This window comes from Colletotrichum acutatum, assembly GCF_030867785.1.
Source record: "Colletotrichum acutatum strain CBS 112980 chromosome Unknown BDZ83scaffold_204, whole genome shotgun sequence".
In the NCBI taxonomy this organism is placed as follows: Eukaryota; Fungi; Ascomycota; class Sordariomycetes; order Glomerellales; family Glomerellaceae; genus Colletotrichum; species Colletotrichum acutatum.
The window spans coordinates 1-54,347 of NW_026849198.1; the positions used below are offsets into that span (position 1 = coordinate 1).

General features: G+C 49.8%; 14 protein-coding genes across 14 annotated transcripts; 4 read left to right on the forward strand and 10 right to left on the reverse strand.

Annotated features, from left to right (window-relative positions):
- Positions 1-1,840: 1,840 nt before the first annotated feature.
- BDZ83DRAFT_735831 (uncharacterized protein) lies at positions 1,841-2,396 on the reverse strand (the record flags this gene model as incomplete). The annotated part of the gene is made up of 1 exon (XM_060512976.1): positions 1,841-2,396. The coding sequence occupies one exon, from the start codon at positions 2,394-2,396 to the stop codon at positions 1,848-1,850; it is 549 nt and encodes a 182-aa protein (XP_060358131.1). The 3' UTR covers positions 1,841-1,847.
- A 1,303-nt stretch (positions 2,397-3,699) lies between these two features.
- Positions 3,700-4,118, forward strand: BDZ83DRAFT_797602 (uncharacterized protein; the record flags this gene model as incomplete). Its single annotated transcript, XM_060515901.1, has 2 exons — positions 3,700-3,962; positions 4,031-4,118. The coding sequence occupies 2 exons, from the start codon at positions 3,700-3,702 to the stop codon at positions 4,113-4,115; spliced, it is 348 nt and encodes a 115-aa protein (XP_060358132.1).
- A 260-nt stretch (positions 4,119-4,378) lies between these two features.
- On the reverse strand, positions 4,379-5,702 carry BDZ83DRAFT_724510 (beta-lactamase/transpeptidase-like protein; the record flags this gene model as incomplete). Its single annotated transcript, XM_060512663.1, has 3 exons — positions 4,379-4,525; positions 4,579-5,534; positions 5,618-5,702. The coding sequence occupies 3 exons, from the start codon at positions 5,700-5,702 to the stop codon at positions 4,379-4,381; spliced, it is 1,188 nt and encodes a 395-aa protein (XP_060358133.1).
- Positions 5,703-9,881: 4,179 nt separating this feature from the next.
- Positions 9,882-12,302, forward strand: BDZ83DRAFT_724511 (C2H2 finger domain protein; the record flags this gene model as incomplete). Its single annotated transcript, XM_060512664.1, has 5 exons — positions 9,882-10,210; positions 10,266-10,500; positions 10,548-10,870; positions 10,920-11,296; positions 11,347-12,302. The coding sequence occupies 5 exons, from the start codon at positions 9,882-9,884 to the stop codon at positions 12,300-12,302; spliced, it is 2,220 nt and encodes a 739-aa protein (XP_060358134.1).
- A 2,959-nt stretch (positions 12,303-15,261) lies between these two features.
- BDZ83DRAFT_173884 (uncharacterized protein) lies at positions 15,262-15,971 on the forward strand. Its single transcript, XM_060501480.1, has 2 exons — positions 15,262-15,543; positions 15,614-15,971. The coding sequence occupies exons 1-2, from the start codon at positions 15,342-15,344 to the stop codon at positions 15,901-15,903; spliced, it is 492 nt and encodes a 163-aa protein (XP_060358135.1). The 5' UTR covers positions 15,262-15,341; the 3' UTR covers positions 15,904-15,971.
- A 776-nt stretch (positions 15,972-16,747) lies between these two features.
- On the reverse strand, positions 16,748-16,984 carry BDZ83DRAFT_642593 (uncharacterized protein; the record flags this gene model as incomplete). Its single annotated transcript, XM_060509625.1, has 1 exon — positions 16,748-16,984. A coding segment is annotated over exon 1 (155 nt), but the record flags the coding sequence as incomplete, so codon positions are not given.
- Positions 16,985-18,721: 1,737 nt separating this feature from the next.
- BDZ83DRAFT_642602 (uncharacterized protein) lies at positions 18,722-18,907 on the reverse strand (the record flags this gene model as incomplete). The annotated part of the gene is made up of 1 exon (XM_060509626.1): positions 18,722-18,907. One exon carries the CDS (start codon positions 18,905-18,907, stop codon positions 18,722-18,724), a length of 186 nt encoding a protein of 61 aa, XP_060358137.1.
- Positions 18,908-21,076: 2,169 nt separating this feature from the next.
- BDZ83DRAFT_724513 (uncharacterized protein) lies at positions 21,077-22,387 on the reverse strand (the record flags this gene model as incomplete). The annotated part of the gene is made up of 6 exons (XM_060512665.1): positions 21,077-21,170; positions 21,298-21,660; positions 21,721-21,902; positions 21,962-22,024; positions 22,090-22,137; positions 22,187-22,387. 6 exons carry the CDS (start codon positions 22,385-22,387, stop codon positions 21,077-21,079), a joined length of 951 nt encoding a protein of 316 aa, XP_060358138.1.
- Positions 22,388-26,901: 4,514 nt separating this feature from the next.
- Positions 26,902-27,465, reverse strand: BDZ83DRAFT_642621 (uncharacterized protein). The gene has a single exon (XM_060509627.1). It carries the CDS (start codon positions 27,328-27,330, stop codon positions 27,028-27,030), a length of 303 nt encoding a protein of 100 aa, XP_060358139.1. The 5' UTR covers positions 27,331-27,465; the 3' UTR covers positions 26,902-27,027.
- Positions 27,466-28,494: 1,029 nt separating this feature from the next.
- Positions 28,495-30,845, reverse strand: BDZ83DRAFT_724514 (uncharacterized protein; the record flags this gene model as incomplete). Its single annotated transcript, XM_060512666.1, is given in 7 exon segments — positions 28,495-28,634; positions 28,691-28,895; positions 28,905-28,934; positions 28,962-29,713; positions 29,723-29,831; positions 29,853-30,784; positions 30,809-30,845. Coding segments are annotated over 7 exon segments (2,205 nt in total).
- Positions 30,846-33,449: 2,604 nt separating this feature from the next.
- BDZ83DRAFT_642630 (uncharacterized protein) lies at positions 33,450-34,306 on the forward strand. The gene has a single exon (XM_060509628.1). It carries the CDS (start codon positions 33,806-33,808, stop codon positions 34,100-34,102), a length of 297 nt encoding a protein of 98 aa, XP_060358141.1. The 5' UTR covers positions 33,450-33,805; the 3' UTR covers positions 34,103-34,306.
- Positions 34,307-34,482: 176 nt separating this feature from the next.
- Positions 34,483-35,616, reverse strand: BDZ83DRAFT_642632 (uncharacterized protein). Its single transcript, XM_060509629.1, has one exon. The coding sequence runs from the start codon at positions 35,262-35,264 to the stop codon at positions 34,968-34,970; it is 297 nt and encodes a 98-aa protein (XP_060358142.1). The 5' UTR covers positions 35,265-35,616; the 3' UTR covers positions 34,483-34,967.
- Positions 35,617-36,911: 1,295 nt separating this feature from the next.
- BDZ83DRAFT_657660 (uncharacterized protein) lies at positions 36,912-38,885 on the reverse strand (the record flags this gene model as incomplete). The annotated part of the gene is made up of 4 exons (XM_060510977.1): positions 36,912-37,060; positions 37,972-38,040; positions 38,067-38,157; positions 38,823-38,885. 4 exons carry the CDS (start codon positions 38,883-38,885, stop codon positions 36,912-36,914), a joined length of 372 nt encoding a protein of 123 aa, XP_060358143.1.
- Positions 38,886-42,408: 3,523 nt separating this feature from the next.
- Positions 42,409-44,449, reverse strand: BDZ83DRAFT_174459 (uncharacterized protein). Its single transcript, XM_060501481.1, has 2 exons — positions 43,978-44,449; positions 42,409-43,927 (listed from the first exon to the last, which is right to left on the reverse strand). Exons 1-2 carry the CDS (start codon positions 44,242-44,244, stop codon positions 42,563-42,565), a joined length of 1,632 nt encoding a protein of 543 aa, XP_060358144.1. The 5' UTR covers positions 44,245-44,449; the 3' UTR covers positions 42,409-42,562.
- Positions 44,450-54,347: the final 9,898 nt, after the last annotated feature.

The window sequence follows — 54,347 nt, forward strand, 5'->3', positions numbered from 1 at the left end:
TGCAGCGCGAGATGTCAGTTTCCTGAGAGCTGAAAGATCGAAGATCAAAACTGAGTAGCTCTCAGCGGTTGATAACCTCCCATTCTCATCGCGTTGACAAGGTCTTCAACGACTTCGTCACGCGGCGTCCATCCCGCTAAATTCAATTCCGCCTGACAGATACGTATGTAATCTCCATTCATGGGATACAGACCCATTTCAACCATGACCAGCTTCAGTTGATATGTAGAGAGACTTCGTAGGTAGTGCCGTCTGAATGTCTTCAGGTGAGCGCATGCTCTTCAGATATTTGCTCTCCGGGGGTGGTGGTCAAGTGCAAAGGCATCTTGCCTTGAAAGTCAAGACGACCTGACTAACCCCAGAAGCCCCCCCATTAAAACTATATTCTAGTACTTGTGACTCACGAATAATTTATCTTCTTCGATAACAAGGTACTTAGAAACCCCAGAAGCCGGCGGGAGACTTTTCCAGATTCCTGAGCCCGCTGCACATGCAGTACTGTAAGATTGGACACACGTCGATCTCTATTCCTGAGTCGCAAATTGAGCCGGAAGTCAGAGCGAATGGTACTTTCGTAATGGATCGTTGACTCCTTTGGGAAACGATTGGACTTTAAGATTCTTGCAGCCGAGCCTGTATGTCACAAAAGCTGGAGTTGGATGATCGTTCTCCTCCCGCAAACCCACGTGAGACGCTGCAAGCGATCCTAAGGTAATCTACTGCCGACGACGGACTTGGACCTTCAGTCCAGATCAACAGCCAACAGCGGTATCATGTGGCTTAACATCCAAGCCGCCCCGCGCATTCAAAACTCTCTTTAAGTAACGGACCTGATCTACCGGCAACTATGAGTGGTACAAAGCTTGGATGAAGCTTATGTCGTGGAGAAGACTGGTTAACAAAGACATTCGGGAGATTCGTGAAATCGAGAGATTCGTGAAATCGAGCAGAGGATATGCTGAGCGACTATTCACTAACAGGGCATCACTACGACCAATGAGCGCGACCGTGCTGAAGTAGTATTTTGAAGGCGAATAAGGTCTGTCTCCGTTTAGCGTCGGAAGATGTTAATACTATAAGAAATCGTCCAGCCGACGGCGCCGTAGAAGAAATCACAGAGAACCCATATTTGAAATTCTTTGTTGGTCATCTACCTAGAATTCAAGGCAACCGACGGGATAGGCAGGAATGCCTTTGGTATATGGAGAACTTGAAAACAATGAGTTGAATTTGAAGCGTACGCGACTCGTAACATATCATTCATTCATCTAGATGCAGACATAAGACGGACGTCCATCCTTCTACTCGTTCAAGACAGGCGGCTAGAATATGGCTTTTGGCACGGGAGAGAGAGATAGAATTAGTAGCATGGACCTATACTCGTAACTATCAATGGTCCGCCTCCTCACGATTACCACGCCCAAGAGTGAGCTAGGCAAGCCTACCATCTCACGTTTTGGGTTTTGATTTACTTCATGGTGTAAACGAGCTGAGTGTTAATCCAAAAAGTTTCCATTGGTGCAACAAGAAATTGGCGAGACATGCACACATGAGGAGTAAGATTATGAGTGCTCGCCGGACTTAGCACCGATAATTAACTCACACATGTACCTTCATTTCATTTTTGTATGTGATGTAACATGTACGCCCGTCTTGCCTATATCAGAAAGTCGGACTTGGGTCATTTAAGCGGAATATTTTGTATCGATTGTGTATGAAGCTGTCTTGAGTGCATTCTTATCGTCAAATACAAGTCTCGAGCTCAACGTTTCTTTCAAGCAAGGAGAACTACAAATGACCTAGTACCTTCTCTTGAATGAATTTAAGACCAAACATAATAGCTCCATCTATTTCGGGGCGAGAAGTCTAGTATTGGAGGATCGGACACGGATGCTGGTGCCCTTTCCACCGGGGTTGAGCGCCCGTACATTGGAAATGGTGGGGTTGGTGAACTGGATGCTGTTGGTGTTTCCGCTGCGGACACCGTTGGTCCGGGCACCCCATGACAGGCTGATCTCCGGGTTGGCAGTCGACCGGCGACCCGGTCCGACGCCGAGAGGGTACTGCTGGCGGTAGGTGAAGGTTCCCTGGGTGAAGCCGGGACCCTCCCGGGAGACGCGGCCGAAGCCGGTCATGGCGGCATCGCCCTCGAGCTCGATGCCAGCCTCACCGGCGCGGGTCACGGTGGTGCCTACGTTGGTGACGGTGGCCTCGACAGCGGCAGTCTCAGCCGCTTCGGCGCCAGTGACCGCAAGGTCGACGGAGACATCTATGGTGGCGACGACTTCCGCTGCCTCGAGGACTTCGATGGTCAGCTCGATCAGGGCGAGGGCACCCAAAATGAGTTGGGCCTGAGCGTAGGCCGCGAAGAGGAAAAGAGGGAGGAGGACTCTCATGGTTCCGACTTTGGTCGAATATGGTGTAAAGAATGAATGTGGTAAAATGAGTGTGTAATTGAAGCGATTGTGTGTAAGTGAGCAACTGAATCGTGATAAGGAGACACCAACAACTTGGGCGATATCGACCAAGTCTTAAGTATGTGATCTAAGGAAGCCCGAGCCCGGACTGACTCCGGACATCTTCAACTATCTGTCCGATAATTGTGAACCATTAAGTTTTCCCGCGATAGTATCAATCAAATTGAATTATCAGTTACGAAGTTTCTACTTTTCCCAAATGGTCGAGAGATCTGCAACTGATGCCATTGTCACTTGCTTGCGAGTTATGAGCGCCGGATATGGTTTCTGCCAAGACTCAGCACAGACACATCTTCTATGGTTAGTCGCCGAGAATTTCCTAAGGCTTGCTTTAAAGGTGAGTGTCATCACGAGATTTAGAATTCGACGATTAGTTGGTACAAGTCCCGGTTGAGTCTATAGTGTAATCATCTAAGAGGAGTTACTTTCCCAAGAGAGGTCGTGTGAGGCTGATTGGTGAATTGAGTTAGACGACCTTGATGAGCTGGACGTTGGGTAATCCACCCTAGGCGCTTAGGAAGCGGAGTTGACAGCGTCTGTCCATCTCCTAGTCCTGTCCAGGTTTTGGTGAGGCTCTGATAGAAATCTCTTTGTCGTCTATAAGACTCATTTGTCTGACAAAATATATGGTGTCTTGGTGTTTGCGAGGCTTCTGATGCCGTAGAACGCCCACCATTCCACTACCGTGCATTTGTTTCTTTCGTAACATCCCCTTCTTTGCTAAACGTTCGTGCATGACATATATGCCTTCTTGATCACTCTATTACTCATATCGATGATGTTACTTTCGCGATTGCCCTAACACTCCCAATCCTCCGATCAGTTGTTGTTGTTATTCCGTTTCTAGCGTGATTCTTTCTTCGGCAATCCCGATTTACGAGGACTTAGGCCCCATAAATCTTGAACCATGAGACGATCCCGACTTTACCATGGGACATTTTCTCTTCCAAGAAAGTAAAAAAACAGTGATTCTGCGAGTCGACTGAGCCAAGACTCGGAGCCTGGAGATACCCTGTTGAGATTACGAGCGCATTCCGTGGCAGGGGTTCATCCGGTGTTACGCAGTCACGAACGACTGTATATATGATCATGAGCCACGCCGCGTCTAAGGTTGGTTGGACCATCTGAACAACAGCTCTCACATTCATTTTATCAACATCATTTGACGCTCCCTACACTCTTTTCAGGAAGCTTCAACTTGTACATTCTGTATTTTTCCACAATGCAGGCTTCTCTCTTCTTGGCTGCTCTCCTGGCCGCGGTTGTGCCTGCACTCGCCTATGAGGTGGGCACTGGCTCATGCTGCACAGCTCAGCTCAAGGCTTGCCACGAGCAGGGCGCCGATGCCTGCATCTGGACCAATGCGGCTATTTGCGTCAACAACCCCAAGAACTCTATCCCCATTGACGAGACTTGCAACGAGAAGTGCCCTACTGCCTCAGTGAAAACCCCAGATGGCTTCATCTACAAGTTCCAAAAGCATAAGTTAGTTTTCTATGACACTTGTGTCTGTCTAGTCACAAGCTTGGAACATTGGCTAATCAACTTTATAGCGCTCCCGCCGGTACCTGTGTCTGCAGCAACACCAACCCGAATGTTGGAAAGTACTGCTACGGGCGTAAGAGGGACCAATTCTGAGATAAAGAGAGGGGCTGAATTAAAGCATTGAACTTTTCAGACAGCGGCGATTGTAATGTTGTTTTGAAAGAATGATATATAAGCTAAGACCTTACGGTTGTTGTTGAAAAGCCATGAACTGTTCAAATTCGCCGATTTGTGGCCCTTGCCTATCCTTGTATCACGCACATGAAGAACTTTGAATGTCGGCAACCGTTTCCCGTCTCACAGCTCCCTGCTAGAAGCATGGACCGAGGCTGGGGTATTGTGATTGCATAGCCATACTACAGAAAGCTTCGGAAACCATGATCATGGTTTGACTTGTACACATGTCTCTGAAATGCGCCAATGATCTCCTCGATTTGTGGATCTTGAGGTGGGAGGACGTGAGACATGATGAGACCACAGAAGCCGTTGGTTCGATCAATAAACTGTAACTTATGTTTAGCACACGAAGTTGGAAGGGAGAGGACGCAAAGCTGACCCAAAATTGATTCGTTCCACCACCCCATACCAAAGTCTTTGATCCTCGTGGGCACTGCGCTTCTGAACGCCGACCGTCGATCAACATTCCTCCCAATCCCCAATTGTAGACCTCGCCGCGGTAGAAATCGCCAATGGTTAGTTTTTGCCTGTCGAAACCTGCCTGTAGAGCTGCTCTGCTTTGGTCCGACAAGTTGGCCTGGAACATCATCTCCACAGAATCGGGCTGGAGCACACGTGTATCGTTGCTGAAGATGGAATAGAGGAGCTCCATGTAGTCTCCTGCGCTGCAATAAGCCCCATGACCTCCAAAACACTCGGTGTCGACTCCTTGATTTAAGGTCAGGACGTTAGGATGCACCTCGAGCCTCCCGGTAGTTGCGTTTCTTTCCGTGAGCGTGGCGACCTTCTGGTTTTCCCCCTCTGCATTTGGCCAGAAAGTAAAGCTCGATGCTCCCAGTGGCGCCCACACGTGTAATTTTAGGTATCTTTCTAGAGACATGCCGGTAAGCTGCTCTAACAACTTGCCCGCCCAATCAAGTCCGCAACCATAGTCCCAGCCCTCTCCCGGTTCGAAGAGCAGCGGATCGTCGAAACGTTCTTCGATGGTAGGTTCCAAGGTAGCCGGGAGTTTTCCTCTGAGACTTCGAAGTCGTCTTAGGTCTTTATTCTGAAAGTAGTAGCTCGTGCCGGCGGAGTGTGTCAAGAGATGGCGAAGAGTTATTGGGTTGCGACGCTCGTTGAGAATGGGTGAGCCGTCTAGATGCCAGCCAGCCAGGACTTTCTGGCGTCCCAGAACTGGGAGCATAATGCTCACATCTGAGTCTAGTGTCAGCAGCTGTTTCTCTACGAGCTGTAACACAGCTACCGTGAGCGGGAGTTTTGAGCAGGAAGCTAGCGTGAAGACAGTGTCTTTGTCGACGGGGAGCTGATTGGGCCATGATGGCGATGGGCCACCTAGGCATTCGGATACGATCTCGGATCCTACCATTGCATTAGTTGTATGAGAGAGAAATCGGGTCTAAGCGGGATTATCTAACCATCACGACGTTTGGCGAAGAGTACTAACGACGAGAACACGTCGTCCTGCAAAGAGTTGTGAAGGAGTTTCTTGAACGGTGTCATCGTAGACAAGACCTTATGCTAGTTTCAAAAAGGTTGTCACAGGAGCGGCTGGTAATCAATAAGTATCGTTTGTGAAAGAAAGCTAGAAAGTGAAAACCTCGGCAGAAGGCTCCGCTCCGATGGGGTCCGCAAGAGTAAACCCCTGGCGCGAAAGATACAGCAAGTAGGTCTAGATTCATCGGGACTGCCTTATGGAGAAGATTTCATCACGTACTAGCATGGTGTCCAATATTCACTGTCACATATCCGTACCTAACTGATCACATAAGTGGGGGGCAAGTAGTTTGTCCGGACTATCCGTAGTGCAGATTATCGAATATGATATCTGAGGACGAGAAAGTCAAATCGCAATACGAGCATAGCTCTGCTGTGTGGGTAATGTCCGTGGAGTCGGGACTGTATGAGCTCGGTCTCGCATGGGTAGGGGTCATATTATCGGGATTGTGAATATCGTTGATTTGTCAATGGCGATGACGCGAATGAGAATCTTACCTTGAAGCCGAGAGGGGTAACAGCAACTGAGGGTTGTCAGGTTCAGTCTGATCTCATTTAGAGTAGTCTCTTTCAATCGTAAAGAATAAGATTGCCAGGAATGATCTATTAAATGGCTTGTCGCCAACTGCAGACTTGTGTTGGTATTATTACAAAAGACCAGTCTCTTATGCATTCACAATTAAGCGGCTTTCTCATACCTTTATACCAATATGTCGCCCAAGTGTCCCTGGATCCCCCGCCGCTTTTAACGTAGTAAGCAACGGTAAGCGGGGGTAAGCGGGGTAAACGAGCGTATAAAAGATCTATGAATAATGGAGTAAATACTCTTAATAAGAAACCTAAGTATAGAGTCGAGTTTCTTAGGAAAAAATATAAGTCGATTTTTAGAAAAGAATATAAATAAAAACTTTACACTAGTTTATTAATTATTAATCGTTAATAAGAAGAGTAATATTACTTTAATTAAACTATATTCACTAATATTTTTTATAAAAATATATTATATTAAATATAACTAGCTATTTTCAAACGTAAAACATAAATTATTTAATAAGTTTAATAATAATTAAAATAACTAGTAAATAATATATGATTTATAAATAAAATTAAAAGAGTAAAAGTATTATGGCTAGCTAGTTATAATAAATATATTAATAAGAGTTAAAGCTATAAAAGCTAAATAAATAGTATTATAATTATAAATAGCTTCTTAAAAACTATATTTATAAATTATAAAGTAAATAAAGCTTTAATAATTAATTATAGTTTTATTAAAAAAGGGTTTTTAATAAAACTAACTAAAAGTAATTATAAAATTTAATATTAAATTAATTATTAAAAAACTATAAAAAGTCTATTTTTTAATTTAATTTAAGTTTATATTATATACAAATCTCGTTTTTAAATATATCCTTTATAATATCTTTATTTATTATTATTTAACTATTTATTAAACCGTTATCTATTCTATTTATTTATATTTATCTATTTTATTTATTTATAGATATATATTTTTCATTTTAATATATAATTATAGTTATATATTTTAAAGGTAAATTTATTTACCTTATTATTTGCTTTATTCTTTATATTACGTAAGCATATTATATATTATATTAATCTATAATTTCTGTAGATTATTATAAGTATTAATTATAATTCTCTTAAAGTAGTATTACACACTACGATTACGCATTCACTTACGTATACGCTTATTAATTATATTATAATTAATAAGTAATAGAATATTCTAGTAGGAAGTTTTTATAACTATATAATAGCATCTTTTAACCTACCTAGACCTTTCGTTAAGCAAGCAACTTCTTATATAGTAATCTAACTATATTACTCTTTTTAAATATATAAACTTTATTTATTACGTTTATTACCCCTTTATTATAACTAGCTAGTTATAATAAATATATTAATAGAAGTTAAGGCTATAAAGGCTAAATAAATAGTATCGTAGTTATAAATAGCTTCCCTAAAGCTATATCTATAAGTTATAAAGTAAATAAAGCTTTAATAATTAATTATAGTTTTATTAAAAAGGGTTTTTAATAAAGATAGTTAAAAGCAATTATAAAATTTAATACTAAGTTAATTATTAAAGAAGCTATAAAAAGTCTATTTTTAAGCCTAGCTCAAGTCTATACTATATATAAATCTCGTTTTTAAATATATCCTTTATAATATCTCTATTATTATTATCTAACTATTTATTAAACGGTCGTCCGTCCTATTTATTTATAATTATATATTTTATTTATTTATAAGTATCCGTTCTTTATTTTATTATATAATCGTAGTTATATAATTTATTTATAATTTTTTTATTTTAAAAGGGGTCGTCCTAAGTCCGTCGTCTTTATATATATAGTATAATAGCCGCTATAGGTTTTATAAAGTAAGCCCTAGCTTTATTATATATATTAAGTCGTAATATTAGCTTCTCTTTTTAAAAGTCTAATCCCCTAGGCTTATAAATAGGTCGTCTATTTTTAAGTTAAGGAGTCGTTAAATATTTTTATTCGAAAATATATTAATATAATATTAAGTTAAATTAAAAAATTAAAGTTTTAAATAGCTACGTCTCGTCGTAAACTATTATATACTATTTACTTTTTTAATAAAAGTATAGAAATTATACTTTATTTATATTATCGTTTATAAAGCGTTCGGTATTTAGTTCTTTTTAATTCCGATATTTATAAAATATATTATTACCTAGGTATTTTTTATAATATTTTTATTAATACTATTTATATTCGTAAATATTATAATATTTATTTATTAAGTCTAGCTAATTAATATAGTTAATTATTTAATATTAAAATCCGATCGTTTTAATTATAAAAAGGAAATAAAAGAGTTATGATTTTAAAAAAGAGCTACGGAGTTATAAAAGAAAGCTAAGGTTTATTAAAAAGCTTAGGCCGAGTTAAATAAGTCGTTATTTAAATTAAAACGTTTTCGTTTATAAAAAAGAATAGTTTTTAAAAAGAGTTATATCGTATTAAAAGAATTCTTTAAAAATATTAAAAGTACTTTTTTAATAGTTTATAAAATATAAATTAATAATACTTTTAGTATAATTAATTAAAACGCTATAATAACTAGGAGTTTAGGGTTTAATTTTAATTTTAATATTCTTTAAAAAGCTATTAAAAGTTTTAAAAGTTCGTAATAGGTTCTCATATATTTTCTTTATATCCATAATTCTTTTATTTAATTAAGAATTTTCGTATTTTATTTTTAATTCTATAGTTAATAATTTTTTTAACTTCGTATTTTAGTTCGTTTAGTTCTATAATAATATAATCTTTTATATATAAACCCTTAAGTATTAATTTAAAAAATAAAATATAAAAAACTAAATAATATTTTATTATATCTAGGAGTTTTAATTTATAATTAATAAATAAGACTTTTTTAGTAATTTCAAAGGGTCTAAGTTTTTTATAATTTAATTTATTATTTAGTTATTTTATTTTAATATTATAATAAAGAAGATAGGCGCTATTCCCTTTTTTTAAAATTAGTCCTCTAATCCTAGATCTATCTACGTTTTTCTTTATATATTAATATATAAATTCGAAGTCTAGAAATACTTTTTTTTTAAAATTCTTTAAGTTTCATAATATTCGCTATTACTTTTATAATTTATAATCTTTATTATATTTCTTTATATATTATTAACTAAAATCCGTAGTTAAAATAAAACGGGGATTTTTTTATACTTTTACTTCCTTAAACTAAGAGACGGCTAATTTGCCGCCTTTTTTGGCAGCTTCTGCCGCCTGATCCAGCGGGCCATCTGCCATGAATCAGTCGCCGCTTTACAATCAGGCACCATCCCCACCAAGCGACCCTCGCCCTTTCCCGTTCCAAGCACGTACCCCGGAGTACCTGCCATTGTATCTCAGCCACACTACCGTCCTGAACAGTCCACGCGGCTACGGCCAGTTTGTCTAGTCTTGACTTCCCAGTCCTTCTTTGTGTATTGGTTTCCAACAGCCAAATGTGGCCGCCAGAATGGGCCCTGCCATGACTCACCCTTTGCACTATTTAATCCACGAGTGCTGCACTGCCCGTTGAGCCGATTCCTCGATTCATCCGCTCTCAAAGTCAGACCATCACGACTTGTTCGATCATCACCTCCCGACTGCCGAACCACTTCCCACTATGGCGAAGCGCCGACGTACGAACGTGGACGATTCCGATTCCGATGCCTCATTCGCTGCCGAAAGTGAAAGCGACGACTACGACGAGGACGACGTCTTTGATACGAAGGATGAAAAAGGCGATTCGAGCTCCGACGCAACCGATATCGACGATCTCTGCGATGACGATGTGGATGTCGAAGACCAAATTAGACTCTTTGATGGCAATCTTCAGTCATCCGAGTATTGGCGACACAAGGTCGAGGCGTTCACTGAGGACCCCTTCGCCTGCCAGGATTATAGCCCTGGGACGACGGTGCTTCTCGATGCCGTGGAGGAACAGTGGCGACAGTACGTGCTCGCAGACTTCGTACGTTGTCAACCTGCTGACGGTATTCATTTACAGGTTTTGTTGTGTTCTCAAACGCGATCCAAAGGAATGCTATGCAAAGATCTCGCTCGGCCTCATGTACAATTTTTTCGACTGGGTCATGAGTCAGAAGATTGGTAAGAATGGCAGAAAAAAACGCGGAATCAAGAAGAAGAGCTCTTTGGGCACATACTGGAAGGTCTTTCGACTCGTCTTCGAGAGAGCCGTGGGTGAAAAGATTAACCAGAAGCTGAACCGCAGCATGCACAGAGCAGGTTCCTTCCACACCGACATCAGTGCTCATACTGACTGCTCTAGGTTCTACGAGATTTAGGAAAGAAACACCGGCTGAGCGAGCAGCGGCGAGTTAATCGTTGTATGACGATCGACGATCTCAAGCTGCAGATCGAGACGACGCTAAGCACGACGAAGAAGTCGTTCAAGCTTGGGGAGCTGCGCATCCTCGCCGTGCTCTTTCTCCTCCTGCTTGCGCCGGCCGGTTCTCGCCCAGAAGCGACCCTGAACCTGCGGTTCAAGGACATCAGGGTCGTTCTGGCCAGAGACCCAGAAGGCGGACCACACAAACTTCTCCTTCGCTTTACTCCGGAGTTCACCAAAAGCTATCTTGGCGAGAAGGAACAGTGAGTCGTCCCAGTCTGCTGCAACCCATAAATCATACTTACATCATAGGAAAACATACTCCATCCCCGAGACGATGTTCGATCCGTCCTTGCTCCTAAGCCCCCATGTATTCCTCCTCGGCGTCCTCTTCCGACACCGAGCTTTCAACGCATCCAGCCTCACCTCGCCACACCATCTTGATAACCTCGACATACATCCTGGCGAGCGGGAGCTGCCCCTGCCGTTGAGAGAGGACCTGAATGATACCTTCATATTTCGTCGGGTCATCGAGACATTTACAGGCTATCAAATTTCCACCAACGATCGTATCACCTCTGGCATGATGGCGGCGTGGATTCAGAGAATCGGCGAAATACTCGGCTTCGAGTACCCTACGATAGCGTACAACCTACGCTATAATGCTGCCAACGCGTTCGACCAAAGCGGTTTGTCTTCTTGATAGCTTAGTAGCCGGTCATGCTAACTCGCAACGCAGTCGACGTCAGCGAAGCCCTCCGGAATCTGGCTCTAGGACATGGCAACTCCGATCCTTTCCAGAGACACTACCTCGGACGGAACATTTCGGCCGACCTTTGGGGCGTCCTCCGAGGGCAGAAGCCACAGCAGGCGCTCATGAAGCAGTCTTGCAGCATAGGTCACTCTATCTCCGAGCGTCGCCCCACCGGCCTCACAACAGAGCAGTCTGCATCGGTCGCCACGCATCCGACTATCAGGGAGCTGACAAAAGCTCTTCGAGAACTGCCGCAAGGCTCCAAACAGTACAACCAAGTCAAGCGAGCGAGACGGAACGAAAAGCAGAGGCTTCGGAGAGAACTCAAACAGAGAATCAGAGACGAGTGGACTGACAAGCAAGCCACAGACGACATCGAGCGTCAGATACATGGCATCGGATTTGACAATCCTGCGACGGACAACACCTGTCGACCTCAGGGCACAGCACAAAGGCACCTGATGAAGAAACTCACTGCCCCGACCGTGACCACGCTCGAAGGTCAATATCGAAGGAGGGATGAAGCCATCGAGGCTGTTTCCACATATTGCCTTGTCCAGGAAGGATGCACTGTGCCCCGGTCTCGCCCTCTGTCGACACCAGAGGCCGCCGTTTATTGCTCTACTTCTAATCCGCCTGAGGGTGGCCAGTTGGACCTCGCCATACGATCTGTTTTTATCACTAACGATAAGGAGCGGCCCAAGAGATGCTTTATCTGTATTGGACAGGCCTTGGATTTAACTCCAGATGGCAAGGCTCGATTGGACGAACTCACCCATGAGTTCTACACATCTAATGATTTGACCAAGCACTTCCGAAACAAGCATTTGTCCAAGGTTGCGGACGGTGAGAGACCCGAGTGCAAGGTTTGCAAAATGACGCTCGAACACAAAATGCACCTCCAAAATCACGCCATGAGGATACACGGCACGGTGTCTTGATCACTCATGATGCGAGGCACAAGGTTCTGGAGGGCAAACCGAAGATGTCGAGATCCTCAATCAGGCGTACTTCCGGTCTTGAAATTCAATGCTGCGGCACGCTTACACACAGGTTATGAATGGTTCTCTGATTACTTGCCTTGTCCTGACTTTTATTACGAGGAATGCTGATTGACGGGGCTTATCTGGGGGTTAGAGTACGCGCGTGACAAAGGGAGAGGGGCACATGCACATTTGCCCAACTACTAAGCAATTTAAGGAGAGGTTTGCTGATAGATCCATTCAGCTTCACGGTCTGTAGATTGATACATAGACAACAAATGACTTTAACTTGATTTGGACTACAGGACAGCCATGTGTCTCACAACCGTAGCCGTGAACGACATACTCCCCGTGAGCATTCGGACGTTCGTGACATAACGGGTTCAATCATGACTTGACCTGACCACGACCATGACGAAACCCCGAATGCAGCCCTTGAGCGCCCTTATGAGCTACCGCCTCTTCCTCAGGCGGACCTCATGGGAGACCGCCCGCCAAACTCAAGAAGACCAACATGACAAAATCTTTGAGGGATGGAAGTTGAGAGGGGAACCAGGGCCACCACACAAAATAGCTCATTGTGCATTGCAGTTTTTTCTGGTGAAGCCAATGCCAATCCACCTGCTCGTGCAGAAACTTGAAGTAACCCAGTCTCCTCGACGTACTACTACCGTTGTATGTGAGGACGATCCCATGAAGACTAGCTCTGCAGGAGTAACAGAGCCTAGATCGAGCTCGTCGCATGAGGCCGACACGGACCAGAAGCCCGGCGGCTGCGGGGCCATCCCCAGGGGACTCCGGGGAGGAAATACGAATAGCTTTCCGCTGTTAGGGATTCGCGTACGGAGTCGCCTGTTTCGCCAACAAAAGATGCCAAAAAAAGCTAGGCGAGAGGCATGTGAGATATGTCAGGTGGGAAATTGCGGCCTAGGGATAACGGAACTCGTATTTACTACAAACTCTCGATTTTCATAAGGCTGAAAGTTTTGCTGCTCATATTTTCCCTTTTCCCTTTTTCCTAGTTTAAGACTTCTTTGCAAGACTGGACACTGAAAACATCTCTGCTCGTTATCGGACGATGCGGGCATTCATTGATCCTGCGAAGCGAGTCCTAGCAACATGCTATGCATCTCTGGGTTCTGCGTCGGCACGTACGCCGACGCCACCAACAATCTTCAATGCGGAAGCCGGACAACGGCCGCAGTGTTACCCGAGGACGCTATCGGCACCTGTTCTCTGCTTCTCTGTTCACCCACAACAAACTCCTAACCCCCCATCTCCCTTCTTCCCTCCACTCCGTCGGCACCATCCTCGTCCACCTGCTATGTCCCATCGGGACCGTAACGACCTTACCTTCTATTCCCACCCATGGCTCCTGCACTGCTATGATCGTGAAGTCCCGCAACGCCTCGTCATTCATCAAGCTCTCGGTGGGCCGCATCCTGCTTCCTCTCATTGAGCTGAAGAATCTGGACCTTCTTACCCATGATAGGCGGGTACAGCTTCGGGCAGTTCTTGCTGAACGACTCGTGCGGTCCGCCGCAGGGCAGGCATTTCACCATCGTCTCGTGACACTCAGAGTGGTGGTGGCCTACCTTGGCACAGCGTCGACATACCTGGGGATTTGCGCACTGGTAAGACTTATGCTTCGCGATCTGCTAGCACTTCTAGCACTGCTGGGGGCGTGGCCGCCGCTCGAACGCCATCGTCGTGCCGGACTCCCCTCCGGCGTGGAAGAAGCCCTCGGAGATCAGTTTACGCGCATCACACCGCCAGCTACCATGTCCGTCCGTCGCGCGCATCTCTTTTTCCACCGCAGCCCGGACCCGACCGGCGTTGAGCTTGTCGCTGCCGTCTTCTACCCCCGACGTGTCGATCGTACAGAATACCAGTTCGTCACGGCCCGGCGGCGTTGTGTAGTCCAACGTAGCCATCCTCGAGTCGCGAGCTGCCACGCCTAGACCGCTTCGCGCGACGTCCGCGTGTAACACACTGGGGCTGTCCCGCGTTGCCGCCACTGTCGCGAGTGCTTCGAGATTTTTGTTCGTTTTGGCGCTTTCATCTTCTACGCGTTCTTTTATCGCTTGTAGCTCCCCTCTAACTGTCTGTAGCTCGCTTTTAACTGTTCAATGGGCTCCACTGATGGCCAAGCGCCCACTCTACCTCTCGCTCGTCCAATGAAGAAAGGTGAATGTATCCCACATGCGGTGCAAGACACCACCCAATCAAGATACAGTATCATCCTTCCACTTCTTTGGTGGGGCTTTCCCGGAGCTCTCCCTACCCCCCTCCGCGACTGTTCCAGCTTAGCCTGCAATGATTTCCGGGGCAGGCCTTGGCTGGTCATGCATGTTGGGTCCGTGACACAAACCTTTTTAGGGTAGGGCAACCGAATCATGCTCCGTGCACTCTTGGTGCAACAGGACGACCGCCTTGTTTTAGTGATGCCGAAATGCCGCCTAATTGTAAGCAAAGTCAGTATCAATTTGTCACATGCTGCAAAGTCAACTACAGTGCAATTTCTCTACTAGCGTCCTCAGTCCGAACGACTATGACATGAGACAGTGGGGACTCAGGTTTGCAAACAACGGTAGTTCCACTACTACGTCGTACAGCTCAGCTCAGCTAGGAACCCGCCAACACGATATGTGCCATGGAGCCAGGAGTAGATGGGTCTATGGCACAGACCGACGAATTCAGAGACGCCGATTCCTGGATTAAAGTCAACTAGATGCTTCCTTTCTCAAGATGGAAAGCTCCTGAGCCGTGTTCGGCTCTTTTCTCGCGGATTTAGGTTGTCTTGCTCGGCCAAACAGTGTCCAAGCAAAGTGCCTTGAATTCTTTTGTCTATAAGTCGAATCCCCCAGCCAGTCAGTCATTGATGACCAGTCGTCACACGTCCACATACCTACTCATTCTTTTAGCCTCGACTTCTACAGTCATATCAGCTCCTTTTTTCCACATTCATTCGTTCGATAAAGCTCTAGTTAGGATACGATGCCCTCATTTCTCTCCTTGGTCCTCACTAGTGTGATGACCTACTCTGTCTTAGCTAGCATCTCGTCTCCCAATTACCTCCCCTTTGAGCTTGAGAAACGCGACTGCGGCTTCAGCTACTGCGATTGCCAGAAAGTCCAGTGTTTTCTCGACTTTTGCTTCGACGATCACGTAGATCCCTGGGTTCTGGTCGACAGTGCCAGTGCGTCCCCCTACGTTTACACGCCTTTTCTCCGAGACAACTAAGACTTGCTGACACCTTTTTAATACAGTGAACCAGTATTACGGGGTAGACTGTGGTCAGTTCGATTATTGGAAACGCAACGAGCCCGCTGAGTATTGTAACAACGGGCTGCGTAAGGGAAATGCTCTCTTCTACATTAACCGCAAGTTCGGCTCGCTTGGTAAATCATTTACGGTTGATTACAAGAATACGGACGCCAAGGCCCCAAACCGCGGCTCCGTGTACGGATCCTGCCGCCCAGTCCAGGACGTGCAGTGTACTTGCCACTCGCGTTACAATTCTGCGAAGCATGACTGCTCAAGAAGCTGCGATGATTGAGAAGGCTGATGGCGCCAACAATAAGATGAACTGTACTCCGTCAGGGCGGACAATGTGAAGCGGTCAGAAGTGGTGGATGAGGAGCACGGCACCATGGCTGCAGTGTCAGAAGCTTTCAACAAGAAAATAAGTTGAGTCACAGAAATACCCTGCACAAGTAAGAAAAACACAGCGGAGGCGTAAATGTCAATGGATGTATTTTTGATCGTAAGGAAAGGCTTGTGACCAGCTGTAGTCTTATCAGGAGTGAGGATAACTCAAAGCGAATGAACAAGTGCGCCCGACGGAACTGAGGGGTGTCCTTTATCGGTACATACGTAACGAACTGATAACATCCTGAAGCATTGAAGGATGAAAATCCTAGTTGCTGTATAGTGGAACATTGTGGATGAGCGAGAGGAGGTGAAAGCACAACAAACTTTCGCTCCTCAATCCGAAGGAAGGTATCCAATCTTGAAATACTTGTTCGCAGCATACATGTACTGGCCGAGTGGCCATGATGTATTCTGCTCGGTTCATTAGCTCGCTTTACATAGCTGACACAATAGCTTAACCTACAATAAAGGCTACATATAGAACTATAATACACAGCCTATTATGAAATCGCTCCTTTTGCCAGCAGCTATGTCCGGACAGTGGGGTTTGGCTAATAGCCAAAGCGTCAGAAGAAACAAACTTGAATACATTAAAAATCAAAAAATAAGAAGAAAGATTTTTTTCTTTCAAGTATAGAAATCTCGCCTTATTCAACCCGCTCCTATGGCCGCTTCGTCCGTATAGTTTAACTAAACCCTATTTCCCGCCTCGCCCATTTATTTATATAATACTTTTAATTAATGACTCCGCAAATTCATTTATCCCCGACGAGGTGCACTCTGGTACCGGCAATATGACTCTCCGTAGAGACATCCTTCGTTCGAACCAAGCCAGTAGCTTCAGAATACTTTACCGTGACTTCGTGCCCCGCCTCAATGCCCTTGCTCACTAGGATAATACGCTGCGTGCTCATCCACACAAACTGCTGGAATTGCGCGTTGGGCTGGCAACTGTGATTGATGAACCTCGTGAAGTTTCCCTGCCGACCCTGCCAGATCTGATAGGCCCGGATGCCCGTGGAGCTGTCCATGACATCCATGTTTTGCAGACTCTCGTGATGAGACCCACAAACTCTCCTATCGCCGCGCCGCGCTCAAACGGACAGAGAGCTATTAGGCCATTGTTGCGTCTGTCAAAGGTTCGGAACACCTGCACCGGGCAGGGGCTCCGGCGCCCGGACCCAAATAGCGTCGGGAAGCAGTGGCAGGAGTTGGTCTCGGGGTCTTCGGACTGTTCCCGCCCGCACAATTGACATGTGTGTATGTCTTGGACGCCAGCCACGACGTTCACTGGCGGTACCCACCGTGGGTCATCGGCACCCCACGCGCTCATATCTATGACTGAATGTTCAAGCTGCTCAAAGCTGAAGTAGGGGTCATACTCGAGATATGTGGACCGGAGCGGAACCGGAACCGATCCGTCTTTGTGGACCACCCAGTCGTGTGGGTGGCCGGAAAATTGGCGCTGTGTACGTTCGCCAACAATCATGAGTAGATGGCGCCATGTGGGTGCAGCGTATCGGCAGCGACCTCTATCTGCGGCCGGACGCACCGGAGTCGCTGCATACTGTTCGGGTCAAATGCAACTCTGTATTTGCAGAAGCGGTAGAGTCCATGCCGGAAAAGACAAGCGCTGCCCAGCCTCCCGCATCCTTGATATCCTTGTAGCCGCGCCAAATGGCCATCTTGTTTCGTAGCTCCTTCTCGGACCACCCAAGTCGTTGCATGTCTGAATGAGCCTCGCTTTGCGGCGTTTGGCGCGGGACATGTCGGGTTTAGTGATGGCAAGTAGCTCGACGTACAGTCAAAGTGCTCGATCCACCGTGCTTGGACAATAACCTCGATCAGGCGGTACGCGCGGCGATTTCCGTGATTTTCCGGCAAAAGATGTTGCCGCGGTTGAAAATCCCTCGATCTCAACTCATCCAGCGTACCTTCTGCTGAAGACGCCTGGAGCTGGCTAAATTCGAGCTGCTCAGGAAAGTAAGTCTTACCAGCATCATTGATGTCTGTCGTTGCTGCCATTACAATGAGCTGCCACTGTTCAAGCAGATTTGGGAATCCAAGCTGATGCTGCCGTGAATCTGCTCCCAGACGTTGACGACGAATTTGTCAATGGGGACTGCTGTGGATGGAGACGACGTCTGTCTGAAAGTTTACGCGTTAGGGAAACTGTTGATAAACTGCAAATGCCGCTGACTTCCGGGGGATCTTCTTTCACCTCCGCGCTTTTCCTGACTGATCGCAGCGTTGAGCCCCCCATCTCTGATATGAAGCATTAGCTTTAATCTCGGGTGATAATTGCGGCAGTCCTTGGATGGCGTCCTTTGCGCTCGGAAAAAATGCGGGCCAAAGGTGACAGTGTTGGCTGATCGATGGTGTTTCCCTTCCCGAATTGCTCGCATTCAGTCTATTATTTCGCTCTGTGGAAGGATGATGATAAGTCTAAGATTTCTGCATATCGATGATGATAGTTAGCAGAAGAACCTCTTGTGCTGGTCAATTACAGCCCCACCCATGTGGCTGAATTACGGAGGAGCCGTGAAATAGACCCAACAGTTGATTATTCGATGCTGACTTATCCACCACTCTATCTCGCAGTAATTATTTGCGTTATAGAACCGGAGTTGCACAGGCAAATGAAGGCTAGACCTTGCCAAACAACCCGTGCTAAGGGGAGGTCCAGCCCTCGATGATTAAAATAGATGTGCAACATACCGAGATCATGGGAGAGCAGGGGTTTGCCACTGCATCCCCTGCTCGCCGTCATGGATGAGAGCTTCAAATCGAAGCACCGGGTTTGCTAGGTTCCTGGACGAATAATCCCGCAGGATTTCCGCGAGCTGCTCTAGAATCACGCGGCAAAGACTCTGTCGTAAATTGTCCATACGCTGCTCCGGAGACGTCATGATCCAACGTTGGCGGTAGGAATCAGCCGGTGGGAGAAACGTCTTGACGGCAAATGGATTCTGGTTGCGCTGGGAATCAAGCAGCCGACGTTTCAAAGCTATGTCTAGGTAGGTTACGGCGGTATATCAAAAGAGTCAACAAAGAGTTGTCGAAGGGGAGGGGGATAAAAAGCGTTTTCAGAAAGACGATCTGCAGAAGGATAGGTTGAAGCTTGTCTATATCGTTATCAGATGGCTGATTACTGGGCGTTGTAGCGGGCCCACGGGCGGGTAACGGCACCAGTACCACGTCCATGCTCTTCTATACTTTGAAGGTCGGGCCAATTATGTCGACACAAGGTGAGCCGAGCATATCTTATTTTCTTTCCCTCCTTCTTCTCCTTCTTCTCCTCCTTTTGGGTGTGTGCATACATGCAACAACCGAGGAGATGTTAGGTGGTCTACCATGGCCGAGTGGAGCCCACCTGGGAGTAAGGAGCACATAATCTAACATATGGCTGTGCGAGGTGGGAATTTGATTTTTCCCTCCATTAGAGGATAGTCGCAGACGTAGTCAGAGTCTAGTTCTTCAAACGCCAGCCTGGAATAGTCCGACGAGGATTGTTGGCGCGGAGACGGAGCCAAATTGCTGGGTCGACCGAAATTCTGAAGTAGAAAGGGGGCGGGTGTGGAATTGGGCAAAAAGACCCTCCTAGCATCGTACACTTTTCGTCGCTTGATTAAGTTTGAAGGGGTGGCGTCACGGCCATAAGTACACAAGCCCCCCCCCCCCCCAAATGGGGTTAAATTGACCTGTTTCTGGCGGGTCCGCCGTCGATGTTGCGAAAGCATGACCAAGGAATAGGCTGGCCCACTGGAGAACAAGCGTCGTACAAATAAAGCTCACGTGGCCTCGGCTAGCCGACATCATCCTTGTCCCGATTAGATTGCTTGGAAACAGCCAGTCTGGGCCTAGCTGAGTCAGAACGTCAAAAGTGGTATGTCGTTCAACTGACCTTGTTCATTTATTTTAGCTTTTCCTACCCTGACCATGAGGCTTTTGCAGAGCTTGAGAAACGCGTCGGAAGCCAGCACTCGCCAGGGTGAACGGTGAAAGGTGAATATGCGCCACGAATGGTCGCTGGAAATTGGGTCACTTACATTCTCATAGTTTGGCCGACACACTTAGTGGCCGACTCCCACAATATTTCGGCTCATCTTATTGTAATGTATCCCGAATAAACACTCATCGACGCCTCCGATGCCTCCGATGAGGCCGAGATCCCCACGGCCATGACGATCATTAGTACCTGAGCGCTACGGGCCACGGAAGCTACCTATAAAATAGAGCAAAGATACCTACAACGAACCGACAACATACCCTGTCGCTTCAATAAGCAAGTTTCGGCCAATAGAGATGCCTGTCACACGTTGTGTGGCAGTGCAGTCCCAGCACACCGAGGCTTGACCGAGCTACTCTTACCTATGCAGTTCTCGATCCCAAGATTACCCAACAAGTCGCCCATCTCAAGTGGCTCTCTTAGATTTCTTCCGCCATGCGAGTGTTGAGCGGTACCATACATCCTATGCAGAGCCATCAACATCATCCGTTGACAGTGCTGCCCTTCCAGCCCGATATCGACACCCAAGACAGCCATCAAGAGTTTCAACAACGCCTCCTCCCAGCGGCATCATGCATGCTCTCGTCGTCTTGGGGTTTACCCGCATATGATTAAGAAGTCTCCGCCGTCGCAGGAGCTCAATCAGCGGGCCGAGGCTGCATGCAATGCCATGCAAGCTACCTGTGTTGAATAATCGATGTCTGTTAGATGCAATACACCTCGGGTTCATTGATCAAAGAGTGATTGCTGTTCTTCATTGAAGGATTCTTCCCATCCCGGTCGAAGCAAGGTTCTGTCTTGTATTTACCCGTCATCACCCGTTCTTGCATATTATTCAATGCATTTCTAGCATCCCTTTATCCAGACACAGTCGTCAATCCAGCAGTTCTTGCAAATTACAGTTATGCGGATTACCAGGTTTCAGCTGCTTTTTATCCGGACACAGGCGTCAATCTAACACAGTCTGACAGTATGTATGTACGTATTGTCATTCTAATGGTACATGATTAACATTGTTTAATTCGCCATCATAGGAAACATAGCCTTCTTGTGTGAGGTTCTTGTTGCTTTATCCACGAATCCGTTGTTGAAGACCAGCGAGGACCATGGACCGTTGGCCGCGTTGTGGGCAAATCCACCACCGCACAATATTGTGCATTGGTCTGATGCAATTCGTGCCTATTCGTATCACTCTCCGTGTCGCGGTGTTTTCTCCGCCAATTCTCGGCGGAACCAATAGTCGGCGGCGGACTGTTGTCGACAGCATGCAATTCCACGTTCTCCGTCAACGCTGGCAGTAGACGGCGCAGAACCGGAACGCAGCCGCAAATAATGGCGAAATTGGCTTCTAGTGCTGTCCACATCCAGAGGTCGAAACCGTCCCATGTAATATCGTATGTCATCTCCACGACGTAGTAGGTCCACCACGCTCTCATGATGCCCGCCGCAACGACCACGATACCAAGACTGAAGAGGATCATTAAGACGATTCTTTGGAGGATTTGAAGCCTGAGTCGAAAGAGTGTGGGCATTGGAAGGAGATATACGAGGATGTCGGTGATCACGCTTGTCACGGTCTGTCCAGCCAACGGTGGCCATTCTGCCATGCAGTTCATGTCCTGACCTATCGGATCCCAATTATGCCATATGGGACTTTGGTTTCGTCACATTAGCTCGGATCACGAGATTTACATCCCAGGGTGTCTCACTTACATGCATTGCGTCCAAGTCACTATGAGAAATATAATCATCATGGCAATCACAGCACCGGTGATAACCTGGGTGCCTCGCTGGAAGGTGGACCCGAGAGGAGCTATTCTTAAATAGCTCGTAAGAACGGAGAGCTTTGATAGGCCAGACGCAAACACAAAGAGTGTCTGTCCCAAGAGAGAGATCTGGATAAGGGTTGTCAGAATGATGTCTCAGGGCGCCGTCTTTGGGTCTCCATTCTTACTTGACGGCCTTGCATGCGCTGCACGAATGTTGTGTCCCATACATGGATGTTCCATCCGTATCTCTGAGTGGCTGTTTTGAAGAGTCTCAGCCATTAGTGCTAAGAACATTATAGGAGATTGCATGTACAAGGTCCGTATCTACAATGACGCACACGGTCACGAGAATTGAGAAAATCTGAATTTGTTTGTTAGCCTTGAAGTGTGGGATCGAAGGAATCACGTACAGCAGCGCCAACCTTAAGCCAATCATCCCACCAACTCTTCCGCATCATGAAGGTCCTCACATACAGCCTGAGCAGTATGCAGATGAGAGCAATGCTGAGCGAGATACTCTCGATGATGAGCAAGGACGGCCCTTTCGATTCGGGATCAACTTGATTTGGTGGCGGCCATGACTTGACAACTTCGGGTAGTGGGTATCTCATGATGTTCGATGTCCAAAGATGCTGTCCACTTGATTCGAGCCCCGTAGTAATCCGGATAGTTGTGGAGGCCAAGTTTGTATCCGGATACCTTGGAGAGGTGAAGATGGGGGCGTGATGCGAGAGACACCAGTAATAGGCCTCCCCCATGCTTTATCTTAATCTCCATGGATGGCTTAGATACGTATTGACCCCGAAGAAACCCCTGGTCCCCAAGCGTTAGCGAAAGACATTACCAGGTGTGTTTCTGCAAGGCTACCGGCCCCTAGCGCTTCTGTTCATCAGGGCAAATCCACAACGCTTGCCTGCATCGGTATGGTGCGCGATTGCATTGTGTTTGACACTTCGCATCTGGAGGTCTAACTGCCGCGCGACAAGTTGTTCTCTTATTTTTCCCACCTGTCTTAATGAGAGTCTGAACAAAGAAGCGAAGACGTCAGGGGCAAAGAGAGTTTTCGCAGACTTCTGCGTAGTATGACAATTTCATGATAGTGGGGTGGGGTTTCCATTTACATATCTGACTCGAGTCGAAGTCACGGAGCTTTTTTCAACGGGAAGAGGCGCTAATGGGCGCCGTTCATCTATTAGGTAACAGCTAGTAAAGGCAACAACTTGGAAGGTTTTGCCAGAACGTTGACAAGCTGAAAATGTTTTACTCCCTCACCTTATCGTGGACTACCCCCATGTATACAGACGCAAAAGGTGGTGATAAAGAAGTGCAATGCTTTAACAACAATACGAGACAGTTTTATTACCACATTATGCTCCTCGCCCTTATCGGACACCGATGATCGCCCAGGGCCTCCTCCGCTATGTTGCACTCCAGTTCGACATGTCAGAACCTTCCTCCTGATCGACACCAGGAAATATTCGTAGGGCGAAAACCACCAACACTAGGTTACTCTCGATTTGGGCCGTGAAGTTGCAAAAATGCAGGGAGCTCAGGTCATCCGCAATATGTGTCTCGAAGCTTTGTGAATAGAAGTTCGGATCCAGAGATGTCGCGTGGAAGGCTGAGATGTGACAAAGAGGTGGTTGCAGTTATTTGAATTTCACCTTTCGCTACAATGACCCGCAAACATCGAGTGGTAAGGCGGCGTCAGTAAAAACGCCCTAACTTTGCATCACGCTGTCCGCAAATGCCGCTACCGTGGACCACCACCAAAGTGCTCATGTGGGACTTTTGGTTTCCACCATCTTACTCATGGGCGGCTCTGACTAGACCGTGTTCCTGCCACTAAGGCTTTGGCTGTATGATGACCAACTTAAACTCCGCTGTGGACTCGAATGGTTTCTTTCACAGAATAGCGTTTGCGTTTTTGAGATTGCTCTTGATCAAGGGCTTTTCCTTGCTAATATGCTTGGTACACTGACTCAGCCCCTTTCTGGTCACGGCGCAGACCTGAGTACGAGTCATAGAGGCGCTCGAGGCCAAGTTACCTCTTTGCAGGCAATAAATCAGGTTTCACGATCCCAGAGTAGCGTTGAGCATGCGTCGTCTCCTTAGCACTAACGGTAAATTTGTGCCATTTCTATTGGCGCCTCACAACAAGCCTGACCTTCATCGAGCCCGGGCCAAGGACAGACTTCCATAGCTTCTTCGGCAATCAACTTGGTATCAGATCTCCCGATTATTTTCAGCTATCTTCACTGAGAACCTCCTGACAAGATTATGCTTGATCACCGAAGCCTTACGTACCTTGAGACTTACAGACATAGCTTCAGGGAAGCCATCTATGACTACGACACTGTTTATTTAGCATCGCAGTCTTAACTTCTGTTAACATACTCACTACGACTAGCTGGCCGTAACACTTGGCGGCTGCTTTGCGCTTGTTTAGTATAACCCGGAGATTGTGTCGTCCTGGGAGGGTTCCGAATTCCCGGCGCCGGAGTTATCGAAACCTGCGGCATTATAGTAGAATATGCGATACCGTTTATCGTCCTTCCTAGCAGGGGTAATTAGCGTTGGTACTACCCGGTACTCTTCGGTTGAATAGGAATTCCTGGAGCCCGATCTTTTCCGTGCGCATCTGGACCAAGAGTGCGCTTTGGCGTTTACTAAGGCCTTCGTAGAGTCCGAGGACCTTCTTCGTCGGCTTGGGCGTGAGACGGAACGATGTTCTCCCTCGCGTCTCGGTTTCCCAATTGGTTTGCCACGCGTGTGGGACTGTTTATGCGACCATGTCTTGACTGTCGACCTGAGTTGAACAGGGCTCTCGGCTTGTCTGCCCTGGAACCTGTCTGTCTGTCTGGCTCCATCCCGTCGCCTTCTTGGACGCGATGTCTGCTGCTTCGTTGCCCTGGATGCCGACGTGGCTGGCACCCACCGGAGCTCGACTTTGAGTCCCTGCTCTCGGAGGCTTGTGTCTTTTCTGCGATGGTCTTGAGAAGGTATGCGCCGGACTCCCTTTGGTTCGGCTGACGATCTAATGGCGGCCTGGTTGTCGGTGTGTATGAAGACTTTGCTTCGGTGGTTTCCCTTTTCCTTGTCTCCTGCGCCATCTCGAGGCAGAACGATGCCCTGCAGCTCTCCCGCGTAGACTGTCGATGTCGTGTCGTCCCCATGTGAGATTTCCTAGTTTTCTGTGTGGTTGTGCAGACTGCTGCCGCCCCGATCTGACCGTCGATGCCCTGCCGTCAGTATAAATGTGTACTGCGTTGGTGTTCTATTCCAGACATTGTTTATGTTCTTTTTCAGCCTGCTTCGTGCTTTTGGCGATGTGGATGCGCGGTCCTTGTTACCACGGGCGTGACGAAGGGCGGTATGTGCTTATGTTGTTCGCTAATTGCGTTTTGTCTATCGTTTAGTCGATTTCTTACTGTTTATCTCGGGCTTATTTTCTTTCCTTTGCGTGCGGTGACTTTGGCTATGCCTACTCAGCTGATGGTGTCGATTTTGTGTTTCTATATCTGTTGTTCGATTGGCACGAGATGTATCTCTATATTTAGTGCTGGAAATGACGTTGCTCTGTATGCTCCGCATATTGCCCTAGCTGTTCTGGCTTGGAGCCTCTGCAGTCTATGTAATGTTCTCTTCGTCTAGCCCATCTCTTCCCATCCGTTGTTGGACCACAGCCAGCATGCGTACATCTGTGGTATTGCGACTCCCTTGTAAATCGTCCTCATCTCTCTCGTCATCACGCCCCACGTGGAGCTGAGCAGCACTACTTGACTTCACGCCCTCCGCAGTCAGAGAACGCATCGCATGAGAATATTCTCGCAACCTTCGAAGAATTTTCCGTACCCGACGCACCGTTGACCGGCCTTGTCCTTAAGCGCGTTTTCGAGGTTGGCAAAGAGACTATTTCGATTCAATTTGAGAAGGCGAGTATTTGCCATCGATGCCGAAACCCACTAGAGGTTCTCCAGCCTTCGAGTCCTTCGTTGCCTGAAGCGGGCCTTTCACGGTCACCGGGGAGGCGTAAACCGCGCTTCTCAGAAGCCGAAGATCGACTTTTGCGCCACTTGAAAGAGGAAAAAAACCTTTCGTGGAAGGCTATATACCGCGAGTTTTCTCGCCGATTCCAGGGTCGAAGTATGCAAACATTCCGAGTTCATTACAGTAAGAAGCTAAAGCATTGAATTGAATCTGGGTTTTGCCTCTTCATCATTCTTCAAGGTGTTCTAAAACTCTTGTGATGTCTGCCCGCTGTGATTCGTGAACGTCATTATAGGCAGTAGATGGCGTGCACCTTATCCAAAGTAGTTCACGATTGAGCTGAACCTCTCCAAGAAGAATAGTCGTCTACATTTTCCAGCCAGTGTTGAGACCAAATGAGTGTGCCATCAAATAAGCTTGCGATAGCGTTAAGATACGAAAGAATCGACAAGGATACTAAGACGCACCGCCTGCCGTAACTGGAATGCCCATGTTTGTTTTCGACAGCAACGCCGTCTGACCGCCTACGGGATCTTGCGCTTGCGAAAAGACAATTCACAGCTTGTCTCACCGCCTGCTCAAATAGTATCCGCTTCATCACCCAGTACTTCTCTTTGGGCTTGCTCACCGCCTGCTGATTAGAGCGGTGAACGCCAGGGATCTTTTACACCGCTTGCCAACTTTGCAGCGTCGCCATGAGCTTCACTCCACCATAGTACCTAACGGCTTTGCTATCATGCCAAGAGGCTCGACCGCCAATACCAAACCTTGTTTCATCCATGTACATGTGCTGCTCAGTCCACCATCGTCTACCAAGGTCGACGAAAAGCTAGAGTGAACAGTTTCTGGGTTACTACTATGGACAGGCAGAACAAAGTACTTTACGGGGTTCGAAGACTACAGGGTTGCCCAAACACCTTTTAAGGGCGGGGCACTACTTACATTTGCTGCGCAGTACACCGTCTACTGGAAATATAGTAGCGGCTGCTCTTCATCATCCTATCGAGTGCTGCAAGGCGACAGTACATTGGTCTCCAGCTTTTTTTCCAAGTCTGCCAAATTCGCGGATATGTTGGAAATAATCCGGAATAATGCCTGATTAGCTAGTGCCCCACACTCGTATGTACCGTCGCCTTACAGCACTCAATGGAAAACTTGACAGCCACGCGGCTAACTCTATGAGTCTATGCGTCTGCTGCTATACTATTCCGTCCGACGACGCGAGCTCTAGCCTTGCTTGGATTCACTCACTCATCCTCTTTCACGGAGCATCCTTAGACGGCAGCCAAGGCTTACACTCCGCTTTTGGAACTATAATATGGGAGATCTTTCGCTCGTTCGGTGGTCCAATGCCTAGTGCGAGGAAATGCGCGAGATGTGCTAGCAGATCTGCCGCCGTCAGGTTATCCAGTCGAGACACTGCGAGCAAGTCGAGGGATGGGGCGCCGGCGCCGTAAATGTACTCCCTCGTATAGCGTAGAAGCCTGGCGAGACAAGTGACCGAGAAGAGGCAACAGGGAAGCACGCGCTCAACCCGTTTGGTCACCGTTATAGGAGAACCCATTGCTGAGCACTATACAGTATGTCCCAGCTTATACAAAGAGAAAGAAGGTAGCATCGCAGAGACCTAGGCGTCCGGGGTATCCTCTTACGTACATACCGTAGTAAGCAACCTCTTATAGAATTATGTTTAACACTATCATCCTTAGGTCATCTATAAATGATATTCATTCCCATATATACTTCGTAACTATCTGCAGCCTGCAGGTCCGATTTAGTACTACCAGATGGGTAAGAAGAGGACATAACGCCGAACTTTCAAACCCTCACCCCCTTGCGTGCCCACTGGTGGATGTGGGAGCCACGAAAGCCTAGGATGGGTAGCTGTGTGATTTGTTGTGGTAACGATCCTGCATAGGCATCGAACTCCATGCATCTAGCGCATCAGGTAAGGAGCTAATTTATATCTACAACAGGATAGCTAGCCAGGAAACGAAACTTTCCGGACCTCTGAGACCTTAAGTCGCTAAGGATAATAAGTTGCGGTACGTAAAAACCAAGTCATACTGTTGGTGTTCCTATCACAGGGTAGCTGGTTCGAATCGTGGTTCGAGGAGAGGTCATTTGAACTATATAAACTTTTGCGCAAGGTGTAAAAAGCAGGTTCCAACCGTAGGGTGGGCAGGCCGCGATTCATATAAGTATGGTTTGTAAGTGGCTCTGCCCGGGCCCCTGCCTTGAGGTCGAATTGCATCCCAATCCTACACATACGTAAGATGAACTACATCTCGTTAACAAGCTCATTGGCAATTCGCAAGATTGTAGATAGAGGGAGGGGAGAGGGTTCACCTTAAGCGCACCTTCACCTGTAAGACTGTGATAAACTGCCCATAGTATAGGGAATGGAGGTGTCGCATTTACGCTTTCTATTCTTTTAGCCAACGAATCTCAGTAGCCTTGAGGGATTGTTCCCTCGACAGGCACCAACGACTAGCCGAAAACGAACATGGCAATACCGTACAGATGCTCCATAAAGGCACAGCTCGGGCTGGTCAACACTGCACCAAACCAACTCACTGCGTGCTATGGACGGTTCATGCGAGATTGCAAATATTGCTAACTTTCAATCCCTCAGATTGGACGAATAAGTGAATTGTACATTATCCAACATGCCCAGAATCCTCCACTATCTTACCGTCCCCCGAGAAGTACCCCATCGTCTTAATATCTATTCGTTGACTTCACTACTGAGTCGCTGCCCTTTAGAGCCTTCCTCGTCCGTCTGCGCTTGTTCGGCACAAGTTGCGCGAGTGGGGGGCGACCTGGCTTCACAGACTGCGCCCTTTCGAAGTCGATCAGCATGATGCCCTTGACCTCCTTACTGAATAGCATATTTTCCCTCTTCGCGTCATGGTGCTCAACACCCAGAGCACGGATTTCGTTCAATGACCGCGTTTTCATGGCTTCTAGGTCTTCAACTCCACAGTCCGTGCGCTTCATCTCGTAGAGATCCTGTCCTCCCCACGACAGAAATGACATGTGCACTATATAAACTCGGTGGTCATAGAAATAAGTTCTGTTGATCGTTCGAAGGTCGATAGATCCGAGGAATACCGGTACGTATACGCCCTGAATAACTCGTAGACGCTTGTAAAACGCTGCCTCGCGCTAAAGGTCCTCAATAAATGCCTCTACTGTACCCTTGCTGACAAAGGTGTAGCCATACGCAAGCAAGCTCACTTTGAACAAGACTCCACGAGCACCGCTCTGTCGTAAGGACACGATACCATAATCCAAGGACCGCTCGAGCTGTTCTTGGAGAAGCCTTAGAAATTCAGTCCGGTCGATTGGATGCTGAGCATTTGCACGTTGTCGACCAAGGCAGTGGCCGCGGTCATTGGCAGGCTTCCTGCAGTGGAGCAACTTGTTCGGGCACGCGGAGTCGGTCACACCGCCTCCGACAAGGCCTAACAAGCACTTTTGGGTGCAGTATGGCGTGTGTTTGAAGTGGCTCTCTCCTCCGTCTTCATCGCCTCGCGGCCGACGCGCCAGGACTCGCTTACTGCGTCGCTTCGCCTGACTGCCTTGACCCGCCTGGCTTTGAGAGTCCTTTCCGCGTGCTCGCCGTTCCGTAGGAGTGGGTGTGTCTGGCACGTCGCGCCTCGGCTCCTCATCGGAAGATTCGTTCGGGTCCCTTCTCATTTGCTCCGTCGTACGCCCGTCCCTCATAAGTCCTCGCCTCTTCCCTCGGAGCAAATAGGGAGATCTGTCGACGTTCTTGTACGCCTTTGGTTCGTAGCCTGGCGAGCTGTCTGGTGGATGCCTTTCTTCGTCAGGGATTGATCGCAGCGTCGTCTCGAAGTCCTCCCCCCACATCTTTAACTTGTTGATGGCTCGATGCCGCTCCTCCTGGCTATGCAGCCGTCTCTCGCTTGGCATGCTAAGGGCTATTAGACTGAAGGCTAAGTATTGAGTAACTGCCGTATAGAGGTGGGCGTGCTTGGGGTGGGCTTCTACCTCTGCAGAGGGCTCTGCTAGATAGTATAATAACGTCCCGGGCTCGCGCTAGTCGATTTTTAGGAACACGATTGCCTCACCCGTTGTTAATAGGCCGTGCTTGAGTCCGCTTTTGATTATGTAGTAATAGGTCTGTGTGATTGCGGTTATAGTGAGTCTCTCTGCGTAATACTGGAATCGCGCGTTTAGGTCGACCGATGTTGGGATCGTTTTACGATTAATTATTTCCTGATGTATATTTATCGAGCGCAGACCGAGGCGGAGATGTGGTGTAGTAAGTTTATGCGGTGGTTTATATTCGGAAACGTAAAGCATCGATCGGGTGCTTGAGTCGCCGTCGACGTCTTCGGTTCGATAGACGCAGATTTGATCGGCCCGTAGCTGTTGGAGGTCGACTTTATGATCGTGCGGTGTGGAGGGGGGCGTCGATGGGAGGTTGCGTTCCACGACCTCCGGAGCTACGTCGCTGAGCGCATGCGGGTGGTTCTCGAAGACGATTCCATTGCCTAGATCGAACACAGTCTTGACTGCTTCTACCTTTCTGAGCTCGTCCAAAATTGCTCTAACGGGGTCCTCGACGCTATTGTGCAGAAAGTACTCGAGGGCCTTCTCGTCAGTGATCTTGCGCTTCGCGATCCTACTTCCTAGCCCGGAAAGAAACGACGGGGTCTCGAAACAGCGTCTATCGGCAGGGAAAGTATCGTAAAGGGTGCCGAAGACGATGCTCTGTTGGTGCAGGAAGTCGGACCATGGCCGTAGAATGGTGGGACACAACTTGTTACGCGGATTTGTGATGGAGCCCCTGGAAGTCAGTCTGCGGTCCGTCTCGACTGTAAAGTTGGCGAAAACGAGGGAATGGCAGGCAGCGATGTATTCATCGAGTGACGTATGCTGGGTTTGCTGTTCTGCAGTGTCGGCGCGTTCTCGTTCTCTGTCAGCGCGTTCTCTTTCTTGTTGTCGCTCTCTTTCTGCCGCCACGGCGCGTTCTCGTTCTTTCTCAGCTCGTTATTCTGCTAGTTGCAGACGCTTGGCCAGCTCCTCAGCGTCTGTTGTCCTACTCATGATATCTGTGGTGGATGTGGTTGATAAGGCGAAGGTTCGAGGATTGTGTTCAGTGAACTACGGTACTAAAGAAATCCGATCAGCCAATAGGATGCATCTTACTGTGTCGCTGGGCAACTGATTTGATAGAAAGCGTCGACTTGCGTGCGCCCCGCAGGAAAGACCGTGTGGAGTTCTGTTGACGCACAAGCCACATTCCCCGTCGATCCTACTTGACTACAGCATGGTCTTTTAGCCTTCTTAGATCCGTCAGCTCCTCGCTGGTATGGAATGAATCAAGGTGTTTCTTCGGATTGGGCTACATGGTCTCTGAGGACCCTGAAATCACTATCATTCACTTCATAGAGACTCCGCTGGGGCAATTATGCTAGTCAATGGCCAGTATGTCTCGACTAATGACAGAGGGGAGGGTGGCCCGTCTTGCCAGCGGTTTTGGTGAGGATTCCCCCTGCATAGAGCTTGCCAGTGAGCGGACCGGGTCAACATCGATGCCTCGGAATCAACCTTGAAGCGGTAGGAGACCAACAAAACATGTCATTCGATGTACAACTAAAGACAACTTTGATGATCGAAGGCGCGAACGGTTTCCGACTATGTAAGTGGTTGAAGAGAACGGCAAACGGTCTGGTCGGCGTCAGGTGACATAAGGAGAGCGGAACACCAAAAGTACGCATCGGGTAGGGCGATGGATTACTCCATAGCTGTATGTAGCAATATGGGCTTTATTGTAAGTACATTCCTCCGCCGGACAGCTACATTGTCGCACTCAACCGCTGCTTACGCTAGATTGACCTTCAACGACGCTTCGAGATCTTCTTTCCGTGTAGTCTAGCGGCGATCTTGCTACCGGGACAGGGTAAGTCGCTTTCTTCCAAATCTTAGCCCAGGGGGTAGCCTTGGAGGATCATAGGTTGATTGAACATACCAACTCAGCTCTGGACCTGGGGAACTCGGGCTTTTCGGAAGACGTGTACTCATAGAGCCTGCTTTTGAAGCGGACTTGGACGTACACGTCGGCTCCATATCGTCGTCGTATCTGCTCACAACGCCACATGATATTTTTGACCGCTTTGTCGCAGTTCTCGTTGGTTCTGTCCCTTTTCTTTGGTGGCTGCTGACGAAAAGTCATGATGATCTGTTGGATAATACAGACTGCGACAAGCACCGGCCAAAGTCTATGCACGCGAGTGAAGCAGCGACTCTATCGTGCTGCGGCAGTAAGATTGAGGTTTCCGGTACAGTTTGTACAGTACAGTACTGTACTGCATACATAGTACTATACAATACCATAAAATGACAAGTAAGTTGTCGTTTTGCTCTTTCCAATGCATCCCTTTTCAAACAAACACATCACACGAACGTATGAGGCATAGGCGGCAGTGGAGTCGCCTTTGAGCCTATTCTGCGGTCGTTGGTTTCCTGGGCTTTTGTCACAGCTATCTCGCGAGCGCAGCCAGATTGGCGTTCATTCCATCTGCCTATGGGAAATTTGGACGCGGGCAAGCCTGACTGTCGAGTCCCGAAAGCTATTCGAGAGGTTGACCTCGAAGCCAAAACCGTGGGCTCAGGACAAGAGGCACGTACCAGACAGGGGTCAGCGCTTTGTTGATGAACGGGGAGGCATACGGCTCTTGGCTTTAGAAACATCGAGCGTGTGAGCAGAAGAGGGAGCAACACATGCTCACAACTTTATGCGGCTGCTGATATTGCTAACTAGATTCATATCTGTCCGCTCATGCTATATACGCAGAAGACTGCCTCGGCATGCCTGCTCACGCAAAGATGTCGCCTAAGTAAAGCTGCTTGCGCAGGATTCCGCTCAAGCAGAGCCGCCCACGCGTAAAATGTCTCAAGCAGAGTCGCTTGCGCAGGAATGTGCTTAAGCACACAACCGCTTAGGCAGCAATCCGCGCAAGCAAAGCCGCACAAGCAAAGCCGCACAAGCAAAGCCGCACAAGCAAAGCCGCACAAGCGGGAGTCTGCTTGAGCAGGTTCCCTACGAGAGTGGCCTGACCTGCATGGAGGAACCCATGTCCCACCTGCTGTTGCTAGGGTTCATCAGCACTTCTTCTCGAAACAGTGTTCACTGTGCAGCGGCAGTTGTAGATCACATCCACCAACTGTCCTCGATCGATGCAGCAGTCAGGAAGTGAGCTGGCCAAGTGAGAGACACTCAATGTATTGCTTTGTGCTAACTTCTTTCCTGCCATCCGAGATATTCATAATCCTGCCAAGTCCATGTTAGGCAGGGTTCCAGCGCGCCCAGAGTGAAATTAGAAGCGCTGGTTGATCTTCCTATTAGCTGATTATGACTGCGTTCGCTCGTTAGTTCATCTTGCAAGCACTCACGTTATCGGTGCTGTCCTTGATTACAGCTACGTAGCATGTGGACTTTGAGCTTCCTCTCTGCGCTGATCACCCTCTGGGTGGTAGACTAGGAGTACCTATGTATGGTGGGCGATAGGGGGCACTGTTGCAAAACCCCCTTGCCATTTCGTTTTGGGTTTAGATCATACTTATCCTAGTCGTCCGGTACTTAGAGATGCAATAAAAGATGTACTGCGGGATAGTAGCGGGATCGCACGGGGCGGGTTACTAGCAAACTCTTTGCGATATACCTTAACTAAAATGATGGGCTAGGTAGGTACTATTACTATATAAATGCTAACTACTAATTGACCAGAGTACGCTCCTAACAGTATAGATCACGACCTAAAATCCCCTTGGTTTATCTCTCTCATAATAGTAGATCCTTTCTCACAACAACGGAAATAATTCTTCCATCATAGTATTCTTGAGAGACATGGTTCGAATCATCAGTGCACGGTGAGGCGTGGCTTAGTGAGTGGCCTGCCGCAGTAATACGCTACGGATCCGCAGCGAATTCGCAACGCCGCAATCAAGGCGGGTGGCCTGTTGACTTAATCCGCCACGGGCAAGCTTACAGCGAAGATCACCGTATGTTCAGGAGATCAACTTTCGAACTCAGGACTGTTAACCTACCATCCGACAGAAGAAAAACAAGTCGGAAAAAAACTCCGCCTCGTGACTCACCACGCAGTTTCCCGTGCCGGAAATACTTCACACGCGCCACCAAGGCCCCCGGCCATGAGTATGCCTCTCAAAATCAATGTAGACTCTGTCTGGCCATGCGCGAAGGTTGTCACGATGGTTTTAATGGCGTAGACACGGGTGCTGCATGCCGGGACTGCGCAAAGACCGGCCACACATGCCTATCCAAAGCCCAGCCCTCGTGAGGGCACGTAGGGATGATTTCAGTATATTTAATCAAAGCTGAAGTGGACAGAACTTTGAGCGGGGCTTCCGCGGGGGGAGAACGCTCATGTGGTCCTCCGCGGAATCGGCGCGGTGAGTCGTGGCAGAATCCGGGCTTTCAGCCCGGATCCACTAATCGGGTCTAGCCTGTAACATCTCCTGCTATGTCACTTCTAGTGGCCTCTATGGCAGGCTATAGAGGTCACTGTTGCAAAACCCCAAATTCTTTGCAAAAATTCTGAATTAGGTTAGGGTGCTGATCGACCAGCCCCGCAGTACATCAACCTTTGTACCTCAGCTTGGTTTTCGCGACGAGGACAATACCTTTTTGACAGAAGCGAGTCCGCTGCGAACCAGCAAATCGTAATCCAATTCAGTACGAAAGCCGAGAACATAGCAATAGGAGGCAGGTAATGCATCAGGAACCGACTTTACTCAATTATCCTCATCATCTTGTTTCCCCTCTTCGTCGTCATCTTCCTCTGCCTTTTTAAGTTGCTACTACTATATCAACGTTCCTATTCGCATTTCTGAACTATCCAGACTTACGGCGCAGAGCCGAACAGCCAAGGAGATAATTTCTAAAGCTATCGTTCTTCTCTCCTCAAGGCTCTGCTCAGCAATTTCACCGAAAGAAGCCGGAGAGGCCACTGGAAGTGACATAGCAGGAGATGTTACAGGCTAGACCCGATTAGTGGATCCGGGCTGAAAGCCCGGATTCTGCCACGACTCACCGCGCCGATTCCGCGGAGGACCACATGAGCGTTCTCCCCCCGCGGAAGCCCCGCTCAAAGTTCTGTCCACTTCAGCTTTGATTAAATATACTGAAATCATCCCTACGTGCCCTCACGAGGGCTGGGCTTTGGATAGGCATGTGTGGCCGGTCTTTGCGCAGTCCCGGCATGCAGCACCCGTGTCTACGCCATTAAAACCATCGTGACAACCTTCGCGCATGGCCAGACAGAGTCTACATTGATTTTGAGAGGCATACTCATGGCCGGGGGCCTTGGTGGCGCGTGTGAAGTATTTCCGGCACGGGAAACTGCGTGGTGAGTCACGAGGCGGAGTTTTTTTCCGACTTGTTTTTCTTCTGTCGGATGGTAGGTTAACAGTCCTGAGTTCGAAAGTTGATCTCCTGAACATACGGTGATCTTCGCTGTAAGCTTGCCCGTGGCGGATTAAGTCAACAGGCCACCCGCCTTGATTGCGGCGTTGCGAATTCGCTGCGGATCCGTAGCGTATTACTGCGGCAGGCCACTCACCAAGCCACGCCTCACCGTGCACTGATGATTCGAACCATGTCTCTCAAGAATACTATGATGGAAGAATTATTTCCGTTGTTGTGAGAAAGGATCTACTATTATGAGAGAGATAAACCAAGGGGATTTTAGGTCGTGATCTATACTGTTAGGAGCGTGCTCTGGTCAATTGGTAGTTAGCATTCATGTGGCAATGGCACCTACCTAGCCCATCATTTCTGTTGAGGTATATCGCATGGGGTTTGCTGGTGACCCGCCCCGTGCGATCCCGCTGCTATCCCGCAGTACATCTTTCACTGCATCTCTAAGTACCGGACGACTAGGATGAGTATGATCTAAACCCAAAACGAAATGGCAAGGGGGTTTTGCAACAGTGCCCCCTATCGCCCACCGTACCTATCCCAGTGCACTCGTTACAATGATCGTCACACTATGCCTAGGGGGACCCTATGGTCTTACACAAGCATGACTAAGTTTGCCAAGAATTTGCCGATATAGGGGGTCTTCATTGCACTACAAAGATAGTCGGGATACAGTATTCCGATAGCCACTCATTCCTCATTTTCATCAATACGTTCATTCCATTGACCCCCACCTACCAATCGTGTCCCGACACCATTTTCTCCCCATCCGAAGTGCCAGTTTGGTGATACCATCGGGAACCGGGGCTTTCAGCGACATCAGCCAACCTGACAAATCAAGCTAATCAAGTGTTATTGCAAAAGAACAGCGACATGCGCAGCTGAGTGCATCTCTAGTCCGGAAACATTGCGCAAAGAGCATAGAACTTATCAGCATGGCGCTTACGAGGAGTTGCATTAGGGCTTTGCAATACGCGTAGTGTAAGGTGGGGTGCAGTGGAAGGGCAACAGGCAAGAGAGGAACAACTGCAGGCGATTAAACATGCCACAGGGCAATGGCTGAGACAATGATTTATTCCGAGTAGTCGGTGAGGAGATCAGCATGTCCGACTGGATAGTAGGTCTGGCTAAGGGTTTGTCGTGAAAAAGGTAAGACAAAGGCTGCTTGGGGGGTCAAGCCTCTTGGCTCAAAAGTGAAGGGGGCGTGGGTGGCCAGAGCAAAGCTCCTGAGGACACTGCGCAATTCGGTAAGTGGTGTAGAAAGCCCCTTACGGGTACCCGCTCGATCCGTAGGCGGTGGACAAGCGCCAACCGTAGCACTGGGGTGTGAGACTGGTGCTTCGCGTGAACCAGTCTGCGACTCGGGTGTTTGATCTTGTGAGCAAGCGGTGAGATTTCCCGTGGAGTCGCCACTTGGACGGTGCGGATCCAGGAAGGCGGTGTCATGCTGAGTGCAGGGTTCCACGGTGAGTCGTAACGGTGGGGATGCTGAGCGTCTAGATAGGAAGGTGGTGTGACTGACGGGGTCTCGGATCAAGCACGGACATTCCATTCAGTCAGGCAGGCGGTATGGAGCCCGGCACATCAAGGGCCATTTTAGGCAGGCGGTGAACTTGATTACTCACTTCCCTGTATTCGGCCTCGGCATCACCTCAAGAGATGAAGCTTATTCAACGAGCAAATGCTGAAAGCAGAGTCGAAGAAGGCCGGGGACACATGTACTGCCATGCGGTACCCAATGAGAAACGCTTTGTCCTGAACGCGAGGCCCTTAGTAGATCTGCCAGTAATGAAATTCCAGGCCTCCTGAAGGCTCATATCTGGAAGTGTGTAGAGGTGTTGTCGTAATGCACGACGTATACTAGACGCCAAGCACATCTTTATCAGAGCGATGAGCTCGATGTGCAAGTCACGTGATCTATGGCAAAGATCTCTGTGCAAACAGACAAATCCCAATGTCTCTTAGTATGAACTCAAATCATTTCTCGAAAGTCTCGAGTCCTACATTTTCGACCCGTTACGATCGAAGCCCTCATGTTTGGTATCTCATAAGTATACTATTGTACCAATGATACTTTATGTATTGTTCTCACAGCAGTCGTCGGCTTTTCGTAGTCCATATGTATACGGGAGACTGCACATGTTCGCTGAGGACCTAGAACAGTCTTGACGCTAACATCCGCTACAGGCCCATGTTTCCCGGCCCAGCTCAAGCAGTGAACAGCTATTGCGATTTCGGCCAAGGTCAAAGATGTAAGACAGTCAGGAGCACTTTGGTACAAGATCAACGATAGAATCGAATCGAGTCCTGAGCACGCACCGTCGAGCGGGACAGTACAGCAGCAAGCGCATTGACTGATGTCGGCCATATGCGAGGCAGTAGAGGCGTTGACACCCATAGACAAGCCCCCACGAGATGCTAAGAGATGATGGACGGTCGATCTCACCCAGCTACGGCAGATTCGCACTGGCTGGAAGAATCGAGCGTGGGGAAGAGAAGGCCTAGCACCAGTCAACCGGACCCTAGAAGAACGCACGTTGTAGTATCACGTGGCCAGGATTTTCAGCATTGCAAGTCGAAGTACCCTAGCTCAAATGGTCGACTGTGTGTCCGGTAAATAGTTAGCAGAGGTTTAAGCTTCGGCTGAAACCATAGTATGCTGCGCCCGACTGCTGTAGGTAGTTAAGTCAAAATGCGAATTAAACAAGATCAGCCAACTTGACGACTTACAGTAAGCTAACCAAGTGTGTGGCGGAAGAGCAGCGACTTGTGCAGCTGAGTGCATCTCTTGTCTAGAAACTTTACAGAAAGAGTACAGAACCTACTGGCATGGCGCTCCCAAGTGGTTGCATGGGGCTTCACAATACGCGTAGTGTAAGGTGGGTTGCAGTAGAATGGCAGCGGGCGAGAGAGGGACTGTTGCATTGTTGCGAGTTATTGAGAGATTACTAGCAGACGGTCAGCTGTGCCACAGAGTGTGACTGAGAAGATGTTTTAGTTCGAGTAAGCGCTGAACAGGTTAGCCCGTCTGACCAGGAGATGAGGTTTGTAATGTAGGTTAAACATAGGCTGCTCAGGGAAGGCGGCGTGGTTGGCCAGAGCAAAGCTATGGGATGCCACCTGGTCAGTAGGCGGTGAACGAGTTCGACGCAAAGCCCTGGGCGGTGAAGCTGGTAGAACTCAAGTCGGCGATGTTTTGGGCAAGCGGTGGAGCAGGCGGTGAAAATCTCACCTAGAGGATGCAGTATCAGGAAGGCGGTGTTATCATGCAGTCCGGGCTTTATGTGGGGGTTCACCCTCTCTATTGAACTTTGTGGTAAAAAGCTCGAGCATTCTATGCTGCTTTGAGCAGGCGGTGTGATAGAGTGCATCACTTGGCCATCTTGGGCAGGCGGTGATCACGAACAGCCTTCCCCCTGACCCCGTACTTGGCATCGAATCGTTATCAGGCGATAAAGCAGCACAGACGCTCCACTGAAATCGGCTCAAGCGCAGTGAAAAAGAACGGGATACCCTCGCGTTTCCAAAACCAATCGGGCCAGGGTTGCCCAAACACCTGTTAAGGGCTGGACACTGCTTACCTTTGATCTACTGCAAGCCAGCAAACTACCGCAAGGGAAATAGCCGCCCTTATTTTGAATCATTGTGCCACTGCTGACTAGAATGAAGATTTGTCACGCAGCCTCATGAAAGCCACTCACGAGTCTCTGATTGCACACACCACTAATGATGCGAATTCTCGATCATCTTTTATGTAATACGATGTCTATGCGACTTCACGAGGACTTCAGAAACCACGATACACTGGAATGTGGCACAGAAGTGGCTCAGGCAATGTAAGCCTGGAATGCCGGACTGCCTCTGGTGGGGCTTGGCAACGACGAAAGGGGTTCGTTCACCCATTGCCATTCGATGCCAAGGTCGTTACATGATCGTTACATGATCACTGATGTGAGATCGAGAATGAAGCTGGCCAAAGGAGTAATGGAGGAACTTGTTGACATCTGCGATGACATGATCTGCACTCTGCTCATCTGATGCGTTCCTCGACCCTGGAGGGCTTACACTGCCAATCTCCATCCTGTGCTTTCCAATCCGCATTGACCTCCTTTTGGATTTTGGTGTTTTGGGTAATCCGAAAAATCTTTCGAAGGCTTGTTTTCCTGGCGAATTCCGCGTGGAAGCAAGCCTCGTGTTGCTTGGGAGCTGACCGAGCCAGTTTAAGGGAGTGCTTCTCCTCCCAGATAGTCTGTCTCCATCCAAAAACATATAGAAGCTCTCAACAGCGATATTTCCCGGTTCAGAGTCAAACTCTATAGAGCAGCTAGCAGGAATCCGGCCCCTGCGAGACCGGCGGAGGGCTGGAGTTGGAGGAGATGGGGATGGAAAAGCTGAGGTTGAAGGGCCTGGAGATGGAGGGGCTGTCAGGGAGATGAAGACTCATTATCAGAAGCGACGACCTCTCGAGGCGCAGTCGATGATACGCTACTGGTCGAGAAGCGTTGAGCAATGGACTACCGCTTTAGCTTCGTGCCTTGAATCGCCCAGATGTTGGCTGACGCTAGGGACTGCTGATGGCCTAGGGAGATTTCGTCCAGGATTCGACCGATGCCAGTAGGCGTAACGCTGTATCGGCTCTCTCGAGACGTCACAGACGATGACAATACCGGAGAAAGCAGGTCGTGTTCAGTCGACTGCATCATGAAGTCAGACAATCTACACAGTCATGACAACGTCGGAGCCCTCTTGGGTTTGCTCGTTGCTAGCTGACGGCGGTCGAAAAGATGTCATCCGAGCTGGAATGGTGTCTCCCAGCGAAGTTCTTGGCAAAATGATTTGTTATTTTTGCCTGAGGGCGAGATGTTGTCTCCGCTGTTGTCCTCGGCGTATATGCAACGTCATCAACGATCGGCTGGGAACTTCCATGCGCTTGCCCAACTCCACTCGAGAGGCACATCAACTGACTCTGTTACAAAGAGGATACAGGACGAGCTGTCTAAGGATTACGGCATCTGGCATACAACATTCTTTGAATTAGGAGGAAGTGGGCAATAATCGTTGAGCCCCTTCACTCAGCCATTGCGGCTGCCAACAAATCCACTGGTTTCACATGGCTGCTGGGCATACTCTGTGTCGTCGTACGCCATCTATGTGAGATGAAATGGACCAGTCGCTTTGTCTGCCACTCACTGAAATCTAGTTGAGAGAGAGCTCAGGAAGAGAGTCTTTGAGCGGCGCTCAGTAACCTGACGTTGTAAACAGATCTCTGCGAACAGGCTGGCAAGTACACCGAGTTTGCCAGCAGTACTTAATTATCCTAGTATACCGTGCTTACTCTTGGATAGGTAAATAGTCTTTCGCTCCTCATAAATCTTCTGTGACCTTCGTCGCCGACCTGTCGCTTCTTTACGCAAGTCTTTGCAGCTGAACGGGCAAGTGTCTCCCATGGCGTAGCTAGGATGTCAAATCTGCCGTCTTACCACAGCTGCTTTGGAGACTGCAAAGGGATGCTGGCGGTCGAAGCCCCTGAAATACATTCTGCACGACCGCATAGCAGAGCCTTGTTTACGGCTGATACGGAACAAGGCTAGATCGTCCAAGCATGTCTCCCAAAGATTGATACCGCACCTAATCTATCAAAAGGATGGCACGTATGAGTCTGGCAGACACTCCGAAATGGCGGCACTCTATACTCATACTGAAGCTTGGGCAACAAAATTGAAAAAAGTTAAGAAAAGAAAACCGAACATAAGGGTGAAGGCACCTCTATGAATGATTGATGAAGTCGTCCCCACCACTCTAGGCCGCTCAACTTAGGGTGATGTAGAAAGCAAGAAGCAAGTTCTCCATCATATCACGATCTGTTGGTTTGATAAAGTAATTAAGCTTGAGGGATGGAGCCATGTCCTTGCGGGCATGCACGAGTGACCTGGAATGGTGGCATCACCTCTAATGACTACGGTTGTGTCAGATCTTCCGCGTCCTGGTGATATCTGCCAGAATAATAAGTGTGCGCAGATATTTCCAGCTCTTATCATGACATCTACCTCCTTCTGCAGCGATTGGGATTGACTCGATCCAAGGTCAATCCTAGATTTTGCAACTATGTGATCGGTTAGGCCGAGGCCATTGGCAGAGTTCGTCGACAGTTCTGTAGCCGAAACATACCCAAGTTGGTAAGGCGCAAGTAACATGGTTTGGTCTCGATCAGCTAAAATTCCTTGCTGAATCACTGTTGAAATCCCATACAGAGTCGTCAAGCAATAGAATACATCATGGCCTGAATCGGTTCTACGTCCAGGGATTTTGTACCGCCATGTCATCTGGCAAGATTGTCGAGCCATGCAATCGTTGCAGTCTCAACGGCAAAGTCGCTGCCAAATCGACCCCAGCATATTCGATTCTGCGACTGCAAGTACATCTCCTCTTTGGTCGTTTGAGCTTTGCATCGGCCCGAAATTGCGTCCTTCTGGGAGGCCTCCTACCCGGTCCGTCCAGGATACACAGCCAGCACAAACATTCAAAACACACATCCAGCACAAACATCCGGCACATACACTCAGAACACACACCAGCACAAACATCCGGCACAAACATCCGGCACAAAATCCACATACACTCAGAACACACACCCAGCACAAAAAAAAAACATCCAGCACAAACATCCGGCACAAACATCCGGCACATACACTCAGAACACACTCAGCACAAACACCAGCACAAACACCCACAAACATCCGCACAAAATGCACAAACATCCGCACAACATCCGGCACAAACATCCGGCACAACATCCGCACAACATCCGGCACACATCCGGCACAAACATCCGGCACATACATCAGAAAAAACACAAACACCAAGAAAACATCCAACAAACATCCGGCACAAACATCCAGGACACACATCCAGAACACAGAACATTCCATTGGACTGCGTGCCAAGGTGTTGTGAGGTACAGCACGAGTCGTGACGAAGTCATATTTTCTTATCTTGCGGCGACGTATCGCTGACGCAGCACAATAAATATTTCTTTCTACTGCCACACGTTACGTCTTGCGTCTTAACCTGACCCTAGGGGTCATTGAGAACCATATGCTGTAATTCGAACCTGCTCTAGAGATATAAATCTCATAGATCCACATCCAGAGTGCACGTCTGGGATATCATTTTGGTCAGATGTTTTAGGCATAGATCACATAGCAGATTGTATTGTGGATGTAGATTTGGACGAACGGCTGAAACTGTGCAATAGCGCTCGATGCAATTGAATCATAGTACAAAGGGGCAAAACGAAAAATTGATCAGGCAAGCTACAATACTACCATCCTATGTTTCTCATGTCCACATGACTGCTGTCTACCAAAAAAATGCAATCACTCCCTTTCTGAATGATTTCGTTGTAACATTCGTCAACCAGAAGTGGGTACTTTTTGGGTGAGAATGGGATGGTTCGAGAATGTGACAGCATCAAACCCCGCACGAAACTTTCAACTCGAGCCTTATTTCCTTGAACAGTCGTGTCAAAAACCAAATGTTCTTCCTTCTGCAATATTCCCTCCTTCATGATCTTGAAAGTGACTCGGCGTTGATTCTCTTCATGATCCGCCACGGCATCTGTGCTCTCTGCTGCTGTTGTCTGAGTTCGTGACTCCCTTGAATCCTGCTGCCGATCGTCCATGTTGTCTTCATGACTGTCCAGAAGCGTAGTAGCGATTGCTTCTACTTCGTCATAGCTTCGATGATGAGACACCGCGGACAGCATCGAGTCCGCGTCCGAAGTAAAAGACAGCTTGCGGAAAAAAGCCACATAGATAGTTCTAAGCAGAAACACGCTAGTTATTGACTTTCCTTTCAAAACCGGTTGCTGATTCATGATGTCGAGAAAGAGAAACTCCTTGTTTCTCTCATAAGCCTCTCGAGTGGACCATGGACGCACGTTGAGTTTAGGTCCTTTGTCGCTAGTGACGAATGGTTGCAGCGTACTGCGTTTCGAACGAGGGTCTGCATCCTGAACAGGCCAAGATGTCCGACGTTGCATGTCAGGATAAGACTCCGCATGCAGGACTGTGTTCTGTTCCGGGCAGAGTGACTTGAGGACCATAATTTTATCGGTCTCAAAGTACAAACGAGAAGCCAAAATTGCAAATTGGGGGAGTACACTGGGATTCGTAGTCATGTTTTGGAAATGTCGCATTGCAAAAAGCCACATTTGACACCATCCAGCATCGAATTGAAGTTCTGGCTCGATGACGCGGACTTCGAGCGTCGAGTCGGACGTTTGGACGGGATAGCGGTTGTCTTCTATCGTAGGTCGTTTGAAACTGGCCCGGAAGGCATCATGTAGGCTACCGTATCGAGGAAGCGATACAAGTGACTTCATGCAGCTCGCACATTCTTCAAGGTACCTGAAATGTTTGAAGAATGTCGATACCGAAAGGACTACGACGTTTAAGCTGCAAAGATTTTGCCAGAAGAATTTCCGTTCAGTTTGGTCGAAGTTCCTGAACGCTCGACCGCTGGCAACAATGCTGTGGAGATCTCGTTCATCTCTGGCAGAGAAGCCAGGACACTTGAGCTCCAAGAACTGTACTGTATCCGTGTCGATTTTGACTAGGTTGGACTCAACTCCTCCAACGATGTGCAGCCAAATATCATAGATCAGTCCCAAATAATTGACAATTTCCTGGACTTATCGTTAGTCAGGTCCAGGAAAGAAGCAGATGGAATACAAACCTCATCGCATCGCACGCTCATGAATTTGTGAAGACTACCCGTCGACATACCCGATCGGATGCCCGTGATACCTGCCAGTTTCTCGAATGCGCTACGCAACTGCGGATGATCAGCAATCTGCCTCACGCCCCTCTTCTGATTGGAAGATAAGAGGTCTTCCAAACGATGGACCTGTCGTGTTTGTTGATTCTTCCTATACCGCAGTATCTCAAAGAAGGTGTCGCTCTCTGTAGATACTTTGTTGATAGCGAAGGGATCGTCTGCCATGATGAAGATATGGTTTCCAGGTGATCCCAGATTTAACTCTGTGCTTACTCCTTTACTTTATACACGCACCTACGCCTCTGTACGCAATTCAGAAGGACGATGAGGAGCCGTATGTGGCATTGCCACAGGATCATTAAGAAAAAACCCCCACTGGTCATGTCTCCTTGTATTTCATCCAGTAGGTTAATCAGCAAATGTTTGCGGTCGTCCAGTCACACGAATCCAACTTTGGATTTTGGATGTCTGACTCTAAGGATGGGGCCATTTTGGGATGGTCTCAGTAACCAGTGGCAATTGACGCTAACGCAAGCACGAATTGGTAGGTGAAAGCCGTTTTGCTTTCCCGTCGAAGTAAGAGATCGCTTCGAGACCTTCCTGATGTCGGGCTGTACAATACTGTCTACAGTACCCTGTACATACATACATACATAGTTTATTACGCCCCGGCTAAGCTATCCTTCGTTCATACATACATACATACATAGTTTATTACGCCCCGGCTAAGCTGTTTAGGGCTCGCATGATTATCTACATATTCTCCACATTCGTTCATATCCTTGCCTCCCAGAAGCCCATACAAGTCTTGTTCGTCTCCGTATGTGTCTTTTTTAGTTTTGCATGTCGATGCTGCGGTTGCTCGTGGGGTTAGTAGCAGGCCATCTCGGAGTTGTTTCTCAAAGTGTTCGACGTCCTATCGTCGGCGGCCGAAGCTAGTCCTGCTGTCGATGGCACGAGGATGCGTGGGGGTGTCTCCGGTTAATTTGATGATGTTAGTTGCGTGTGGTTTCGCTGCTGGCTGATCTGTGCATCTAGCCTCTCCGTGCTCATGGCGAACTTGATCGTCTCTTTGACAACGTCTACGCTTGGCGACCAATCCTTAGGGTCGGACGCGCGCTTTCCTCCCAGGAAGTATGACAGATTTCCTCTCCGCGTTTCCGTCTGTTGGAGCATCCGAGTCCGCTGTGCCGTCCACTGTGTGCATCGAAAGAGAAAATGCTCTACCGTTTCTGCAGATTGCCCGCAAGCGCATAGCGCCGCGGCGGTTGCGCCGATCTGGTAGAGGTACCAGTTCAGCCTTGCCATTCCGGTGCGTAGTTGCGCTAGAATGCTGGCTTCTTTCCAGGCCAGTCCGTCATACAGCTTGCGTGTGTGGTTTCCCGGCAGGGCTATGTCGATCTTCTTCGAATATGCTCCTACGTTGTCGGGCAAGGCTCCGTGCTTCTGTCGCACGCTCTGTAAAGCGATCCTAAGTGCCGTCGAGTAGGCTCTGGCCGGCCGTTTTTGTGGTGTCTTGTTTACTTGGGTACTTTCCTTTGCTGCTGCTTTGGCCGCTTGCGCCAGGTCTGACTCTATCGATGATGGAAGCCAGAAGAGAGTGACTCTGTTGCCTCGTCTCTGCAGAGCTTGCACGCTGGCATATAGTTGTCGGATCTCTTGTTGGCCTGACTGCTGCCGCGGGTTGTGCATCACCAACACTGCCGCTTTGTTGCGGGTGAAGACGTGGATGGCCCGGTACTCGAGTCTCTCTGGGAGAGACTTGACCGCTTCTGCCAGTGCCGCTAGCTCTGCTACATACGGGTTCTGCTCCGTTCTCTGACCGAACGTACGCGAGGCCGTCACGACGCCACCGCCCCCTCTGAAAGATGCGGGCAGCGTCGTCGCCGTTCCAAAGCCCACAACCTCGTTTCTCGCTGAGCTCCCTGTCGCTATCCTCACTGCCCATCCAGACCGGATTGCCTTGATGGCCTTGACCGTGTCGTCGTCGACTACTGTATCAATACGACGTTCCCAAGGAGCGATCGAATACCCTTCGATAGTCTCCAGCTTGTCAAGGGGTAGGTCGCGATAGGCCTCCGCCATCAACTGGAAGGGTGACGGAAACCGTCTAAAGGCCACCGCCCGCAGACGTCGAAGCGGATGGGTCTTGGGAAGGCTTCGCATCCGTACCCAGAATGTGGTTGATTTTCTGTCGTATCTCTCTTGCGCCGATTGTATGCTTGCCTCCGCTTCAGCGACCGCCGTGGCCACCGTGTTGAAGGTTCCCACGATCGCTTGGGCGCCAATCCTCTGCACTCGGTTGATCACCCTCATCTGCGCTGCTCGACACCTGTACCTCCAGACGTTCGACGCGTAGTCCATCGTCGGTGCTACGGCCGCCACGAAAAGCTGTCTGGCCGTCGCCGGAGACAGGCCTTTGAGCCGTTTGAGCCCCAGCACGGCCTCCAGCCCTTTTGTCGTCGCGTCTGCGATGTGCTTTTCGAAACGGAGTTTCGTGTCCATCATCACTCCCAATACTTTGACGTGGTCCTTTGCTCGGACAGTGTCACCTTTGATGACGAAGCTGGTTGAGTCCGCCGGCAGCCTCCAGTTGCGCGTGAAGTGGATGATGGCCGTCTTGTCCGTCTCGAACGTCGCCCCGCTTCGTCGTTCCCACGCGAGTGCTCGATCGATAATATCTTGGATGCCCTGACGGTTTGCTTCGCGCGATCGGCCTGTGACCCACGCCGTGTAGTCATCGACGAAGGCCAGCGCGCCCCCGTTCTCGTCGATTTGGTGCTGTACGAGATCGGCGTTGAAGAAGAGGAAGAGCACGGGCGAAAGCGGCGAACCCTGAGGCAGTCCGGCTTGTGGTAGCGGACGAGCCTCGGACTCGTGACCGTTAACCAGGATGCTTGCCGTTCTATGGGAGCAGAAGGCGTCCACCCATCTCACCAGCTTGTCCGGGATCCCCCGCGCTCTGAGTCTTTGAAGTAGTCTCTCTTTGTACACACCATTGTATGCTCCCTTGACATCGAAGCTGACCAGACTGACCACCTTTCTCTTTCTCCACGCTCTGTAGATGTACTCCTGCAGCAGTACCAGCGCCTGCTCTGCCGACCTCTGCTTGCGAGCGCCAAAGTGGCTCGTGGGAAGGAGGCCGAACGTCTCGACAGCGTGCGAGATACGTTCTGCCAGGACCGACTCCAGCACTTTTCCGAGCGTCGAGAGAAGCGAGATCGGTCGCCAGGCCTTCGCTATACCGTAGTCGCTTTTGTTTGGCTTCTTCAGCGGGATGATCTTTGCGTGTCGCCACTGCCTCGGCAACACCCCTTCATCCAGTGAGGTCTGGAAGAGTGTAAGCACCCTCTCCTTCACCACTGGCCACGTGTGCTTCCACACTGCCACCGGCAGACCGTCCTCTCCGGGTGCTTTCCACGACTTTGCCGCAAAGAGCTGTCTCTCTACTTCTCCCAGTGTGAGGTTAGGGAAGGGTACCGGCGATCGTTGTGGCCGATCCCCCTCCTCCTCGATCATGCTGGGGAGAGGAGGGAAAAATGTGGAGAGCAGCTCTTCGGCCTGTTCTGCGGCGTCTCCCGTTTGGGAACCATCCGCCCTTTTAAGTTGAGGTATCTTGTCGAAAGATGCCCCTTTACTGGCGTCGAGATACTTCGCGGCCTTCCAGATATTGGCGTCGTCGGCCAGAAAGTCCTCCCAATGGCTCTTCTTCTGTTGTCGGATGGCATCGTGATATTGCTTGGCTGCCGAGCGTGCGCGTTGCTCCAGTTCAGGTTGACTGTTACCTGCCCTTCTCTCCGCTCTCGCCCGGTTTCTCCAGTGGGTATGGATCTGCCGGAGCTGGGTGAGGTCAGCCGTCCACCATCTCTTTGCATACGGTGATGGCTTGGCCGTAGGTGTCAGTGCCTCTACTGCCTCGCACACCACAGACATCAGTCGATCCGTCTGTTGCTGCACCGTACCTCCTGTTGGCATTCGCCCTAGGTTTGCTTCTACTCTCTCATTGATTTGCTTCCATGGGGCGTTCTTGAGGAGGAGCCGTGGCCGGCTTTCCATCTCAGGCGCGGCGATGTCGAAGGTCGTCTCGATCGCCCGGTGGTCCGACCCGTGGTCCGTCTCGTGCAGGCCGCATCGTACCACCGTTCTTGCTAGCTCTTCGGACGCGAGGGATAGGTCGATCGTCGTTGCCGCATCGTTCTTCTCCCACGTCTTCGTGCCACGCGGAAGGAGGCTGCGGAGCGAGTACTCGCTCATTAGATCGATGATCGGGTCCGCCTCGCCCTGCCGGCCCTCCGACACATCGTCACCTCCCCACAGGTAGTCGTGGCAGTTGAAGTCTCCTACCAGAACCACGTCCACCCTCTCCCCTGTTCCTCCTCGGACATTCGTGATAGCTTGTCTCAGCAGGTCGCACGCCTGCCGCAGCATCTCCGGCCTCTGCACCGGCACGTACACCGACGCCACTATCAGTCTTCGATCCGGAAGCCGGACGATGGCCGCAGTGATATCCGAGGACGCTATCGGCAGCTGCTCTGTCTCTACGTCTCTGTTCACCCAAAGCAAACTCCTGATTCCCCATCTTCCTTCGTCCCTCCACTCCGTTGGTACCATCCTCGTCCACCTGCTATTGCCCATCGGAACCGTAATGACCTTACCTTCTATCCTCCGCGCCCATGGCTCCTGCACCGCTATGGCCGTGAAGTCGCGCAACGCCTCATCATTCATCAGACTTTCCTGCACTGCAGCCTGTTTCCTCACGTTGAGCTGAAGGATCTGGACCTTCCTACTCATGGAGACGCGGATACAGCTTCGGACAGTTCTTGCTGAACGACTCGTGCGGTCCGCCACAAGGCGCGCATGTCACGATCGTCTCACGGCATTCAGAGTGGTGGTGGCCTACCTTGGCGCAGCGTCCACACACCTGGGGGTTTGCGCATTGATACGCCTTGTGCCTGGTGATCTGCTGGCAGTTGTAGCACTGCTGGGGGCGCGGCCGCCGTTCAAACGCCATCGTCGTGCCGGACTCTCCTCCAACGTGGAAGAAGCCCTCGGAGATCAGTCTACGCGCATCACCGGCCTTGGTCACGAACACGACCATGGACCCATACGCCTTGGGTATCTCTTTCTTGCTAAGCCAAGAAATCTTGGCAACCGTGGTCTCGTTTTCTCGGCTAAGTGCCTCCGCCGCTTCAGCCCTGACATTGCCCTTCTCATCCAGTACCTCAATTCGCTTCACGTTGTCGATCTTCACGGGATAGAGTTCGTCTCGTAGCACGCGTGCTCCACGGCCGAAGCTCTTCTCCGCGATCTGCTTGACATACCTATGCTCCGCATCGTCGCGACAAATGATCCGGATCCTATCCGCGTTCCTTGGGTCTACCGTGACGGCCAGACACCGCCAGCTACCCTGTCCGTCCAACGCGCGCATCTCCTTTTCCACCGCAGCCCGGATCCGGCCTGGGTTGAGCTTGTCGCTGCCTTCTTCAACTCTTGATGTATCGATCGTACAGAAGGGGTCGCTGCGGCTCGGCAGCGTCGCGTTGCCCGCCGTGGCTACCCGCGAGTCGCGACCTTGCCCACCTAAGCCGCTTCGCGCGACGTCCGCGTAGGACACACTTGGGCTGTTCCGCGTCGCAGCAACTGTTGCGAGTGCTTCGAGGTTTTCGTTCGTCTTGGCGCTTTCGTCCTCCACGCGTTCTTTCATCGCTTGCAGCTCTCCTTTGACGGCCTGTAGCTCGCTCTTGACTGTTTGCAGCTCCGAAGTGACCACGCGAAGCTCTGCCTCAACGTTTTTATTCCGTGCTTCCGACTTCTTCCACGCATCGAACATGATCTTGACCGCTGTGTGTAGCTCTTTGACCTGCTTGCCCATCGTCAGGAGCAGCCCTTTGTCGTCATCCTCTATGGGTTTCGCGCGTTCCTTGGCCAGGGTTGTGGCTCGCTTGGTCGTCGTCCGCCGGCCACCACCAGCAACCTCCGTCGCTCCGTCGGTCGCATTGTCGATTATCTCTTGATGAGTCTGGTTCAGTTGGGCTTTCGCGGATGGCTTTCGCACCCTTCGTGATGGCAGGTCCTCGTCGCTCGCTGCCACCGCCTCCCTCGCAACGGTGATGGACGTCGAATCTGGCTCGAGATCCATCGCGTCGGGACGTGCGCAGAGACGCCACGCGGTAGATCGTGCTAGTGCCACGTAGCGCGTTTCGGAGCTTCTCGACAGCGCTCAACCCAACAACGTCGAATGATTCTTCACACAATCAAATATCGAAAATTCCCCAATCCTCTGATCAATACTACAGTAGAAGTCGAATTTGGTTTCCGTCTTTCTCCTTCATACATACATACATACATAGTTTATTACGCCCCGGCTAAGCTGTTTAGGGCTCGCATGATTATCTACATATTCTCCACATTCGTTCATATCCTTGCCTCCCAGAAGCCCATACAAGTCTTGTTCGTCTCCGTATGTGTCTTTTTTAGTTTTGCATGTCGATGCTGCGGTTGCTCGTGGGGTTAGTAGCAGGCCATCTCGGAGTTGTTTCTCAAAGTGTTCGACGTCCTATCGTCGGCGGCCGAAGCTAGTCCTGCTGTCGATGGCACGAGGATGCGTGGGGGTGTCTCCGGTTAATTTGATGATGTTAGTTGCGTGTGGTTTCGCTGCTGGCTGATCTGTGCATCTAGCCTCTCCGTGCTCATGGCGAACTTGATCGTCTCTTTGACAACGTCTACGCTTGGCGACCAATCCTTAGGGTCGGACGCGCGCTTTCCTCCCAGGAAGTATGACAGATTTCCTCTCCGCGTTTCCGTCTGTTGGAGCATCCGAGTCCGCTGTGCCGTCCACTGTGTGCATCGAAAGAGAAAATGCTCTACCGTTTCTGCAGATTGCCCGCAAGCGCATAGCGCCGCGGCGGTTGCGCCGATCTGGTAGAGGTACCAGTTCAGCCTTGCCATTCCGGTGCGTAGTTGCGCTAGAATGCTGGCTTCTTTCCAGGCCAGTCCGTCATACAGCTTGCGTGTGTGGTTTCCCGGCAGGGCTATGTCGATCTTCTTCGAATATGCTCCTACGTTGTCGGGCAAGGCTCCGTGCTTCTGTCGCACGCTCTGTAAAGCGATCCTAAGTGCCGTCGAGTAGGCTCTGGCCGGCCGTTTTTGTGGTGTCTTGTTTACTTGGGTACTTTCCTTTGCTGCTGCTTTGGCCGCTTGCGCCAGGTCTGACTCTATCGATGATGGAAGCCAGAAGAGAGTGACTCTGTTGCCTCGTCTCTGCAGAGCTTGCACGCTGGCATATAGTTGTCGGATCTCTTGTTGGCCTGACTGCTGCCGCGGGTTGTGCATCACCAACACTGCCGCTTTGTTGCGGGTGAAGACGTGGATGGCCCGGTACTCGAGTCTCTCTGGGAGAGACTTGACCGCTTCTGCCAGTGCCGCTAGCTCTGCTACATACGGGTTCTGCTCCGTTCTCTGACCGAACGTACGCGAGGCCGTCACGACGCCACCGCCCCCTCTGAAAGATGCGGGCAGCGTCGTCGCCGTTCCAAAGCCCACAACCTCGTTCCTTGCTGAGCTCCCTGTCGCTATCCTCACTGCCCATCCAGACCGGATTGCCTCAGAGGCCTTGACCGTGTCGTCGTCGACTACTGTATCAATACGACGTTCCCAAGGAGCGATCGAATACCCTTCGATAGTCTCCAGCTTGTCAAGGGGTAGGTCGCGATAGGCCTCCGCCATCAACTGGAAGGGTGACGGAAACCGTCTAAAGGCCACCGCCCGCAGACGTCGAAGCGGATGGGTCTTGGGAAGGCTTCGCAGCCGTACCCAGAATGTCGTTGATTTTCTGTCGTACCTCTCTTGCGCCGATTGTATGCTTGCCTCCGCTTCAGCGACCGCCGTGGCCACCGTGTTGAAGGTTCCCACGATCGCTTGGGCGCCAATCCTCTGCACTCGGTTGATCACCCTCATCTGCGCTGCTCGACACCTGTACCTCCAGACGTTCGACGCGTAGTCCATCGTCGGTGCTACGGCCGCCACGAAAAGCTGTCTGGCCGTCGCCGGAGACAGGCCTTTGAGCCGTTTGAGCCCCAGCACGGCCTCCAGCCCTTTTGTCGTCGCGTCTGCGATGTGCTTTTCGAAACGGAGTTTCGTGTCCATCATCACTCCCAATACTTTGACGTGGTCCTTTGCTCGGACAGTGTCACCTTTGATGACGAAGCTGGTTGAGTCCGCCGGCAGCCTCCAGTTGCGCGTGAAGTGGATGATGGCCGTCTTGTCCGTCTCGAACGTCGCCCCGCTTCGTCGTTCCCACGCGAGTGCTCGATCGATAATATCTTGGATGCCCTGACGGTTTGCTTCGCGCGATCGGCCTGTGACCCACGCCGTGTAGTCATCGACGAAGGCCAGCGCGCCCCCGTTCTCGTCGATTTGGTGCTGTACGAGATCGGCGTTGAAGAAGAGGAAGAGCACGGGCGAAAGCGGCGAACCCTGAGGCAGTCCGGCTTGTGGTAGCGGACGAGCCTCGGACTCGTGACCGTTAACCAGGATGCTTGCCGTTCTATGGGAGCAGAAGGCGTCCACCCATCTCACCAGCTTGTCCGGGATCCCCCGCGCTCTGAGTCTTTGAAGTAGTCTCTCTTTGTACACACCATTGTATGCTCCCTTGACATCGAAGCTGACCAGACTGACCACCTTTCTCTTTCTCCACGCTCTGTAGATGTACTCCTGCAGCAGTACCAGCGCCTGCTCTGCCGACCTCTGCTTGCGAGCGCCAAAGTGGCTCGTGGGAAGGAGGCCGAACGTCTCGACAGCGTGCGAGATACGTTCTGCCAGGACCGACTCCAGCACTTTTCCGAGCGTCGAGAGAAGCGAGATCGGTCGCCAGGCCTTCGCTATACCGTAGTCGCTTTTGTTTGGCTTCTTCAGCGGGATGATCTTTGCGTGTCGCCACTGCCTCGGCAACACCCCTTCATCCAGTGAGGTCTGGAAGAGTGTAAGCACCCTCTCCTTCACCACTGGCCACGTGTGCTTCCACACTGCCACCGGCAGACCGTCCTCTCCGGGTGCTTTCCACGACTTTGCCGCAAAGAGCTGTCTCTCTACTTCTCCCAGTGTGAGGTTAGGGAAGGGTACCGGCGATCGTTGTGGCCGATCCCCCTCCTCCTCGATCATGCTGGGGAGAGGAGGGAAAAATGTGGAGAGCAGCTCTTCGGCCTGTTCTGCGGCGTCTCCCGTTTGGGAACCATCCGCCCTTTTAAGTTGAGGTATCTTGTCGAAAGATGCCCCTTTACTGGCGTCGAGATACTTCGCGGCCTTCCAGATATTGGCGTCGTCGGCCAGAAAGTCCTCCCAATGGCTCTTCTTCTGTTGTCGGATGGCATCGTGATATTGCTTGGCTGCCGAGCGTGCGCGTTGCTCCAGTTCAGGTTGACTGTTACCTGCCCTTCTCTCCGCTCTCGCCCGGTTTCTCCAGTGGGTATGGATCTGCCGGAGCTGGGTGAGGTCAGCCGTCCACCATCTCTTTGCATACGGTGATGGCTTGGCCGTAGGTGTCAGTGCCTCTACTGCCTCGCACACCACAGACATCAGTCGATCCGTCTGTTGCTGCACCGTACCTCCTGTTGGCATTCGCCCTAGGTTTGCTTCTACTCTCTCATTGATTTGCTTCCATGGGGCGTTCTTGAGGAGGAGCCGTGGCCGGCTTTCCATCTCAGGCGCGGCGATGTCGAAGGTCGTCTCGATCGCCCGGTGGTCCGACCCGTGGTCCGTCTCGTGGCAGGCCGCATCGTACCACCGTTCTTGCTAGCTCTTCGGACGCGAGGGATAGGTCGATCGTCGTTGCCGCATCGTTCTTCTCCCACGTCTTCGTGCCACGCGGAAGGAGGCTGCGGAGCGAGTACTCGCTCATTAGATCGATGATCGGGTCCGCCTCGCCCTGCCGGCCCTCCGACACATCGTCACCTCCCCACAGGTAGTCGTGGCAGTTGAAGTCTCCTACCAGAACCACGTCCACCCTCTCCCCTGTTCCTCCTCGGACATTCGTGATAGCTTGTCTCAGCAGGTCGCACGCCTGCCGCAGCATCTCCGGCCTCTGCACCGGCACGTACACCGACGCCACTATCAGTCTTCGATCCGGAAGCCGGACGATGGCCGCAGTGATATCCGAGGACGCTATCGGCAGCTGCTCTGTCTCTACGTCTCTGTTCACCCAAAGCAAACTCCTGATTCCCCATCTTCCTTCGTCCCTCCACTCCGTTGGTACCATCCTCGTCCACCTGCTATTGCCCATCGGAACCGTAATGACCTTACCTTCTATCCTCCGCGCCCATGGCTCCTGCACC

Coding starts and splice junctions, on each gene's coding strand:
- BDZ83DRAFT_642621 (XM_060509627.1), bottom strand. CDS start 27,330: ATGGGTTCTCCTATAACGGTGACCAAACGGGTTGAGCGCGTGCTTCCC.
- BDZ83DRAFT_174459 (XM_060501481.1), bottom strand. CDS start 44,244: ATGGCAGACGATCCCTTCGCTATCAACAAAGTATCTACAGAGAGCGAC. Junction 43,928..43,977: donor TGAGCGTGCGATGCGATGAG/GTTTGTATTCCA, acceptor CGATAAGTCCAG/GAAATTGTCAATTATTTGGG.
- BDZ83DRAFT_642632 (XM_060509629.1), bottom strand. CDS start 35,264: ATGTTCAGGAGATCAACTTTCGAACTCAGGACTGTTAACCTACCATCC.
- BDZ83DRAFT_642630 (XM_060509628.1), top strand. CDS start 33,806: ATGTTCAGGAGATCAACTTTCGAACTCAGGACTGTTAACCTACCATCC.
- BDZ83DRAFT_173884 (XM_060501480.1), top strand. CDS start 15,342: ATGCCCTCATTTCTCTCCTTGGTCCTCACTAGTGTGATGACCTACTCT. Junction 15,544..15,613: donor GGTTCTGGTCGACAGTGCCA/GTGCGTCCCCCT, acceptor TTTTTAATACAG/TGAACCAGTATTACGGGGTA.